This window comes from Phyllostomus hastatus, unplaced genomic scaffold (assembly GCF_019186645.2).
Source record: "Phyllostomus hastatus isolate PE091 unplaced genomic scaffold, TTU_PhHast_1.1 phas_contig_17, whole genome shotgun sequence".
Classification (NCBI taxonomy): domain Eukaryota; kingdom Metazoa; phylum Chordata; class Mammalia; order Chiroptera; family Phyllostomidae; genus Phyllostomus; species Phyllostomus hastatus.
In genome coordinates, this window is record NW_025333664.1 from 24,087,496 (window position 1) to 24,155,455 (window position 67,960).

Sequence of the window (67,960 nt, forward strand, 5' to 3'; positions counted from 1 at the left end):
ACACCACTGAGACTTTGTGTCAAAAATGTAGAGCGGAACTCATGTGATGTGCCGTATGAAGCGATGCCCCTGCACGGCATAACTCCGTCCGGCTCCAGCAGGTCCCCCTTTCCTTTCATCTAACCCACAGGCATCTGGCCCAGCCTCTTGCCCTCCATGACCTCCCTTCCCCGGCTCTTAAAGGCTAAGGTCCCTAGGACTCTTCCCTTGGCATGCTCATTAACTCCCTCCCTAAGGGCTCTCAGCCTTCCTTAGGGCTCGGGAGTCCATATAAAAAGTGGTGAGACCTCCCACTCCAGTTAGGGGAGACATGGCCTAAGAGGTTCCTTACTTTTATTCTGAGAAGAGGGAAGGAAGGGGAGAAAGACCTTCTCCAGGCCTTGGGAGACTGGCTTGCAGGGTAGGAAGGAGCATAATAAATGCCCAGTATTTTTTTTAATAAGTGAATGAATAGTTGATAAGAAGGAAACTTCCATCTGCTTCGGTAGGATACTCCGCCCTCCCCCTGACCGCCCCCCACAACGGTACATTTCAAGGCTTAGATTTCACCTGCTCACCTGGGATCCCAGGCCAGGCCTTCTGCCACACCAAGCCACACCAAGCTCAGCAGTACTCACAGGCCTTTAATCGAGAACTGCCTGGCCACGCCCCACCACTGCCCTAGGATGGTGGCCAGGAATAAAGATATACGGTCAGGTAGGCTGTCCCGGCTCTGAGTCCAAGAGAGATGGGCTAGGTCAGGCTGGGGCCTGGGCAGGGGGCTCCCGGCCCCAGGAGATGAGGGAATTGCTGGCCTGGGCAAGCTCAGTGATGGACACCCGGCCCCGCTGCCGGATGAAGTTAGCAACAGCAGCCAGCTCCTCCGGGGTAATGTAGATGAACTTGCCCCTGTCGTCAATCACACCTGTGGGGACACACAGGTTGTGGAGCTGAGACTTCTAGGCCCTCCCCATCTGGCCTGAGAATGCCCTCCCACCCCTTCACAACTGGCTCTGAGCCCTACAGGTGTTCGTGGCCTTTTCTGGCTGCATCCAACCCTGGCTAGGTGTCAAATCAGGCTTTCTTGCCCATCCTGGTCACCCTGAGCCATCCAGGCCCTGGCATGTCCTCCTTCTAACTATGTCCCCCTGCTCAGTGTCCCTCATTGCACAGCGTTCTTCCCACCTTCAGTTATCACCCTGCCCCTGCAGCAAGTCCCTGGAGCCCCCTGTGGCTAGACACTCCCCAAGGTCAAGGCCTGCAGTGATTGAGTCTCATCATCTCACCTGTCAGAGTCCCCTCGGCCAGCAGGTCCTGAATGCGGTTTATGGCATCCTGTGAGGAGAACAATTCTCAGAGCAGAGACAGGCGCTGCCATCCCCAGAAAAGGCACGTGCAACCTCCATGCCACTGCAGCCAAATCTCCTCCTCCCCGCTCCCACGGCTGCTCCCCCACCCAACGTGACTCTGTGCTTCTCATCCGGAGGGGAGAAGGGGAGAAGCAGCTCTGGTCCTGGGGCCCTGCGAGACCCCCGAGAGAGGCACTTTTCCAACCAGAAGAGGAGTGGCAGTGACATTTGGCCATGAAGGCTGGTACAGCTTGTTTGCAAGAGTTGTCAAGGTAACTAGATTTTGGCTGTATTGGTTACAGGGGCTGCTGGAGAGATGGGACTTTTTCTTTTCTCCCCTGCCTGTTCTTCCAACCAGCACAAAGGCAAGATTCTGGGAATGCTCAGAGTCCTACTCTCTGCTCCCACCTGGGTCGGGGCAGGGTGGAGGGAGCGTTAAAACTCTCCATCTTCAGCACAGGCCCCTCTGACAGCCTCGTAGACCCCATGGCCACACTCCAAACAAAAGGCCACTTTGCGGGGCTTACCTGAGTCCGCAGGCCCACCTGGGAAGCCAGGTCTTCCAAAAGCACAACCTTGGACTGCTACAAAGACAGGGAGAAAAGGAGAGAGGCTGAGTGGGCAGATCCCTCCCAGCACAAACTGAGGTTTGCATTCTGATCTGACCTGCTTTGGGGGGCTGGGTAACACCAGAGAGTCCTACGGAAGAGCCTCGGTCCCCTCATACACTCTGCCAACCACCCATATACAGAGACACACACACTCATAAACTCTCCTTCCCCCACTTGTGGGGAGGTATCCGACTACCACCACCAGACCACAGGCCCCATCCGGGACTGGGGACCACACTGACACAGACACACATGGGAAGAGTTGAGCACAATTGCTACCTTCCCCTCTGTAGCCAGGTGTGTTTTTAACATCACAGACAGGCTGGAAGGGGAAGGACCATAAGATGAAGGGAGGGGATGACAGTCATCAAAAGCTATTTTAAAAAACTGTCACCAGCATTTGTGTTGGCTGAGGACCTGCCAGGACAATGCACTGAGAATATGCGGGGTACACAACAGTGACGGAAACACAGCTCCTGGCTGCAGCTCGCGGTCAGGTGGGGAGGCAGGCAAGAGTGTGGATGCGCAGAGAGCGGATGAAAGGCCCCGCTGAGCAGGGGTCTCCGTAGAGGCAGTGTGGCTCATTCCCACCTCGCTTTTGCTTACTGCCCCGGACCCGGAAATCTCCACACTCCTTTTCACCATTGTCTTCACACCACCTGAGGCACTGGGCCCACTCTTAAAATAACTGTTGCTCACACTCTCAGTGCTTTCCGCACACAGCCATCGTCCACGGGCTTCCCTCAAACCCTCAGCAGAAACTTCAATCCAGGGGGTGCAGCGGAGGGCCCAAGGCTGGGTCCTACGCCTGCATCTGCCCCTGCCTCCCCTACAGAGAGCATGCGGCTCGGAATAAGGCAGTCTTTTATGTTATTCTTTCACAGCAAATGAGCTGGGGGAGGAGTGACATGGTGACACCTCCTGGGCTGAGATGGCATGCGACTGTTCTAAATGCCAAACAGAATGTGCAGGCAGGGAGGCGAATGAGTGGCAGTTGGACCAGGGAACGGGTGAGACCAAGGTGACCTGGCCAGCTGGCCTCTACCTACAAAGTAGGTGCTGGGTTCTCAGAGACAGCTTGGAGTGGGAGCAGGAAGTCACCCTAGGTGGTTCCTTTAGATCTACTCTGAGGGGTGCTGGGGCCAAAAGCGTGCTTGGAAAAACCAAACAACCAACCTAGCCCTTATTAGAACAGAGAGTGGACTGACCAACAAGAATAAGCCAGACCTACGCCTCCCATAAACTATGCTGGGCACCAGCTCTGAAATCCTAAAATAAAAGGGCCCACCCCCTTGGAGCCAGGAAGGTGGGTAGGCTGAATTTTGAAAGCCCTCCTTCTCCCTGCAGACAGAACTCTGGGAAAATCAGACAGGGCAGGGTGGAAAGACCTCTGAGGTTCAGAAGACTTTGGAGAACCACCAGAAAATGGCTCCCCCAGAGCCGCTGAAAGCAAGGGGCCTTTTCTTAGGTGGCCGTATAGGATAGTGGGAGCTAAAGCTGACAAAGGAGGGCTTCCTGGGGGAAACGCACAGGACCATGTTGCTGCCCACTGGGTGGATCGGGGCAGAAAGGTCCAAACGGCAGCAGGGACATGTGAGAGGTCCTTCCTGGGCTGCGGCCCTCATTCCCATGCGCCAGGCTGGAGAATGGGCCCCGGCCGGGGCGGGGAGGGGCGGGGAAGGGGCACAGCTTGAAGAAGCTTTCTTCCTCTCGGGCTGGGAGCCCAGCCCCTGGTCGCTGGGAGGCACCTAAACCCTGCTCTCTTTCAGGAGGTGGGATGAGGATTATGCAAGCCCTGGCTCCTTGGCACCTCTAGTTTCGCCCCCACCCGCACTACCTCTGTACTCATTCCCTCAGCCGCCTCTGCACCCCTGAGCTACACTTGCAAACCTCTCGCATCCTTCGTGGGAGATGGGAAGTTGCTTAGCAGCACGGTGGAGCAGGACAGTGCTTACACTTATGCAACCTGGAGCAGCGCCGGGGCAGCCAGCAGACAGAAGGGGACGCACCTGCCACCCCGCCCTCCATCCCCAAAGAAATAGCACTGTCTCCCCCTCACTCCCCAAGACGCAGGCCAGGAACACACGGCAGGGGATGCCACGTGCGGGGCCTCAGTCGAGCGGAGCTTCCGTGTGACAGAACTGACAGGAAACACATGTGAAGAAACTTGAAAATACAGTGACTCACTGAGCGTGGGGTCTGAAGAACAGGAGAACTGTCACACCCGGAGCGTGAGGAAGGAATCAAAGGCTCACACCTCCCACACAGACCCAGGCCCTTCTCCACCGTCAGGGTCAAGAGAAGGCTCCCCTGGCCAGGAGCCTAGCAGTTCCGCCGCTCTCGGTCCTGCTGCCCACTCCTGATGACCCTGAGTGAAACTCCTGCAGTCCCCACTCGGGTCTCCTCTCTCTAGGCCCTGAGGGGAACTCACTCTCTCTCTCTCTCTCTCTCTCTCTCTCTCTCTCTGTCTCTCCCTCTCTCTCTCACACACACACACACGGCAGGAAGCTGATGCCAGGACCAGGCTTCTTACCTTAATGTAGTTGACGAACTCTGTCAGGAAGCTGTGGGACTAGAGGAGCAGAGAAACCAGAGTGAGCATGCCCCTTGCAACGGCCGCAGCGGCCAGTGCCTACCCTCCTACCCAGCTGAGTGCCACCTGCCTGTGTGCCTGCTTCTGTGCCACCCGACCACCTGCATGTGCCACCTGCCCTGGCAAGCAGCACAGCCTCCCACGGTGAGGGTTTTGGAGGCACCTCTTCCAAAGACAAGGCCTCTCACGGTGAGGGCCTGCTGGCCATCATGCCCACCCATCTCTCACGGCCTGACTGGGGGAGCGGGCGAGGAGCAGCGGGGTGCCCAGGATGCAGTGGCCAGCCCTGGGTCTGCCATGGGCCCGCCTTGGTGGAGGCAGGGAGGATTTTGCAGGAGTGGCAGGCCCACCTGCTCCTCGGTCATGGTCTCGCCCACACCCTCCTCCTCCACCACGAAGGCCTCCTTCAGTTTCAGGTACTCCTCGTGCTCCCGCTGGGCCTGGTCCTCCCGGGCTTTCCTCTCCTCCTCCTCCTGTGGACGCAGAGTAGGCAAGAGTCAGGTATCTGGGCATAGGTGCCCACCCCGTCCCTGTTCTGGTCCTTGCTGCCCCGGCAGGGCACCAGGTCATACAGCTTAGCCCTTTCTCAGGGACGGAGCTCCTGTGAGACCCCATCCCTCTGGCCCCCAAGCTGAACAGAAGGCAGGGGCTCCACTTCTCATCAATTCCACCACCTCCCAGACAAATGCTCTCCCTCTCCTTGAAGCCATAACCCCACCCACAGCATCCTCCAGTCATCCCCCGCTCCCCCATGTTCAAATAAATACCCATGCCCCATTCCCTCACCACGCATCCATTCCCCCTCCAGCCTGCAGACCCAGCTCCTCGGGAACAACCCCTGCTGCCGCCTCACCCATGCCCTGGATCCGCCCAATCCAAGGGACAACCATCAGGCCTCACACCCCTGTCCTCTTAGTGGCACTGGGCAGAGCTAACCACTCCCTCTTCATTCCTTGGCTTCCAGACTCCACCATCTCCTGAACTTCCTCCAGCTCCTGGGGCCATTCTTTCCGCCTCCTCCATCACTCAGACCCATCCCTTCTCCCTCCTCCACTCTATCTCCATGCCCACGGCATCAACGACCATCTCCTTGCTAGCGACCGCCACAGCTGTATCCCTGCCCGAATCTCTCCTCTCAGGCACACAACTGCCCACGTGACACACCCACTGGGCCATCACACAGGCACCTCGAATTGAATTATGTTCCAGAAAGACCTTGTGATCTACTCCCCATATGTCTGGTCCTCCTCCTGAGTCCCTGGCTCAGTGAGTCACACAGCCACCTGGCCAGCTGCCCCAGTCAGAAACGAGGCCCCATGTACCACTTCCTTCTTTGACTTCCAGAAAGCTTCTTAGCCCGTCCATGTCATTCCACCACCACCTAGTGCAACAGCCTCCCCCAACCTAACCCATTTTCCAGAGCTCTCAGAAAGATATTTTTAAAACATGAACATGAAGCTCAAGCTGGGGCAGGGAATATACAGGATGAGCCAGAGCATCTTGCAGTGCCAACAGTGAGAAAACAATGAGAAAATGTCACAGGTACACAGGAGCCAGCTAAAGGCACCCCTCACGGCCGAAGCTGGAGCTATCTCAGCAACCAAATAAAGCGGTACTGGATTATAAGACAAAGTAAAAAATAAATAGTCATAAGTCCATGTGGGTAAAAATAAATAACTGAATATATAAATAGAAAAGAAAAGATAAATCTTCTGCACAAAAGAATTCCAAATACTTTTGGAGATGCTCTCCTCTCAAGGAGGAAGGGCCTAACTCCCCACCCCTGGAGTGTGGGCTGCGCAGTGACTGGTTCCTGAAGAAGTGTGGGAAGCGGGAGTAACGTTGTGGTGGAGAAAGGGGCACACACCCAGGTGGTCTAGGTTAACATCACATTGGACGAGTCGAGCTGGTAACAGGCACCACTGATACGCTGTGGTGAGGATGGCACTTCACATGTGGTCTTCCTCCCAGAAATCAACAACCCAGTCTCACCAGGAGAAAAACACCAGCCAAACACAAACTGAGAAACATTCTACAAAAGACCGTATTTTGTCACGTATAAGTGTACTTTTGTGCCCGAATTTTTGAGGGAAAAGTAAGGATGTGCATTATACATGGGTAGTACTAATTCTGTGTCTATATAAATGTTTTTCATTATTTTATTTATGATTATGTGTTAGAAATGTAACTGTAGAAAGCAATAATAATATCCGTATGCAAAATAATACCCTGGAATATAATAATCGATTTTGTTTCTATAAATAAATAAATAAATAAAATAACTGAATTAAAAGATTAAAATGAGCGATTTTCTCCCCTGAAAGTTTGGGCTGAAAACGTGGGTGAGCATTATACATGGGAGCACATTATACATAGCAAAACACACCTTCCCAGTGCTCCTCAAAACTAGCAAGATTATCAAAAGCAAGGAAAGTGTGAGAAATGGTCACAACCCAGAAGAACCAGAGAAGACAGAATAACTAAGTATAATGTGGTGTCCTGGAAAAGAGAAAGGATACTGGGGCTCTGGCTGGGTAGCTAAGTTGGCTGGAGTGTCATCCTAATACACCAAGGTTGTGGGTTCAATCCCCAGTCAGGGCACATACAGACATCAACCAGTGAATGCATAAATAAGTGGAACAACAAACCGATGTTTCTCTCTCTCAAATCGATTTTTAAAAATTTAATTTAAAAAAAGAAGGATACTGGAGGGAAACTAATAAAATCTGAACAATTTGTGGGGTTTACTTAGTAATAATGCATCTATGTTAGTTGGGAGAAATATGCCACAGAAAAATAAGATGTTAATAACAGGGGAAACTGAGTGAGGGGAGAGGTGAAAAACCCTCTGCTAATACGTCGCTCTGCTGTGTTCCGGTGCACCTGCTGCAGCACCCAGAGGCAGGCCTTCCACCATCCAGCCCCGGGACAATGAGCCTAGCCAGAGCCAAAGGCACCAAGCTATGCCAAGCTATGGGGTCTTCCCAGCTGGGTAGCCCTGGCTCTCGCCCTAGATCACATCACATCTTTGTGATGATCCCTTTCTTGGGCACCTGGTTCTCAGAGAGAAGGAAGCATCTGGCAAACAAATGCTCATTAACCACTTTTATTGCAGTGGCCCCCATCCCTGAGCATCTCCTCTATGCCAGGCCCTAAAGAGAACCAGGCTCCAGCAGAGTCTACCATCTCTCACAATGGCCCGTAATGGCCTCAAGGCCCTCAGGATCCAGACCCCAGTTACCTCTTTGGCCCCTCTCCTTGCTATCCCCGCTCTGGCCACTCTCACCATCTCAACGTTCTTCAGGTACTCCAGGTATGTTTGATACATCACATGCATAAAGACTCCCATCTCAGGCTCTGCTTTTCAGTGGCAGCTTTACGCAGGCTGCACCGAGAGCCCAGGGACCAAGTAAACCAGGGCTGGCCCCTGCACCTGGTCTGCGGCCCATCTTATGGGTTGGAGGGGTTGGGGAGCTAAATGGGAAACAAGGCTGCCCAGTCAGGTGTCAGAAGTCAGGATCCAGGGCCAGCCTTACCTTCTGTTCCTCCTCCAGTCGAAGCCGCTCCTCCTCCTTCTTCCACTCTGCCTCACGCTGAGACTCAAGGCGCTTCCGCTCCTCACGCTCAGCTTCCTCTGCCTGGAGAGAGGCCTTCATAGGGGCACATCCCTACCCCCAGCTAGAGCTTACCCAGCTCCCAAACAAGCCAGGACAGCCAATAGGCATGCCTGGGCCAGGCCCCGACCAAGGCTGCAGGAGACAAAGCTAGGGAAGCAGCAAACACCAGCCCAGCATGCAAAGAGCCTCAAGCGGAGGGTTTGCCATACAGGACAGGGAAGGCAGGACCCTTTCCCACTTCCCGAGCTGCTCCCCACTCCTCCTGCTTGCCTCGCGCTGGGCTTTTCGTGCTTGTTTCTCCTCCAGCTTCCGTAGTTTCTTGGTTCCAATTTTCCCTGACAGGTGAGTTTCTGCTGGCTTCTCGCTTTCTTCCTCATGGGCTGAGTGTGGTCAGAGAAAGACACTTCAGGTCCTAGCTAGACAGGACCAATGATGATAGGTCCACCCTACCCTTTGTCCCTGTCCTCATGGGTGATTCCCCTTCGACCCACCTGCAAATATCATCAGCCCAGCTCTGCCCTCCAGAGGCATCAACCATGAATGCAGAAATTCAAACCCCAGGTGTACGTGTGTTAGAGGTGGTGGTGGGGTGAGGGGTCCATGGAGCAAGGGAGGAGATGATAACTTTACATGCTGCATAGCCACAGAAGAAGGCACCAGGTTCTAATAGCTGGATGTCTGTGAATCACAGACAGGTCAGTCTGGGCTTTGCTAAATTCTCAGCTTTCAGTCTCTGAGCCAAAGCTCCAGGGAAGGATAGCCCTAGGGGAAATTTATCCCCACACCCCCCGCCCAACCCACCTCAAATCTCAAATCATCCTCACTGCTAAGGGTTCTGGACTCAGTCGCCAGCCAGGGTTATCCCTTTGACCCACCAGACCCAAGGCAAAGACAGCCCAAACCCCAGGATTGCCCCAGGGCCAAAAACGCTGAAAGTTAAAGACCCTCTGATTCCTGAGAAGCAATGATGTTAGACTCAAGTCTGAGCCAGGAGGGATGGTGCAACAGAGGGCCTCTTTTTTGAGCCACAGGAGCTAATTTCCAAGGGTACAGGAACAAAAGGCCTAAATGTCGCCTCCTCAGGCTCAAGACAGCTGTGGAGCACTGGAGAGATGTTCTTTCCTATAATCCCAAGGGCTCTGTTGGGCTCCCAGGACCAGGGATATAGAGGCCTCTGTCAAAAGGATATCTCTATCCTCAAACTCTTCTTCTGGGGTTATGGCAACTGGACTCCAGACTGCAGGAACTCTCAGCCAGGAACTCTGGCCCTGGGGTGAGGCCCTCAGGAAATGAGTGTGCCCACACCAGGAAGAGTACTGGGATATGATGACTGAACTGAGGAACTCCTTTGGTCAATTTAAAGACCCCTGCCCTCCTGCTTCGACATTGAGAACCCAAATGAAGGAATAGGGTGTTGGTCCAATGGAATAGGGGTCAGGATCTAGAACTTCTGGCCCCTAGGACCAAAGGCTGGTTCCCAAGTCTGGCCATACCTCACCCTGTGGCTCCCAGACATCCCTCCCACACTGTGGCTTCACACCCTACTCTTCCACCCAGCTTTTGGGGTCCTCTCACCCCCTAAGCCAGTTCTCTTCCCCTCCAGGATGTGGCCCTGCTCACCTGGGATGATGACCTCCTCCTCATTCTCATCCACCTCAGACCTAGCCAATCGCTGGGCTTGACGCTGGGCCTGCAGGCGACTGCCCAGGTCCCTGCGGCGCCGGGGTCTACCCCCAGCCCTCTGATCCTCGGGCTCCAGGGGCCGAGGCTGGGCCGCTCGGCCTGCTGCCTCTTCATTGTGCAGTGGCTCTCCACTGGCTGTAGGGAAGAGAGAAACCGTAATGCTGTACAGCAGCCCGACCCACCTGATGGCAGGGCAGCAACATCCTACAAGTCTCATCCTCCTCAACTTCCTCCAGGCTCCTGATGGACACAGCACAAATCCCAGCTTCTCAGACCACTGGGGCCTTTACAACCCAGACCCACACCTTGGTCCTATGCAGCAAGATCACCCTTTCCCTCCTGCCTGTGTTGATATGTTTCTCTTCAAGATCCCACCTTTCCAGCTGGCCCACCAGATTACCACCTTGATGGGGCAATATGGAGCTGAAGCTCTACCTCCTCCAGGAAGCCCACTCTGACCACTCCAGACCTCACTCAAATGCCCACTGCAGGACTGCATTTATTTCTTGCCTAACATCATCTGCCATGGTTTTATCTGGCATCACAACCAGAGAGGTCACCTATGGGCTGTCTTTTCCTCCCAGGAAGATTTGCTGGCTATCTGCTTTACCTCAGTGTCCCTCTCCTCCCCTGAGAGCAAGCAGGTGCTCTGAAGTGGCTTGTGGGCCCAGAGAGGGGGAGAGGCATTAAACACACAGCCATATGCTGACAAGAAAAGGGGGTGGGGTGGGGAATGACAGGTGTGTCTGTTCTATGCCCTGGCCGATGAATGACATGGCCTTCTGATCAGAGTGCAGAACAGGGAGGAGGGTGCATGGGTGTCCCCTTGAGTGGAGAGAGCTTCAGGCAGTTCCCTGGAGCTGCCTCCTGCTCTCTCCAGCTCGTGGGTAAGCAGAAAATACTCTAGTGCTCCCTTCTTGGCTCTGGAGTCAGCCGGGGACGGATGGAAACTCCTGCGACTTCTCCAACGGGCTCAAAGGAGCATCGCCCCATTGAGAGACAGCAGCGTGTGTCAGCCACGGCCTAGCCCCCTCTGGGTGTGTGTAGGTCTGCAGTGCCAGGGGGCAAGGACAAGGATGGGGCGAGGCTGCCTTTTGGGACCCGGAGGAAGGTGTAGGGACGCAGCCATCCCATGTGCGGGTTCCAGCACTGCTGCTCCAGCTCCCAGTGAGTCCCCCTTCTCGCGGGTAAGCGCCAGCATTAGAGCTCAGCCAGGCGCCCAGATCCTCGTCAGCGCCGCCAGCAATGCCGGCGCATGCGCAGGAGCCGCGGCTCCACGGCCTACCAAGGCTCAGGAAGTCAGAGAACGCGGCCCTACAGGCCCTGGCGCGGTGGCATCTCTTACCTGCTGCCGCTTGGCCCCGTCTGCGAGTCAGGAAGAAGATAAGGCCGACTAGCAGAGCCGCCGCCACCAGGTACACCACCGGGGCTACCATGACGACAGCTTCCAGGTGGGACCTGCGCGTCCACCTTCAAGCCCGGAGACTCCCAAGCCCCGCCCACCGCCCGTACGACCCCTCCCGTTTCCCATCCTAGACTCCGCCCACCACTCTGGGCCCCGCCCAGGCCGCGCGTTTCATGGGGACCTTAGTTTTTCATTTTAAAATGAATTTTGGGAGCATAAAAAAATACTTGGAAATCAGTGGAAATCATTACAAACGGTTATATGCAGTGTGACAATATTAATATATGTCTTTAAGGCACTAAACAATACCATATAGTGTTTGTGGAAACATATACACATATGGAAAAAGTACAAAAAGATACTTGGGAATAACACATACCAACTTCAGGATAACGATTACCTTTGCGGAAAAAAGACGATGTATAAGGTTAACGGCAGAGGTACGTTTATCTGTGACTTGATTTTGTTAAAAGGGTGAGGGGAAGAGACCAAATCTTCCATTTAAATGGTGATATATTTTTGTACTCAGACCTACCAATTTTATATGTATTTTAAAGTAAAATTAGCTTTACTAGGTTGTACAAAAATTAGTGATCCAGTTTCCCATAGTTAGCTCTTGGAAATTACCCACAGGGAATTTAAATTCCCCTTTAATTCTTAAGAATCTATACAGGAAGCTGGAGACAAGTTATACTTCAATAAAGTTGTTTTAAAAGAAACTGCACATAGGCTCTTTCCAGCCGGCGCCAAGCCATGGGCATCTCTCAGAACAAATGGCACAAGCGCCGCAAGACCAGGGGCAGGAGAAAGCCCTACCCACAAGAAGCAAAAATATGCGCTGGGGCGCCCTGCTGCCCACACTAAGATTGGCCTTGACCGCATACCACATAGCCCGCGTGCAGGGAGGCAACGAGAGGTACTGAGCCTTGAGGCTGCACGTGGGCAGCTTCTCCTGGGGCTTGAGTGTGGTGTGCACAAAACAAGGATTATGGATGTTGTCTACAAGTATCCAACAACAAGCTGGTCCATACCAAGACCCTAGCAAAGAACTGCATCGTGCTCATTGACAGCACACCGTACTGAGAGTGGTAGGAGTCCCACTAGGCACTGCACCAGGCCTCAAGAAGGGAGCCAAGCTGACTCCTTAGGTGGAAGGGATTCTCAACAAAAAAAGATCAAAGAAACTCAGAAGTATGATGAAAGGAAAAGAATGCCAAAATCAGCAGTTTCTAGAGGAGCAGTTCCAGCAGGGCAAGCTTCTTGTGTGCATCGCGTGAAGACCAAGCCGATGGGGCCAAGCAGATGGTTATGTGCTAGAGGGCAAGGAGCTGGAGCTCTAGCTGAGGAAAACCAAGGCCCAAAATGCAAATAAATCCTCATCCCTCCTGTCTTAGCTCATGTAATGAAGGTGCTTATTCTAAAACAAACAAACAGACACACAAACAAAAACTAGGACAGAATGTAAACTCAAGATTTTTTAAAAAGCAAATAACTACTGGGAATTTGCTATTAAAGTAGTATGAAACCTTTTGTGTTTGTGATAGCATGAAGATTCCAGGACCAATGGTGTAAATGGCAGAGGTGGGGGGGATATGAAAAAATATGACATGTTAATATCTATTAAGTGGAAATTATTACAAATGCTTATGTGCAGTGTGACGACATATGTGTATGTTTTAAAACCACTAAACAGCTCTGGCTGGTGTGACTCAGTGGATTGAGCACCAACCTGCAAACCAAAGGGTCACCGGTTCGATTCCCAGTCAGGGCACATGCCTGGGTTGCAGGCCAGGTCCCCCATAGGGGGTGTTTGAGAGGTGACCATACGTAGATGTTTCTCTCCCTCTCTTTCTCCCTCCCTTCCCCTCTCTAAAAAATAAATTTAATAAATCTAAAGAAACAAAATAAAGCCACGAAACAATACCACATTGTTAAATTGGAATGGTGGGAACTTGAACATCTATTTTATTATTTTCTGTAAGTTTGGAATATTTCATAATTTACATTTTAAATTTTAAACAAGCAAAGTGGGCAGGATAGATTTCATTAAAATAGCTAATGTTGATAAGTTAGGTTATGGGGGCTTATTATAGTACTATTTTCTCTTTTCTTGTAAGTTTGTCATTTTTGTATAAGTATGAAATTTTCCATAATAAAAAGTTTTTAAGTACAAGTTAGCCCTGGTTGGGTAGCTCAGTTGGTGCGAGCATTGTCCAATACACCAAAAGGTTGTGGGTTCAATTCCCAGTTGGGGCATGTGCCTGGGTTGTGGGTTCAATCAACTAGGGACCTGCCCTGGTTGGGACATGTGCAGGAGGTGACTGATCAATGTCTCTCTCTCTCTCCTCACCCTTCTCTTTTGCTAAACTCAACAAAGAAAAAAGAAAAAAAAAGTGAAGTAGCCCCAGCCAAGTATCTCAGTTGGATAGAGAGTAATCCCAATAAGCCAGGTTGCAGGTGTGATCCTCAGTCAGTGTACACATGAGAATCAACCAATGAATGCAAAAATAAGTGAAACAACAAATCAATGTTTCTCTCTCTCCCAAATGAATAAGTTAAAACACATTTTTAAACTTTACATATTTTCATAATTTGCATGAGCTCAGAATGTTTCCTGGAAGGGCAAAACAAACTGTCAATAGAGATAATTCCTCCTGTCGCCTCAAACAGATACCATTTTTTTTTGCCTTTCATTTGTAGTGCTTGGGTTCTCAGAGTCCTGGACCCCAAGCATGTTGCTTAAGGTTCATGGGCAGACAGGAGGGGCTGAGAAACAGCAGGAAGAGCCATCTTCCTGGTCCAGGGAACAGAACAGCATTGGACTTATGGCGGTAGCAGTGGGGGTGGAAAGATGGGAAATGATTTGAGGACTGTTTCAGAGGTAGAACTGATAGGACTTGACAAGTTCCTTCGAGGGCAAGAATCATCTTTCTTTGGTTGACTAGGTTTCCCCAACTGAGGAAAGTGTGATTCTAATGACATTTCCAATCCTGTTCCTTACTAAAGGAGGTAAAAATTCACACATTTTAATTCTAGCATAGTTTATTGAATGAATTAATGAATGATGCAATCTCCTTTCTTTTTGTTTAGAGCAACTAAGAACTGGACTGTCTATAGGTTGACTCAACAATTAAGTGAACTAATCAGTGCATTTCTTTTTTGGTTTTGTTGCCTAAGAGGATTTTCTGACACTTGCAACCAAGAGTCCTGACTAGAGATCACACATACACAAACTTCTGTTCTCTCCTCAAGCTCTTGGGCTCCAAAGCCTTCAAATTTACAGCAAGGTCTATCTATTGAAACGGAATATCCATTCACAATACTCTCCCAGCTTATTAACCCTTTGTGAGCTCCCACAGCTAGCTGTGACTGATCAGCCACCCCAACCTAGGTGGGTCTCTCAGCACCCAGCACTCCCAGGGTCGTTGCACTGACCATAGCACATGGTACTACTTGTCTGTGGTACACCAGATGCCTGTATCCAGTCCCTGACAACTCCTCCTAGCATAAGGGTGTAGCTGAAGCTTTCAACAGCCAGAAGGTCAGCTTTGGTCAGGGAAACCTCCTCTGCCGCTCCACCTCCCTGAGGATTCTCTACGATTTCATGAAGAAGGAAAATAGATGACACAGAGAGAGGGCTACCCACTGCTTGATTCTAACCCACTACTTCCAAAATCAACTCCACGGAGCTTCACAAATCACACTGTGGAAAGGGTATTGACGTAGAAACTTTAGGACCTGCCCCAGAACACAGTAATGCCTTTTAGCCTGTGCAATACTAACACTACGGTCATTGAGCAAAGTTTCTAGAAAGCATGGAATTTTAAATATTCCCTAAGGATGAACTCTGGGGTCATAAAAAAAAAGTAGATTATCAGAGGTCATTAACATTAGGCAAATTCTTCCACGTACTGAAAGACCTCCAGAGTACTGATACTCCGCTGTCAGAAGTTGCTTCACCAGGAGTAGAGCTGGCCCTGATCTGCCCTAATCATAACAAGTCCCTGGAGAAGGGAGACAAGTGACTTGCCCAATGGGGGGTCAGCAGTGGTTCAAGGCCTGTTGCCCAGGTGGGTCTGCTGGGGCACATTGTTCTTTGCTATATTCAGGATGCAAAGATCTGACTGAGAGTGGGTGTGGAGAAGGGATGATGAATTTGGGAGGCTGGAGGGACAAGGGAATCAAAATACTCACATCCCAAGCCTGGGGGATGGGTGAAAAGACCAGCCTTGCTTTAGACCAGGGGTGTCCAACTTGTGGCCCCAGGGGGCTGCATGCAGTCCAGGATGGCTGTGAGTGCGGCCCAACACAAAATCGCGAACTTACATAAAACATGAGATTTTTGTGTGTGTGATTACATCTCACAATGTATTTAATGTGTGGCCCAGAGACACCAAACGGTTGGACTCTTCTGCTAGACTAAGTTTAAGTTCACAGTCAAGTAGTTCAGAGCTGGCGGGCAAGGAGGAGCTAAAAGACCGGGGCTGAAGGTGAGGTCAGGATAAAGATCCCGGATTGACAGCCCTGGCCCAAAAAGAGACCGTTCTCAGACACAGCCTTGGAGGTGCCGCTCATCAATGGCCTCGGGTTAGAGATGAGGGGTTTTCCTGCTTCCCTCGGTACCCCAGTACCAGAGAGGGGTGAACGAGTTGGTGGGACCGGTGGCTGGAAGTCTCTCTTGTCCGTGAAAACAGCGTCCCTTGGTGGGAGAGACTGGTCTCCGAGCACTCAACCTGCACCCAGGAAGACCGTTGCATTCGGGCTCAGCGGGGCCGCGCCACTTTCTTCTATTTTAGCGCCCGGCGCCCCAGGCTGCTCACCGTGAAAAACGACACTCTACTCGCCGGGTGCCTAAGCAAGGACTCCCGGCGGCCGGCGAGGCCTTTCCCCGCTAAGGCGGTTAGGCTTTCGCCGCCGCCAGAAGCGCCTAACGGGACCCCAAAACTGTCTTCACCCGGACCACTTGGCCAAACGCTCAGCCACCCGCTTCCGCCGCTAGGCGGAAGTGCCCGCAACCAGAGGTTGCGGGGGCTTCCGGTGGGACAGCGAGATAACCAAGGCTCACGATGGCGGCCTCCTTGGCCGGGAAGAAGATAGTGTTTGTCACGGGGAACGCCAAGAAACTGGAAGAGGTGCCAGCAGGGTGTGGGAGGCCGGCGAGGAGGCGGCTGGGTGGGTAGCGTGTGGTCAGATTGGCTGGGGATAGGGCGGAGAAGGAGTTTCCAGGAGGAGGAAGCACGCAGGAGGAGACGCGGAGGGGGAGTGGAGAGGCAGACCTGCAGGGATAGGTCTGACCCAGGTGTGGAAGGGGTTGGACCTCGCGGAGTCGGGCGAAAAAAGGTTGTGGGAGCCGAAGGAATGGTGGGGTCCTTAGCACCTGTTCCAAAGGTCACTTACTGAGCTAGACCTCAAACCGGATCCCGACACCAATTTGGAGCTGATGCAGACCTCGCCTCTGGCTCGGGGGTGGTAGGGGCCGGACAGAACATGGAACAGACATCCAAACTGACCGTCTACGTCCCACCATGGTCTAGAAATGTGGTTCTCAGCCTCTCTCAGCCTCTTTCAGTATCCGTGAAATGAGGGTGATGAAACGAGTGAAGGAAGCATTGGATCCAAAGCTCCCGGCTACTTTGTGGCTAGCTGTGAGGATTCTAAGGACTGATGAAACGTATTCGGCTGCAAATAATAGACATCAGGGAGCTCATATAAACCGCCGGACTCTTGTGGAAGTACAATGTTATGGTGTCCCTTAACAGGTGTCTCTTGAGGCGCTGTCCTGTCATTGTAGTTTTTGCTGGATGATCATCCTTTTTCCTATTTGGGTCTTTTTGCTTCCTTTTGTCCTAATGGAAGGGCAGTGAGGCTTCTGCCATACACCAGCTCTGATTGGCCTTCCTTAGGTCAAGGGTTTGTCCCTGCTCAGTCAGCTGTGGCCACGCAGGTAGGGTCCTGTGTGGGGAATCAGGATGATGCCCACTAGAAACGTCTGAAGCGGAGCAGTGGGGTGCAGTCATTAGAGGACCCTTCATTTGTCACAGCATAGGGACTGATGGCACTTCTGTTTCAGGACAGGGTAGCCTTCTCAGGAGCCAGAGCCCTGTGCTGATAAAAAATTTGAGATCCTGAGGCCAGACCAGTCAAGTAGACAGGCAGCACCACCCTGAACAGAGCCCCGTGCAAGCTGGCGCGTGCCAGACCCCAAGCCTGGCTCAGCCTCTAGCTGAGAACACGGCTCTCCCACATTTGAAAAGAAGGGGCTTGAGTGGCCAGAAGGAGCTCATTGGAGGGCCATTGGTCGCTGGAGAAGATGGAGTTGAAGCTGGCCTGAGACAGGGAGTCTTTTTTTTTTTTTTTTAATACTTAAATCAAGGTGCTCCCTTTTTGTTTTATTTTTAATTTTTAAAATTTATTGATTTTGGAGACAGAGGGGAAGAGAAACATTAATTTGTTGTTCCATTTATTTATGCATTCATTGGTTGCTTCTTGTATGCGTCCTGACTAGAGATCGAACCCACAACCTTGGCGTATTGGGACGATGCTCTAACCAACTGGGCTGCCTGGCCAGGGCTAGTAAAACAGGGAGTCTTAACTCCTCATTATGCCATGGCACCCCACTGGCAGACTGATGAACTTCTGGACCCTTTCTTAGGAAAATATTTTTAACTATGCAAAGTAAAATACATAGAATTACAAAGGAAACCTATTGAAGTACAATTCTCCAAATATTACAAATATTTGTGATCTGTTACATCTACTTTATGGACATTTAAAGGATTCAATCTAGAAGGGTGTGTAATTACTATAATTTAAAAATAATGATAATTGTACATGATATTTTGAGATATCTGCTATAACTGTCAGGGGATATGGGGACATCTGTGATTTTGATAGGTTTAAAGGTCACCGGAAATACTAATGCTACTTTGATTTTCTATATTCACAATTGAGGGAGGTGCTAAATTTCAGCAAGGGATTACTGAAAATAAAGAGGTATTTTTAAACCAATGCCACCCCAATAAATACAATGAAAAATTAATTAATTAGTTTTTAAAAATATGTATTTTTTTGCCCTGGCTAGTGTGCCTCAGTGGATTGAGTGCAGGCCTGCAAACCAAAGGGCCACCAGTTTGATTCCCAGTCAGGGCACATGACCCCGTGAGGGGCAACCACACATTAATGTTTCTCTCCCTCTCTCTTTCTCCTTCCCTTCCTCTCTGTCTAAAAATAAAGTAATAAAATCTTTTTAAAAAATAGGTATTTTTTCCCGCATCCAAGTTCACAGGTCTCCTCAATTCTGGGTAATGCCCAATAGAGAATCCCTGGCCTAGGAATATAGGGGCACTGAGAAGGAAAGAGGGTGTTCTGGGTGGGTGGGGAGCATGAACAGAGACCCAGTAGGAGCTTGCAGAGATGAAGGAGATGACTTGCTGGGGTGGACCCTGAAGGCTGGGGTGAGGCTCAGGGGCCTGACTTGGTAAGCTCTAGGGGCCTGGCAGGAGAATTGCCTTAAGAGAATGGTGGATGGCAGCTTGTGTAATGATGGGAAATTGTTAACAAATGGTGTTAAATATTCTTTTGTTTTGGAACAGGTCATTCAGATTCTAGGAGACAAGTTTCCATGTACTTTGGTGGCACAGAAAATTGACCGTATGTCTTTATTTTTATTTTATTTTTTTTTAGATTTTATTTCTTTATTTTTAGAGAGAGGGGAAAGGAGGGAGATAGAGACGGAGAGAAACATCAATGTGTGGTTGCCTCTCATGTGCCTCTCACTGGGGACCTTGCCTGCAACCCAGGCATGTACCCTGACTGGGAATTGAACCAGCGACCCTTGATTTGGCAGTCCAGCTCTGAATCCACTAAGCCACAGCAGCCAGGGTGTGTTTTGTTTTATTTTTAAAAGATGGTTTGATTTCTCTCTCTGCTGGTGACCTGACTCTGTGTGTGTCTTTTTCCCCTTAAGTGCCGGAGTACCAGGGAGAGCCTGATGAGATTTCCATACAGAAATGTCGGGAGGCAGCTCGCCAGGTGCTTGCTCTGAATGTGTTTTCTACTCACTTCTCTTGTCCTGGGGGCTCCTGGAACCTGTGCCTACTGGGGATAAGTGGAGGACAACAAGGTGGGCACAGTTTGTTGTGACTTTAAGGACCTGCCCAGGCCTAGCTGTTCTGGGGTCAGTTCATGTTGGCCCTAGAATACTGCCTTTCTTAAGCATGACTGCATACTATCTCCCCAGGCCGCATGTACATAATTCTCTCTCCCTAATTCTCAGATACATACATTTCATTCCCTAATTCTCCCTGCACACACGCACCCCTGCACTCACTTATCTCTGTGGAACTGAGAAAGAGCACTTTCTGATGGGTCAGACTGCCTGAGTATGAATCTCATCTTTTCTGTTGCTGTGCCTGGAGCAGTCTTCACAACCTGGCAAGGCTTTGGTGTTCTTAACTTTAAAAGGAATATAAGAGATAAGCCAAAGGCTAATCCCAGTAGTATGTGGACTTCTGTCTTCTGCTGCCGTGGCTGCTGCTGCTGGACAGTGGCAGATCCCAACTAGACGTGGGCCTGCCCCAGCTTAGATGGCCTGGGAATTCAGGGCTACGGCAGGGCCTGCTGCTGGTGGTAGGTCTCAGGGTCGCATTTCCTTGTGCTGCAGGTGCAGGGGCCTGTCCTAGTAGAAGACACCTGCCTGTGCTTCAATGCCCTTGGGGGCCTCCCTGGCCCCTACATGTGAGTGCTCCCCCACCCCCTTGCTGAGTCCTGCCCACAAAACCACCTGAACTTGGAAATGATTGGTTACCTGATACTGTGGTTCCTTCACTGTCTTGGCATCAACACCAATATTTCAGATTGTCCTGAAGAAGGATTAGGGATGGAAGAAAGGCATGTGTTTCTTTTGTAAAGTGTGAGAATGTTATTGTGTAAGTGGAGATGTGCAAGGGAAACCCACCTGTTGAAGAGGTACATTCATGGGCAGATCGATTTCAGGAAAGAGAGAATAAGGAAGTCAAGATCTGAAAATTGATTTTCTTAAAATATTCAGTGCCCTGAACCCCCTCAGAAGGTCTTTGTGTATCTCTAGGATACAAATACCCCAATTTGAATACCTGTCTCAGGGGTTGGAGAGCAAATGCTTAGCAGTACTGTTCCTGGGTCTGGGATATGTGTACCTTTAACATGTGGGTTGCCAGTACGTTTGCCAAGGCAGCAGCACCCATATACGCTTACAGGATGCATTGCTCTATATCTGCAATGCGGGGAGCATGAAATGCTGTCACATGAGGTTTTGATTTACATTTCCCTAATTACCAGTCAGCTCGAGGCTTTCACTGAATTGTTGATTCTTCTATGCATTGCCTCTTTGCCCACATTTCCTTTTTCCTGTTGGAGGGTTTGTCCTTATTTTGAGGTATTGAGGTGAGACATTCTTTATCGTGTCAGCCCCTTGGCTGTCCCAGAGTGAGGGTGTGCCCCAGAGAAGAAGGTGGTCAGAAGATCCACCTTCTGGTGTCTGATTTGCCTTTATTTGTCTTGCAGAAAGTGGTTTCTGGAGAAATTAAAGCCTGAAGGTATTGTCCCATTTATTTCTTTAGATCTATTGGGAACTAAGAATCTGGCGGTGGTTCAGGGAAGGGCCCCAAGTAGTAACTAGGAATCTCAGGTTCCAGCCCCACCATGGGGCCTCCGTTCAGCTCAGTTTCCCCATCTATAACCTGAAGCTCACACTTTCCATGCACACCTAGCTCCAGGGAGCACTGAGATGTGGGAGGAGAGGATGGGAAAGGGGTGGTGGGAGCTGTGAATTTGAGGGACAAAGGGACTACCATTGATTTTGGCTGAGAGGACTGGCCCTACTGACTGCTTGCCTGTCCTTGCCTCAGCCAGGGCCTGGTATGGGGGTTGGGGTCTTCCCCTCCTGGGCCCCAGCAGTGCATGCCCTGTCACCTACAGGTGCAGGCCAAAAAGTTCCCTTTTTAGGTGCTTCTAGAAACACTTTATATTAATGAGCATTTAAACATATACAATAGTAGAATAGAATAATGAGCCCTATGTCCTCATGACCCGACTTCCAGGTTCATCAGCACAAAGCTTATCTGATAACATAAGCCCCCCAGTTTGGCGAGTGTCCCCTAATTCAGGGCCTTGGGGTGGGGACTGGGCAGCACAGATTGCACTGAGCCCTCACTGTACCTGTCCACAGGTCTCCACCAACTCCTGGCTGGATTCGAGGACAAGTCAGCCTATGCGCTCTGCACGTTCGCCTTCAACGCTGGGGATGCAAGTGAGCCTGTGCGCCTGTTCAGGGGCCAGACCTCGGTGAGTACCCATGCTGGTCCACCACATGCCGCTAGGGGGCGCTGCGACTCCAGCTGACAGGCCCAGGGTCTTCTGCAGGAAGGTAGAGGGGATGGTGTCCAGGCTGGAGTTCCTAGGATTTTGCCCAGAACTGGCCCTGGGCACCACAAATAGAAGTGCTGTCAACCCCGAAATCTGTGAGCTCCCTGAGGATCCCATTTGAGGGAGACGCACGTGGCTCACGTGCACCCAGAGCTCTGCACTATGTGCCCTCCTGAGAAGCAGAGGTGGAACGTGAAGAGGACAACTCCCAGAGCTACTTCTACAGCCTAGATTTCTGCAGGTTCCAATCTCCTTATCCAACTACTGAGGCTACAGCTTCCCTTGAAAATCTATAGCTTTTCCAACATTTCATGTTTATGTAGAACCTTCTTCCCAACTCATTCCTTTCCCAACACCTGTGAGGTTCACCTTCTCACAGGTCCACACTGCTCTCTGAGCTGCCCCTCCTCGCCCCCCAGTCCATGTATTCAGTCCTTGTGGCAGGGTGACAGGAGTGCACCTTCTGGCGTTTCACTCCCGCTTTGTCCCTTCTGCTCAGGATAAAATCCAGAGTCCCACTGAGCCCTGTCCCAGAGACTCCATGAGGGGCTGACCACAGAGGCATCCTGTCTATACTACGTAGTTTTTAACGTGTGTGTTAAAAACACGTAAAATCATCTATTCCTATTTTTAAGTACAGTACAGTAGTGTTAATTAACTATATGCACACTATTGTATAACAGATCTCTAGAATTTTTTAAAAATGATTTTTTAAATATATTTTATTGATTATGCTATTAAAGTTGTCCCATTTTTTTTCTCCCCATTTATTCCCCTGTGTCCTGCACTGCCCCCTTCCCACCTGTTGCGCGTGGGTCACCGGCCAGCAGTGACCACGGAACGCTGTGGATGGCTCGACAATACTCGAGAAAAAACACACATGCACAGAGACAGACTAGTTTCTGTGGGGAAGTAGGGACGGAATGGCCACCCCCCCTAGTGGGGAGCGTGCTGATTTACCGTCCATACCTGCTTTTATTAGGCTCATTTTGCATAATAATTCAGGTAAAGTACAGTACTCATTAGGGGAAGTAAGGAACTACAGAAAACAAAGAACTCTGCCGGTCTATTGAGTTGGGGGTCAAAGAGCTGTAAGACTGAGGAACAAGCTAACTTCCTCCTAAGACCCTTCTCATTCAACTGAGAGCATTCTAAACAAAGAAGGTTTCACAGTAATTTACATATTCTTTCTTAGGCCTGATCACCCCGGGAAATCCGCACTTCTCAGTACCGAGCTGCACCACCCTGTCATTGTTTTAGGCTTAGGTGGAGCAAGGGAACTAGGTAACCAAGAGATAAGGAGATTTTCTCCCAGACGATGAGAACTCAGGCTATGTCAAAGCCAAGGAGCGAGGGTCCATCACCCCCTTTTGCTGCAGCCCCCCAAGTCCTTCTTTTGGGGGGCCTCCCAAAGTGATCGTGCCTGGCTTAGGTCGTTCCCTCCGTGGGGAATCTTACCCGTCTTTGGCTAACCGACCAAGCTTTTTGGGGTTCAGTTATGAATAAAGCAGCAGAAGCAGCATTCCTGCCAGGGAGATAAGCTTTTGTCTCCTTGCTGGCTTACGGTTCCAAGGGCGTTCCCTTAGCCTTAGCTAGGCGGGGGTTTCAGCTTCTGATACCAGTCAGGGCGGTTCCCAACACCCACCAGCATTTCCCTCCCCCTTAATTCATGTCCATGGGTCATACATACAAGTCCTTTGGTTTCTCCATTTCCCATACCATTCTTAACCTCCCCCTGTCTATTTTGTACCTACCATTTATTCTTCTTATTCCCTGTACCTTTTCGCCCATTCTCCCCCCTCCCCAATGATAATTCTCCATGTGATCTCCATTTCTGTGATTCTATTCCTGTTCTAGTTGTTTTAGTTTGGTTTTGTTTTATAGGTTCAGTTGTTGATAGCTGTGAGTTTGTTGTCATTTTACTGTTCATATTTTTTATCATCTTTTTCTTAGATAAGTCTTTTTAACATTTTATATATTAAGGGCTTGGTGATGATGAACTCCTTTAACTTGACCTTATCTGGGAAACACTTTATCTGCCCTTCCATTCTAAATGATAGCTTTGCTGGGTAGAGCAATTTTGCATGTAGGCCCTTGCCTTTCATGACTTGGAATACTTTTTTCCAGCCCCTTCTTGCCTGCAAGGTTTCTTTTGAGAAATCAGCTGATAGTCTTATGGGAACTCCTTTGTAGGTAACTGTCTCCTTTTACTACTTTTAAGAGTCTCTCCTTGTCTTTAATCTTGAGTAATGTAATTATGATGTGCCTTGGTGTGTTCCTCTTGGAGTCCAACTTGTTTGGGACTTTCTGAGTTTCCTGGACTTCCTTGAAGTCTATTTCCTTGGCCAGATTGGGGAAGTTCTCCTTCATTATTTGTTCAAATTAGTTTTCAATTTCTTGCTCTTCCTCTTCTCCTTCTGGCACCCTTATGATTCAGATGTTGGAATGTTTAAAGTTGTCCTGGAGGTTCCTTAGCCTTTCCTCATATTTTTGAATTCTTGATTCTTCACTCTGTTCCTGTTGAATTTCTTCCTGCTGGTCCAAATCATTGATTTGAGTTCTGATTTCATCCCTTCACTGTTGGTTCCCTGTACATTTTTCTCTATTTCACTTTGCATAGCCTTCACTTTTTCTTCTGTTTTGCAACCATACTCAACCATTTCTCCAAGCATCTTGATTACCAGTGTTTTGAACTGTGCATGTCATAGGTTGGCTATCTCTTCATCACCTAGTTTTATTTTTGGATCTTTGATCTGTTCTTTCATTTGGCCATCTTTTTTTGTCTCCATGCACCTGTTACATTGTAAGGGGCAGAGCCTAGGTATTTGCAAGGGCAGGGCAACCCATAACACTGTATTATAACGCTGTGTGGGGGGGGAGGGGTCCAAGAGGGAACAATGCCACTTGCTCGACTCTGCCAGCTTTCAGTCACTTCTCCCATTTCCCACAAGCAAATTGGGTTTCTTTGGTGCTGATTCCGAGGTGGGTGGGTTTCGGTACATTCTAGGACTCTCTGGGTCTTTCCAAGGAACTCTCCTGTGAGGGTGGGAGTTTCTCCTGCTATTTACCCAAGTTTTTACAGTCAGAGGTTTTGAGGCTTTATTTCCCTGTGCTGGAACCCTGGGTTGCATGGTCTGTCTCAGTCCCTAGTTCTTCCTGGTTTATCTGCATGCAGATGTGGGATCACCTGGTCCACCAGCCGCCACTTTGCCACTCACCCTGTCTGCCCTCGCTGCCCATCTCTGCCCCTCCTACTGGTCTGAATGAATGTTTCTTCTTTAACTCCTTTGTTGTTGGACTTTCATACAGTTTGATTTTATGGCACTTCTGGTTGTTTTTTGTCTTTAAATTTGTTGTTGCCCTTCTTTTGGTTGTGAGAGAGGACAAAGTGTATCTACTTACACCTCCATCTTGGCTGGAAATTCCTAAAAATTGATTTTAAAGGGGAGGGAGAGCTGAACAGAGAGAAACATCAATTTTGTTGTTCCACTTATTTATGCCTTCATTGGTTGAGTCTTGTACGTGCCCTGGCTAGGGATCAGACCTTGTCGTATTGGGGCCAACATTCTGACCAACTGAGCCTCCTGGCCAGGGCTTCATTCGTTTTTAAGGCTGAGTTCCAATGTACCACATTCCATTGTACGTGTATGCCACATTTTCTTTATCCATTATCAATCGATGGACATTTATTGCTTCCACAGTTTGACTGTGTTGAATAATGCTACAAACACAGAAACGTTCTTTCAAAAGTCAGAAGTTTGAACAACCATGAGCCTGGCTGATGGGGTCCAGGCACTGCAGTCCCCACCGTTCCCTCTCGTCTCCCTAGCTTTGGCTGCTTCGTGCACCTTGTTGCTCCCCAGCCCCCCTTTACCTTAGGTGGCCTTGTTTCTCCATTTTCTGTTCTCACCTGAGCCCCCGGAACCCAAATACATTGTTCTTTTACACTCAAAAGGGCCTGTGCCAGGCCCTTCCCCGTTTCAGGGCCTCGGCACCCTGCGGCCTTTCCCGGTCATTCCATCCTGGTCTTGAGTCTGGCTCCCTGTTTGTTCCCTATAAGGCATCCTGCCTTTGGTCATTTGTTTACTGGTTTGATGCCTGTTTTGCTTAAGGTCATTTTGTGAGAGTAAGGCCAGGCGTCCTGTAACCCCAGTGCTGACAAAACTACCTGCCTCACTGCGGATGTTCAGAAAACTTGTGTTACTTGGGTGTGGTTCAGAGAAGTTCGGTGACCACCTGGGGCACATAGCACCCTGCCGGCAGAAGCAGAATTTGCCTTTGGGCCGAAAGACTGGGCACTTACATGACTAATCCCTGTCCTCTACTACCTCTCTTATATTGTTTAAATAAGCTTTTTCTTTTATTGCTTTCAGGGCAACATGACACTTCATGACCCTGGACTATCATTGGTTCTCTTTGTAACATTTTTCTGGTGGAATTCTTTTCTATTGCAGCCAGTATTTATTGGGCTCATTTATATGTTGAACATTGTACTAAATAATTTCTGTGACATTTTCACCTAATTGTTAGAGCCTCCCTTGCATTTTGAGAAATGCAGTAACAGGAGCAGGCATGGGGCTTGTCTGCACAGTTCAGGGCCCTTAACTTCACGTGTAGGAGAAAATGCTTTCTGTCCGGTTTTCGCAGTTGACTCTCTTCAATAGGTCACAGTTTGTCAAAGCTGTTGAGCGGGAGGGTGGCTTCAGGGATATCGAGTGCATGGTTCCTCCCTGGGTGTAAGGGGGGAACTGGCCCCCTGAGCATCTTATGTGTTTAGCAAACATTTGTAGGTATCATGGACCCCTTGAAACCATGCATTTTTAGTAAATAGGATTTAACTAAATCCATAAACTAAACTCAGACTGGGTACTGCTTTCTTCCTAGTGCGTCTTCTCTGTGCCCAGTGACATGCCTGTCCCCCTTTCCTCTGGCAGGGCCGGATTGTGGCACCCCGAGGCTGCCGGGACTTTGGCTGGGACCCCTGTTTTCAGCCTGATGGATACGAGCAAACGTAAGGAGCCCAGGTTCTTGTTGGGGTCATGCTAGCCCTGGTCTGCACTGGGTCGGCACCCTGCCCAAGTGTGCAGGCATGCGGATGTAGGATGGAGCAGGCTCTGAGGGTGCCGTTCCGGCTGAAGGCATCTCTGCTGGGGTGGACGCAAGGAATCTGGGTGGCCCGGTCCAAGGCAGGGAAGGCAGCCAGGCGTAGCTGGGAGAGACCTGGGCTCGAGCTCCAGCACACAGCAGAGCTGCTGTGTGGCTTCAGTGGCTTTTCCTCTCTGATTGTAGCTTGTGTGTATATCTGACAGTTCTGTGGGATGGTCTTCTGACCCCCTCATTTAGTTTAGAAAAATGTTAACACTTTTGCAGCCTTTGGTGGGCATCATGTCAAACCCCCACAGTGCTGAGTGATCTCAGTATTTCATATCCATTTCCCTGCTTATTTCCATGGGACATGTGGGCCTTTACTGGAGCCAGGTTTCCAGGCTGGAGCGCCCTGTAGGGAGTATGGCCTGAGACCTCACAAAAGCCGGATAGGGCTGAGGACAACAAAGAAGATCACTGTCCAAGAATGCTCTTTGGTGGCAAATATGTTCTACATCTGTGCTGTCCAGTCCAGTAGCAATTAGCCACAAGTGGCTGTGGGGAATTTAAAATGTGGTTGGAAAAAACATTTTTTTAATAAAATAAAATGTGCTTGGGGTGGCCCTGGCCAGGTAGCTCAGTTGGTTAGAGCATTATCCAATGCCAGGGTTGTGGGTTCGATCCCCGGTCAGGGCACATACAAGAATCAACCAGTGAATGCATAAATAAGTGGAACGAGAATTCATTGTCTCTCGTCTTAAAAAAGTTTTTTTTAAAGGCTCTACAAAACAATATAAAATAAAATATGGTTAGGGTGACTGAGGAATTGCAATTCTATTTATTCAGTTGTAATTGGTTTAAATTTAAATGGCCACATGTGGCTAGTGGCCACATACTGGACAGCACGGATCTGAAGCCCACCGTTGGGGTGTGGGATTCTTACCTCGCCGGAGTTGTGGCGTGGAGCACAGGCCACCGGCCGGCTGTCCCACGCTGCCCCCACCCCCGCAGTGCACTAGAGGACAGTGCTGTGTTCGCTCTGCCAGGCCCCACTGCTTCCTGTCAACAGATGACAAAGCCCATCAAACACGCAGCTGGTCCCCTGTCCCCAGCTTCCCTTAATGATTTCTGGACACACTGGAGCAAGTTTAATATCCTTCCACATTCATTAACAGGGGTTTCTACCTATGGAGGAATTTAAAACTGTGATTTTTAAGAACTTAACTGGCTACTAGGAGGTGGTGGCCCCACTACCCTTTCCTGGGTACTCCTTGAGCTCTGGGCTCTGGAATAACCCCCAGTGGGGGATATACACCCTCCCCAGCATGGCCTCCCTACTCTGAGCTGCTGCTGTCGCCTTTTAGGTATGCAGAGATGCCCAAAGCTGAGAAGAATGCCATCTCCCATCGCTTCCGGGCCCTGCGTGAGCTGCAGGAATACTTTGGCGGCCTGACTTCTCTTGGGGCCAGTGATGAGCATGCTCGCCGGGGATCCGGGGAGGGCTAGCCTGAGACCCATCAGGCAGGTACCCCCACCCAGTATGTCCTTCAGGGTTACTTCCTGGGGGTATTGAGTGAGACTTGACAGCCTCACCAGACCAGCCTTACCAGTCTGGAGGAGCAGGTGGCTCTGTTTAGAGAAACTGGACAAGGGATACCACTCTCTTACTGTTGGGAATCCAGTGGTCTCTCCAGGCCTTGGATCAGGTGTTAAACTGGCCTTGGCAGGATATAAGGTTTGGGGAAGAACCACACAAACAGTCTCAGTGTTTTTAAAATGCGGCAAATAAACTTCTGGAAGACGCTCCAAAACGAACTGGCTGTACTGCTTTGAAACCCACCCCGGGCAGGTGTCTGTCTCCAGAGTCCCCTTCGGCAGGAGCAGCAAACTTCTCAGGTCGGCAGGGCGTGTTGATGGGACAAGGACAGCGCTGTGTCCAGAGCGTTCGCATGCCCGTGCTAGCCTGAGTGTTGTGTCTGTTCTTTCTTTAAGTCTCAGATCAAGGGCTGGCCTTCTCCATGCAGATCCATGCTGCCCGCCCACCCATTTAGGGATGCCATTGCCTAGCTGGTCTCCGTGGCGTTTGCCGGGTTGGAGGTGGGCTGTGTGGGATGTCTGGTGCTTTTGCTCTGTGGGGTTATTATTAGAGCAGCTCAAATGTTGGCTTATGATTATAATGCCAAGTTCATTTGTATGGCAGGGACAGCGATGAGTCCGTGACCCCAGTTGGGCTGACATGCCATATTCACCTGGGCCCTTCAGGCCCCTCAGGAGGCCCAGCCCAGCTGTCCCAGAGCCTCACTGTGCCCGAGTGAAACCATTCTGTGGGAGAGGCTTTGGAGGCCTGGGATGGTTCCCTTGCCTTTCCGGCAGGTATTGGTGAGGAGGAGGTGCCCCACCCTGAGGATGTTCAGAAAAGCCTCTTGTGTGCAGCAGGCCAGGGGAGGGGGCATGGTGCAGTCCTCAGTGCTGGCGGGTCACTCCCAGGCTTACCTCTCTGCTCACAGGCAGCTCTGGAGAAGGGCCCGGCCCCTCCAGACTGTTTTCTTTAGTCCTGGCAGCATGGTCTGGCGTGTGGGTTTAGCCCTTGTTTCTTCCCCTTGTGCGCGCGGCGAAGGCCAGGTCTTTCCCCCCAACTCTTGCCTCTGAGGACCAGCTGGATTGTTTCCCCAGAGTGTGCCAGCGGCTGAGCCTCTGAGTGGTCTCCTTGGTGGCCGGTGATGTCTGGCTGGGCTGACGTGGGGTGCTGGGGTGCCTGCTTAGTGATTCTGGACATGACCCCACCCTCAGGAACACCCAGGCTACTGGGGAAGGAGCCCCAAAGGCTCACGTGCCACATGGGTGGGACAGGTGTATGCAGCCTGGGGCAAGGCATCCCTTTGTGTTAACTCAGCTTCTTCCCCAGAGTTCTGTCCTGACACACAGTACACTTTCTGTCCACCTTTTGTTTGTTTTAAATTTTATTTATTTTAGAGAAGGGAAGGGAGGCAGAGAAACAGTAATGTGTGGTTGCCTCTCCCATACTCCCCTCTGGGGACCCGGCCTGCAACCCAGGCATGTGCCCTGACTGGGAATTGAACCGGCGACCATTTGGTTTGCGGCACTCAGCTGTCTCCCCCTTTTTTTTAGCTACCCCTCCCCACAGAGAGCATTGCTTTCTGTGCGTGAGATGTCTTGATTGTGCCCTGGTCTCCACTCCTTCCATCAGTGCACGAGGGCCCCGTATCTCCTGCCCAATGGTCCCTCCAGCCTGAGTTTTGCCAGTCTACGGAGCGGAAGGTGCCACCTTGCTGCTGGGCTGCATTTCTTAGATTTCCGGGCTGTCTGAGCATCTCTCGCCATCCCTGTTACAATTTCAGCCTCCCCTTCCCCTGTTCATAGCCTTCGCTTTTCTACCAGAGGCATTGTCTTTATGCTGGTTTACAAGAATTCTTTGTGTGTGTAGATCTTAGTCCTTTTGTGGTTTTGGATGTAGCAGCTGCCTTCTCGTCTGCTCCCTTGGTCTGCGGTGTAAGTATTTGTCTAGCCAAAGTTCTAAAAGATGACGTAACAAGAGTGTCTACGAGGCAGGCGCTCTGCCTATCACTGCTGCTGCCCCTAGGTACGGACAGGGGGCTCCCCGGGGCCGCAGATGTGTGGTCCCCGCTGCCTGCTGCCACTGCCACGCACCCTGGCCAACCACCAAATGACCAAGCCGGGAACTTGGCAGCTTCTCTCCTCCATCCAACCAGTCCCCACCATCTGGTTTCTTCCACTTCCCTTCATGCGGGATGCAGCTCCTGTGCCACCGCACACCCCCTACCTATAATTCTAGGATCTACCCAACAGACCAGACCGTCCAAAACTGCCAGTCTGACCTACACACACCTGTTTTCGGTCCTAGGTCAGGCTGCTCTGCAGCTGCCTCCGAGTCAGAGCCCTTTGCTGTCAGCCCTGCTGATTTCTCCACACCAGCCACACTCTTCACTGGCCCTGAGCCCTCTCCTCAGGGCCTGCGTAGACACTTCCTTCTGTTGGTCCCTAGCAGCACAAAGGCCTCCTGGGTCCTCCACATTTCCCAGCTGGGCCCGAGGCCACTGTGCTGAGCAGAGGTGACAGACAACACGCAGAGGGCACCCGACACGCAGGAACCCTTCTCATCCCTCCACCCCAGGGCCCTCCGGTGGCCTTCAGAGGCTGGGGCAGGGCAATAGGGATGGAGACAGCGAGTAGAAGCATAGAAACAGGAGCTTTATTCTCTAATGTGCGTACAGTGAATTCCTTACACAATCAAGGAAATGGTTTCTCTCTCAGGCATCTGACTCTTTTATCAAAAGAAAATCCGTCCTGCTTAGTTCCACCTTGGGCTGAGGCTGTCCTGAGCAGTGTTTCACCCAAAGCAAAGGGCAATGGGCGGTGCAGGCACACACCACAGAACCCCCACGGGGCACAGATGCCCTAGGCCTGTCGGGACAGCTGGGAGGGGGTGCAGCACAGCACAGCACTCCAAGACACCCACACCTCCCCACGAGAAGGCACAGCCAGGCTAGGAAGACCCGGAGGAACAGATGAACAGGGTGTGCCAGGGCCTGCCAGTCAGTGCTCAGCATCCATGGCGTCCAGGTATTTGGCTTCAATGATTTGGGGCAGCAGCTTGTAGCTGGGGGGGAGAGGAAGTAGAGAACAGGCAGAAAGATGAACACTGGATCTGGGAGGAGGCAGAGGGCACCCGTCCCAGGCCTCCACCCCCTTACCGGATGGGGATCATGACGATCATGATGAGGGGAAAGATCATCTTCATGTAGGGCAGGGGGCTCATGCCGAAGGCGCAGAGCAGCAGCAGCTGCAGGACCTGCAGCCCCGTGAAGTAGTGTATCTTCCTCTGGGGCACCCTCCGGATGTAATGGGTGGGTGGGTACGAGGCCTGTGGGTGGGAGGGCCAGGCGTGGTCAGGTCTGGTGCCGTGGCACCTCCCACCCACAGCCCCGCTCCAGGCCAGATCCTCACCTGGTCCTTGAGCAGCAGGGCCAGACGCTCAAAGAGCTGGTTGGCGTCGATGGAGGTGAGGGCGATGTAGAGGAAGAGGCCGTAGAGCACAGGCTTGGGGATCCACTGCAGTGGGAAGGGCAGCAGCAGGAGGGAGAAGCCCACCAGGATGCTGGCACCCAGGCTGGTCAGCCGAGTCTCCCTCACGCTCACGATCCTGCGTGGTCCCAGAGCACCAGATCAGCTCCAGCCCTGGGCCACCAGGTCACACCTCATTTCAGGCCGCATATGGTTCCCAGGCTAGGACACTTCAGGGCCACATCCCTCCTGAGGTCACACGTGGCTCCAGGCTACTCCACCTCAGGGCCCACACGACTCTTGCCTCATGGTGCCACCCTCACACTCACGTCTCACAAATGTGTCCGTGCTCCACACGATCCTCCACCTGAGCCAGTGCCCGCACATGCAGCGGGGAGTGGGGGTAGGCAGCATGGATCCAGGGCATCCCAAACAGAGACAGCCCCGTGTTGATGATGGCGATGAGCAGGAGGTCCCAGTGGTAGGCCGTGCCCTTCACTAGTCTGCAGCAAACAGGCAGGGGCTGTGGATGGAACCCCTGCTGGCCCCGGGAGGGTGGGCATCCTGCTCAGCCCTCCCTGCCCAGCCCTGCAAACCTGTTCTCTGGTGCATTAGCCAAGGCAGCCACCAGGTTCTGCTCGATGAAGAAGAGCATGGAGAGCAGGAAGCCGAGGCCCATGGCACTGCCAATAGCCCCCAGGGACAGTGACTGCATCTTGGCCATCTTAAACAGGCTCTCACTGGGGTTGTAGCGGAACTTGGACACTGCAGTGAGGTACAGACCCTGCTCCAGCCGCCAGCTCCACGGGGGGGGGGGCTCACCCAGGCCCGCCGTGTTCCAGCACAGCCACAACTCACTCTTAATTTCCCGGAAGCCGTAGGAGCAAATGAGGGAGAAGGTGAGCACCGAGATGGGCAGGGCACAGTCTGACAGGATCTCCCGCACATAAGGGTGCAGGTAGGGGCTGGGGGCACAGGTGAGTGTGTCAGTGTGGTCCAGGGGCTCATGTCCCCTTACCCTCACCTCTAGGTCCCCCTCACCTCTTCCTGAACTGGTAGAGGGTGTAGCCCAGCCAGAGTGTGCCTAGCATGATCAGGAGGCTGAGCACGGCAGTGTCCCGGCCCGGGTGCTCAGGATGGCTGCCCACTGTCAGATCCGGCGGGCTGCCCAGGAGGCTGGCGTTGAGGGCAGTATGGAAGCTGGTGTTGAGGTTGGTGCCGAGGCCCAGCAGGCTCACCAGGGAACGGCGATCCATGTCGTAGTCCGCTTGGATGCTGCTGTAGTAGTACTTCTGGAAGACTGTGGGTACAGGCCGATAGGCCTCAGCCATCTGGGTTCCAGGAGACTGCGGGGAAGCTGGTCTTCTCCATCAGCCAGGACCTCATCGACTTGCCCATCCACCCAGCACTCTCTACCACTTGCCCTTGTCTCTCTGCCCTGTCTCTGCTAGCTCATCAAGCCTGGCCCAGTGCCTCTGGATCCTGCCTGGGGCAGCCCTGTCACCATACAGCACATGAGGATGCTGCTCCCCAGAGCACCCTGAGCACGGGAACTACCTTAGCCTGCATGCTACTTGACTGCCCCAGCCATAGCCTGTAACCCCACTAACTCAGATCCTCTACAACGAGTAGAGGGACGCAGTTGGCAGCCCTGGCCAGATACCCACTTTTGACCATGCCCTTGACAGCATCCAGCATGAATGTGATGGAGATGAACAAGGCAATGATCTCTTCTGTTGACCTGCCAGGGGGTGATATGCCTCATAAGATGGGGGTGAGTCATTGCGGGGGGGAGGCTTCCCTGATCCTTGGTGTGGCCCCTCACCTCCTCCTGCCATGAAGAGGACCATTCCCAAGCTTTCCCCTTGGGGGCACCCCATCCCCTCTAGGGTTACAGGACATCTGAGGCTGGCATGGAGGCTGACCCAGACCCCCGGCCTTGGTCTCCCTCCTGCTCGAAGGCCCCAGCCGTTCAGGGAAGGCCCTGTCACCTCTTGAAGAGACGCATGATCAGGCTGAGGTTGAAGAGGGCATAAACAGCGAGGAAGAAACTGTTCCACAGGCCCGTCCACGCGTAGAAGGTGTTGAAGTCCAGATCGTAGTCGTCACAGATGCCACGGATCACTGTGGGTAGCAGGATGGGGGCAGGCGTCAGGGCCGGGCTCGGGCCAGGGGCCGCCGCGACCTCCCCCCGCCACAACCCCACCGCACCGTGGATGTAGAGGGCCAGGGGCGCAGTTGTCAGCAGCACCACCAGCGGCTGCCCAGAGAAGAGTGCGTACAAGAGGCCCCCGATACTCTGCCCGGCCATGGTCTTCTGCACATCTGAGGGGTCGGGTGGTCAGGAGGGCAGCGCAGTCCTGGGCGCCCCCCCAGCCCTCCCCACCGACCTCCGGCCCCTCACCGATGGCCCCATCAGTGTTCTCGTCATTGAGGGACCCAAAAGCGATCGTGGGCAGGAGGCAGGCGAAGTAGAGGAACAGGGTGGTGGTGATGTATTTGCCCACCGCCCTGTTCTGCCCGATAATGCCTAGGAATGGGGGACAGGACAGAGTGTGTCAGGGGCTGCCAGACGGGAACATCTGTTGTCCTGTGGCCCAAGCCACTGGCCAAGCTCGGGGGGAACCACAGGGCCACATACCGTCAGTGAAGTCCAGGGGGTACACGGGGAACCTGCAGGCGAAGTCCTCTCGGATGCCCTTCCCCACAGGGAGGAAGTCTTTGGACTGCAGGTGCTATGGCAGGGTGCCAGTTAGTACTGCGCCCCATGCCCCATGCCACCCACCCAGGCCCACCTGGCCCCAGTACCTGTTGGGGGGGCCTCTGAAGGCTGATAGAGCTGAAGTACTTCCCGTTGCACGGACCCTGGCTCGTGAGCAGCTGCCTCTGGTGGACCAGGGCCTCTTTGAATTCTTCCACTGTGTGGGTCTTCAGGAGCTTCTGGCGGAAGGTGATGTCCAAGAACATGGTGGCAAAGGTGCGCCCCACCTCTGTCGCAGTCTTCGTGCTTTTCTGGGGGTGAGGCATGGGGGGAATCACATCTGCCAATCATCATCAGCCAACTAGAAGAAGGTTTAGGTTGGGGCAGGCTAAAGAAAGGCCCCTACATTTGAATAATAATTTTAAAAAGTATCTCTTTTCCATAAGAAAGGAAATACAATCTTTCCAGCAATCTCTGGGGAAGTTAGGGCTTGATGAGGATCTAGCAAGAATGCTTCAGAGAAACCCAGGAGGTCTGAGATGAAGGTACAGGGTGGGAATGAGATCTGCAGAGGCCCTGTGTGGGGTGCCCCAGCACATGGAAGAGATGCCTCCTAGGCGACCTGGAACCCTCCTCCCCAGAGCGGAAGCCACCCCAGGGCCTCTCCTCACCATCTTAGGTGGGGCCAGCACCAGGATGACAAAGCGGACCTCACAGGAATTCTCCCCCCAGTTCTGCGGGCGGTCCAGGCGGCTGATGCACACGTGCCGCTTCTGCAGGGACTTGGACATGCAGCTGGTGGGGGGGGAGCACACAGCACACAGCTGCCACACTTGGGGCTGGACACCACCCAGAGTTCCCAGTTTTGACCCCCCCCAGTGACTTCTGCTAGGGACCAAGAAAGATGATCAAATGGGTCAGGAGTGCTCACATCCTTTCTCCTAAACTGGGCGAGCCAGCCTCTATGGGGATGTGGGTGCCCGGCTCCAACATGACCCATAGGGAGGCCGAATGTGGTGGCCTGGCAACTCACATGATGCAGAGCCATGACTGCTGGTATTGTACCCCTGTGACCGTGGCAGTGACTCCTTGGATGGTATCCGACAGCAGGTGGACTGAGGACAGGTTGCGGGGGGAACAGGAGGGTCAGCCAACCCGCCTCCCTGATCTCCCCGCCCAGGTGAGAGGGGAGGCGGGCATAGCCAGCGCATACCCGCCATGGGCGCCCCCGAGTCCGTGAAGAGCATAGACATGAGCAGGTCCAAGTTGCAGTTGGGCTCGACGTTGTCGGGGTCGCAGGCGACGCGCAACACCATGGCCCGCAGCACGTCATCCAGCGAGGTGGCCGGCTCGTTCAGGATGATGCTGGCCCCAGCCAGGAAGCCATCTATGTCCCGATGCGCACGGATCTCTTCCTCGAAGTTCTTTAACTTCAGGTACTGGGGAGACCCCACAATGGCCCGTGAGTGAGACATGCTGCCACTGCCTGGGCCTCTGCTCCACAGTGGCCCCTGGCTGCCCCTTCCCGCCAGGCCCAGCTTCCCCTTCCAGGAGGGATGGTGCTAGCAGATTGGCCTTGGGCTCATGTGAGGTCCCCGTGTAGAGCAAGAAGGGAGCTGCATGAGCTGTCTTCGGGATCAGGTGCCTCCACTCTGACCTAGTGACCCTAAACCCAGGATCTCTGGGTTCGCAGATGGGCCACCCACCTTGCGGGAGGTGTGGAGGAGCCCGCAGCCATCAAGCGATTCACTGTCAGCTAGAAAAAAGGGAGAGGGCTCAGGGTGCCACCCACCTCTTCAGGTCTCTCTTGGCGGACTGGGGCCATGCCTGCCCAGTCCCCGGTCCCCTGCCCTCCCCCAAAATCTGTCCCTGCTACAACCACCATACCAGCCTGGGTGGGCTGCACCTCGAGGTTGACGTTGACAAAAAAACGGATGCTCTCGCCAGACACAATGGAGGAGTTGACCGTGTCGAAGGCCTCTTCCCCCAGCTTCTCCTCATGGGTTTCAGAGGCATCATCTGTGTCACACTTGAGGTAGCCTGGAGATCCCACCACCACCAAGAGAGAGACCCCCCCAAGAGGGCCTGGCCGTCAGTGCTGCACCCCAGGAAGGAGTTCAAGACCATGGAGCAAGGACCCTGGGCCGTCCCACTTGGTACACTCTCAGTGAGTCATCAGGGAGGTCCCTCAAAGGCCAGGAAGGCGGCCTCAGGCCCAGGTAAACAGAGCAGGTAAGTCTTGGCCCTGTCCCCTCAATCCCCACCCAACAACCTTCTCCACCATTCTTCAGCTGCAGGAACTGGGCCTTGCACTGTTCTGACCCACACATGTCCTTCGGCTAGAAAAAAAATATGTTCATTCTACAAACTCTGAGCCAGGAACAAGGTACAATGACACAGTTAGGATTGCCTAAACCCTGCCCTCTCAGAAACTCCAGGTTACAGGACCCAGTTCTGCCTGGCTACCCAGATGGGATCCAAGGCAAGCCAGAGCCCTCCCTCCCCACCTCATTGGCCCAGGAGTGCTTTCTCCCAGGGAGGGTCTGCAAGCAAAGCATCAAGGCGGGAGACATAGTCCAAACATCAGACGAGGCCCCGAGGCCCGGGAAGCAGGAGGAAGCGAGGCCAGAGAAACGGAGCCAGGGACTGACAGGAGATGGGGCCTGCGGAAGGCGGCCTCTTCTCAGCCCCGTCCGTCGTGCCCCTCCCCCAGGGTGGGAGCCCGGACCCCTTGGCCCGCCTCTTAGTTCCTGCGACTGCCCCACAGCACAGGACCCCCCATGGGAAGGCTTCCCTGTGAGGTGCAAATGTTCTGATCTTCCCTAAGCCCACTGGGGCTCCCAGAAGCCTCTGGGATCACAGTCTGAACCAGGCCCGCTACCTCTGTCCTCGCCCTCGGCCCCTCAGACCCAGTCTCACTCCCCACCTCAGTCTCTCACAACTCAGGCCAGCTGGCCGGAACCCCGGGCACGCCAGCTCCTGTGCTCCAAGCGGCAGGCCAGAGAGCCTTCCTCAAAGCTCACGGAACGCTTCTTCTCTGGCGAGTCCCAAGGGCCCAGCTTCACTCTTGGCCAAGCCGGCACCTCTTCCTGACTATGGGTCCCCTATGTTTCACACTTGTGGGTGATCCCAGGAAAGGGACCCCTGTCACCCAGACCCCACCAATGCCCAACACCTGTGCGGGGACAGGGACAGGTCAGCAGCACGCCTACACCTGCCAGGCAGTGACTCACCCTGACTCACTTCCACTCTGGCCCGCTGGTTTCCTCTGCACATCCCAGGCTCCGTTTCCCCCTGTGTCGTCCTGTGCTCAGCCTGGGCCCCTTCTGGACAGGAGGTGCTAGGCCTCCCCGAGCAGGGCCCCTACGGACTAGGGAAACCTAGCCCCAGGTCTGCACCACACCCAGAGCCCGGAGCAGAGCTATTAGGTAAAAAAGTGTCCTTCTGACTTTTATCATGGAGTTCATGTCCGTGAAAAACTCCCTGCCCTATTCCAGGCCCGCTTTGCTTTGTCAACCTGGTTCTCCAGCTCCAACCTTTCCCAGCCTCTCCTCCGTCACCCAAAGCACCCACTATTCCCCCGTGCTGCCCTTCACACTGCCCGCTTCTCCCCAGGTCCTGCCCAGTTGGCACTACCAGGTCCATGCAAGGCTCCTGGGATGCCATGCCCCCTCCTCTATCCTACGGCCCAGACACATGCCTAACTCCCCTGCCAGCAGCCTGGCACATGCAGCTGCCATACCCTAGGGACTCTGGGTAAGGGCACATCACTACTCTGTCCAAACACTGTCCCACTGGACAACCCTCTGACGGTCATGCCAGCTCCTAGGTCTGGGCGCAGGAGAGAGAGAGCACAGAGCTCATCCAGAGATGTGAAGAAGAGCGAGTTAGGCCAGACCTATCAGGGAATGCAGAAGCAGAATTACATTTCTGTAGAGGGATAAGGGCAGCCTCTCCCTCGCAGGGCTGGGCAGGGACTGAGGGATGTGGGCATCCAAACACTTGGCCTACGGCTGGTTGGATAACCAGAGCATTGTAAAAGTGAACCATGGGACAGCACCAGATGACCTATACAGCCCAGGAGAGGGACCACAGCACCACAAGAACACCGGAGACCCGCCAGTGTCCGGGGCAGCTTCAGTTGCCTCTCTGACCACACCACAAGCTCCTAAAGGGTAGCATCCCAAGGCATCCCAGCACCAGCAGAGGGCCACAGATGGGTGGCCAATGCCGTGGACACCCAGGTGGATGTACTAGCTCCTCTAGAGGCTTTTGACCGGGGAGCTCTCTCTGTACACATACCCACACCTGAGTGTACTCACCTACATCCTCAATGGATCCATCCAGAGACATGTTGGAAGAGTTTTCTGCAAGGGAAGCCAAAGAACTGTTACCAGCTCCAAGGACCAGCCCTGGCCAGTCTCCGGTGCCCATCTGCTCTCCACCCCACACCAGCCCTGCTGATTTCTTCTTACCCTTCCCAGGGACCCAACCCAGGGCCACCTCACAGGAAAGAGCGAGGAACAGTACTAGGCAGGGCCCTCTTGAGGAGCTGGAGGAAGTCAAGCCTGCAATTCTTTAGCCCATCTGCTAGGGGCTGCCCAGGTGAGAGAGCTGACAGATGTTCTCAGCATGTTTTCTCCATGAGTAATTAACAGTACCCCGTGACACAGTGAGGGATTCACTGCTTGCAGCATTCAGTAGCCTGGTGTCTTGAGAAGTCGCCTCTACCCTCCTTGTAGCAGACGACCACCTTCTTTTGCCGTTCTTTTGCTGCCAAGCCCAGCACCCGGGCTGAAGCCCTCCTCCCCGCACATGGGTCCTCTCACTCTCACGTCCGTAAGGACGGCCATCAACACCCATCACACGTGTAGCCGCCCCAACTTCACGCGCCCCAGCACGGGGGCGGAGGGGCAACGGCTTCCCTCTTGTTGCCTTCTTCCATTGGAGCCACAGCCCAGTCCCGGGGTCTCCTGGGAGGCGGAGCCGTTGGTCCTCAAGGGGGATGGGAAAGGGGAGCTGTGCGCGCTCCCTACCCTGGGCCCCGGATGGTCCCGGCTGTTGGTGCCGCGCTGTGCCAGGAAGGAAGCCACGAGAGGGGCCGCGTGCACGAGAGGAAAGCGCCTCTAAACTCGGAGACCCTGGGGGTCTGTGGAAGGGGGAGGCAGGATGCCGACAGAAGGGCAGGCGGGCGGTAACCCGGGCTGCATCCAGAAAGGAGGAAGGAGCAGGGGCAGTAAAACTGGCAACCGAGGCCGCAGAAATGAACAGAGGACGAGGGTGACCAGGGTCTGGAAGGGTGGCTACGGTGCACACCCTACTTCCATCCCCAGAGCCCCACGTGCAAGTAAATATTGTACAAACCCCGCGCTGGCTCTCGGGTGTCCAAGCCGCGTTGGAGACTGTTAACAGCCGCGCAGGGGACAGTCAGGAGTCCGGGGACCACTACCGGTGGGCAGGCTTCCGCGCAGAACGTAAAATGAGACTGTCGGAGGCAGCAGCGCCCGGCTCTGACGAGCCCGACGCCGGAGGTGTTAGGGAACCCACAGCTCCGTCCCACCCACTTCCAGGCCCCCCTCCCCCGGCTACCTCATTGGTTCATAAACTTAAGAATCTCAAGACAGTGACACAGAGCACTAATCCAGCGCTCATAGTCCATGACGCCTTCCTTGGGTCTCCTTCCACTGCTCGTCTACCCCACCAGGACACCCACTTTCTCGAGACCGAACTCACCCCCACACCCTTCCCTCAGCTGGGAAGCCCCCCCCCCACCCCCACCCTCTCGCCCACGATGCTCCGAGCCCTTGCAGAGGCAGCAAGCATCCCCCCAGTGCTCCGATGGCTCCGCGTCCCTGCCTAGCATGCCTTCCCTGCGGAGAGCGGACGGCCTTTCCGCCGCGCCCGCTGGCTCAGGCACCCACCGGCTCAGGCACCCACCTCAAGGCTGGAAATATAACACGTGTTTGGTGGTCGCGGCCCTGGAGATCGGCGGCCGGACGGCTGCACCCACGCGCACACTCCCGGGATCCTCACTCCGTGCTTTTGCACCCCAAACTTGGCGTCCCAGGCGGGCCAGCGGAGGGAGCTGGCGACACACCCCCGTGCTGCGCCTGGGTCCTAAAGCCGCTCCGTCGCCCCGCCCCGGCGCAGGGGTGGGGGGCCAGTGAGGCCCACGACTGGGTACCGCCCGCCCACCAGCGCTCTGGTCAACTTCAGACGGGCTGCTCCCGGAAGACCGTGGCGGCTTAACCAGAACGTGGAGACCCGGCTTCCACGGGCCCGCCTGCCCGCCCAAGCTTCGCCCGGTTAGGGGCTGGGCGGGGCTGGTAAGTGGGAAAAACTCGTTAGGTTCAGAGGCCCACGGAGTCATGCCACTGCTTCGGGTCGAGAAAGGGCTTCCTCAGAATCGGCTTTAAGCATGCGGCTGGCCTCCGCCCCCTCTTTTGGGCCGGGGGTGGGGGGGGGGAGGGCTCAGTTCGGCCCAGCTGGACGCCTGCTCCGCCCCCTCCATTTATCCCTGCTGCTCTGGCGGTAAACCTTCCTACTCCTCCAGGAAGCGCGCCTGGACTAACTAGACAGCCCGGCGCGCCTTCCCTGGGCTACGCCCTGGCCCGCGGAGCCAGCCATGCCCCTGACTCTGCGGCACCGGGTTTGCTCGCAGCACGCCTCATGGTTTCTCCCCTGGCCTCTTTGCGCCCTCTGCTTTCTCTTGGGTCAAGGTCTTGGCTCAAAGCTTCTTTCCCTCCCAAGATGGCCCACCGCCCGATTTTCCTTTCCTAACATGCGGGATCCCAGTTTGGGACGCGCCTTCTCTGGCTCCTGTTCTACTAGTAAAGTCAGTGCGAGTGTGTACGCGCGCTTGCGCGCGCCTCTGTGTAGGGAGGTGGTGGTGTGCGCGGGCAGGTGGGCGCGCGCTGCTTTGAGGTCTGGCCAATCCGGCCCCTGCAATGAAACCCTTGATCTGGCCTTGGGTGGCTTCTCAGCAAATGATTCCACAACTGTCGAGCCCTGGATTGACTTAGGATCTCCCTCACTGTCGAGTGTTAACCTCTCATCGCCTCCGCACTGGCCGCCAGCCCTAGGACCAGCAACGATCCCCTGCGCTCACCAACCAACCGAGTCGGAGTCCTGAGCCTCTGTTCCCCGGTCACGGGAGATGGCTGGCCCGGCAAGCAGAGGGGGAGCCCACCTCTGCGGAGTGGCTGTCCTGCAGCCCCCAAGGGCTCCTGGAGCGTTAGGGGAGCTCCATGCACTGACATGGTGAGTGAGAATGATTCTATTTTCCTTCCCAGGAAGTTATGAGCGCATTAGGAGCAAAGCCATGGGGTGCCCCCCTTGGCAGATGAATGGCTTGGGGGTAGGGATGGCCTTTGAGCACCCTGCTCCCTGCTACTTCATTAGCCACTGAGGAAGATAGCTGCCTGCCTGGTCGCCTGGATAGGGACTGGCTGCAGGCTTCTTTTCTTGACGTGAGACCGGTTCATCCAGGGTACCCCTTCGACTCCATCCTCTAGCCAAACCCCCAGCCTATGGCACAGACTCCTGGAGTCACAGGGGAGAGGGATGGGGGCTGAGGGGGAGCCAATCAACGAACAGCCTGCCTGCGCAGGGAACAAGGCTGGACTGGGGACACAGGGGCTAGCCCGATGAAAAGCCACCCGTTTTGTCCCCAGCCCCTTCCATGGCAACATCTAGGTTCCGCATCAGCCTCCTTGCATCACCAGCAGCTCCCTGGAGGTCCAACACCTAAACCTTCCAACCCAGCTGTCCCGGGAAGCCAATCTGGAATGGCGGGGCAGCCTCTCGTTCTTACTGCAGACTCACCTCCTCTGTCACCTGACGAAACAGGAGCCCCACAGCCGAGGCCTCTCACACTGGTCCATAAACCTGGGACCTGACTCTCTGAGGAACTGACCCCTTAGTAACCACTGTGTGCAGCCTCAGGTGTTCTGAGCCTGCTGCAATGTGAGAAGCTGTTTCCTTTAGCCCTTCCACCCTCACCTGTCCTCTGTGGATCAGAGGCTGAGGTCTCCCCACCTGTGCCCCACTGGGTCCTTAACTCAGACAGGCGTTTTCGGGACCCGGACATAAGCACACACATTCCTCTCACTCCCCGCCTTGCAGCCTCAGACTTCCCTGGTCTGTGGACACAACTGTGAGCACTGGGTTCCGTAAGCCACATAATGGCTTTCCAGCTGGCTTTCCCCCTCGTGCCTGTAGATTTTAGAGTGGACAGAGAAGTGATTCTATAGTATCTCACTGAAAAACAAAAAACAAAACACTTCCCTGAACTCCTTGTTCCAGATACCACCCAATTCCTCAGCTGTGCTTCAGAGCAAATTCTCCAGTTATCTCTACTGTGTCTCCACCCCCTCTCCCTGCTCCCCTTCATCCCGCTCACACCCATCTTTTGTCCTCCACAGAAACTCCTCTGTCCAGGTCTCTCTGCACTGGCTTTCCTGTCAGCCCCTCCCCCACACCCAGCAGCATCCAGCCCCATTAGTACCTCCTTTTTCTTGCAGCGTTTACTTCCCTTCCTGCCTCCTCTGACCTAGCTCTCAGCCCTCAGCATTCTGCATCTGACCCATGAGCCAGTTCTGAGGGGCTTACCTTTGCAATAAAGCACTTCTGCCTACTTGTGCCTCCAGCCTGGTCCCTCATCTGGACTTGCCCGTCATTGGAACTGGGCCATGCACCCCCGCCCCCCATAATCCATTCTCCACCTCCAATGGCTTCTCCTGGCACTTAGAAAAACAACCCAAACTCCCTGCTGTGACCTAGGGGAGTGGGTAGGGGTTACTGTATGACCTGGCCCCTGCCTATTTCCTACACCTGCTACTCCAGCCACGGTGGCTGCCAGCTGTTCCTCCAGTACAATCAGCCCTCCTGCCTGGAGGCCTTGGTAGTCTGGTGCCTGGGGGGCAGGCGTGCAGCTCTTACCACGGCTCCTTTCATCCTTGTCTCTCAGAGAGGCTTCCTTGGACACACCGTCAAAAGTAGGTGCCTGTGCCCTCCATGGAAGACCCTCGCGGCCCCTAACTACAGCTCGGCCTCCTTCATTCTTATTCCACAGCCCGGGCCCCGCCCCCGGACAGACCAGAGCCCCGAGTGGGGCCGTGGGTTTGTCTCTCACCAGCGCAGCTGTAGTGTGTGTAGGTAAACCCGCGATGTTGCACGCGTGATCGATGTCCCGTGTATAGTCCCAGAGGTTTTCGAGCCAATGAAGGCCTACACATGACCTTTCGGTCTCCCGCCCTCCATTCCCACTAGGGTTTTCCAGCCAGGTGCTCCTGACTCCCTCTATACCACAGGTGGCAAACACAAGGCCCGCGGGCCAAATCCAGCCCTCCACCTTGTTTCTACCTGGTGGCAGGGCTGAGCTCTCACTTTAACTGTTAAGGAGCAGTACATTTATCCAGTCCAAAAATTACATTCAGCCCTTTGAAGGCAAGCACGAGGCTGATGTGGCCCTTGTGAAAATGAGTTTGACACCCCTGCATTCTTCCTCTCACCCTAGCCTCCACAGCCATTACCGAGTCCTTTTATTCCCACTTCCAGTCTGCTCCTTCCCTCTGCCCTTGTCTTCCTTGGGTCCTTGGCCAGTGTAGCTTCCTGCAACCTGCAGCTATCAGCTTTCCCTGGAGTTTCTCTGGTTATACAAGCTTCTTGGGGCTCCCACTGCCCAGAGCAGGCAGTCCTGACTGCCCCAAAGAAGAGATGCTGTTCTCACACTATCCCTCTGGTGATGCTGGTGGGGGCTGGGGGAGGGAATGCGGCCTCCACTGGCCTCCCCTCTCTCCCAGGGAAGATCTGCAGGCCGTATCGGTGGGTGGGAGGAAGACCCTTGGGTACCCAACTGAGACAGCATTAAGTTCTCTCCTGGCTGCTGTCTGCCCCTACTGAGAGAAAGGTCCAAGCTCCTATAGGGGTTGCCAGGAGGGCAAGGAGCCCTGCAGAGGGCCACCAAGGACCTGCTCCCCTCACAATGACATTCTTCTGGGTCCCCATCCCCACGCCCATCCATACTCATAGTCAGAATTCAGTACTGACGGAGGCCTAATGGCACTGCTCAGTGATTCTACGCAGCTGCAGGCTGTTGGACAGGAAGGGTTGTAGGACGGCTCCAGTGCCTTCTTGTAGGGCTGTTCTGCCCTCTGACCTGGGTTCCAGTTCCACAGCATAGCATCTCAGCCAAAAGGCTCCTAGAGAACTCACAACACCAAACACCACCCCTTGTGTGTTGATGCCCCAAGGTTTCCCCTAGCAAGACCCTCCAAGGCAGACGTGTATCGAGTCAGAATCCCGCCCACAAACCTAACTGGACCCTGGATTTTCACTCCTCCGATGAGACCATAAATCTGCATTACAACAAGCTCCCCAGGGCAAGAGAGCCTGGAGACAAAAGCCACAGGGCTGCCTCACACTCCCCACCCTCACCCACCTCCAGGCCCTACTCCTTTTAAATCCCAGCACCCACCACCCGAAGCCTCCTGGGTTCCAGCAGACTGTTACCCTCCTGGCCATCCTCGCCCCCTTGGCCACTCTGCGAACCTCATGACCTCCCCGTCCATGACTCTCAATCTCACTGGTTCCCCGTGTCCAGGGGCTACCAGGATCCTGTCTGGATCCAGCCACTCAGGGCTGACGCTGCCTTCAGCACCAATCAGACTGCGCTCGCCCGGCAGGAAGCTGCATGCACTGGGCAGGGAAAGTCAGCAGGAAGACACAGGGGAACACCCTCAGGCCTTTTTGAGTCTCTGATAATTTTTATCTATAAAACAAAGAGGTTGAAATCTAGTCTTTTTAGCTAGAAAATTCCATGACTTTTTGGTTATCTAACCATCTTTCCTCTTCCTGTTGTCCTTATTTTGCTATTACATGTACATTCACTCAGGCATGAAACTTCAGAGTAAGGATGTAAACTTTCTCAAGTATTTGAAGCCATGAGAGGAAAAAAAATTAAACTTCTGTATTGGTATAGGAAAAACAGGAGTAATTGCAGAAAAAAATGTAAATAAGTCCACACTTTGATTAGCATTTTTAAGACATAAAATTTACTGACCCTGATGCCATTTTTTTTTTAGCAAGTTATTTTGGCTGGTCAATTTAGCAATGCAGAGACCTGGGAAAAACAGTAATAATTTGTGAATAAACAAATTTATTTTTCTTCACATTTTTGGAGGATGAAACAAAAAGTTTTTGGAATTGTTTCAGTGTTGGGTTTTTTTCCACTTTGGCTTTTTCCACTTCTACCTTGAGGTCACCCCTTTCACTCTCGTCTTATTAGTCACTTTATCTTGTCAATTGTTCCTTCAAAATCACGCTCTAGCTGGTCCACTTCTGACCTCACCAATGTGGAGCAGCAGTCACCTTCCATGTTACATGATTTTCCTTTTGTTTAGGAAAAAAATCCTTAAACAGGCTCCAGTAAAACACTGGTGTCCCTGTGTCTGTTGAGGCACTAAAGAGGCAAATAATGGTGGCCTTTTCTCTGTCTGCAGGGGGATATGATCTTAGTGGATAGAATGTTTTCAATTAAAATTGTTTCTTCTCTTGGTTAAAAATCACCACCACCACAATGGAACAACTTTATGCTTGCTATCACTTGTAACTAGAAAAGACTAGCAGAAAGCAAAATTTACAAAATCATGTCCTGGCTGGTGTGGTTCAGTGGATTGAGCGCTGGCCTGTGAACCAAAGGGTCACTGGTTTGATTCCCAGTCTGGGCACAAGCCTGGGTTTTGGGCCAGCTCCCCAGTAGGGGGCGTGGGAGAGGCAACCACATATTGATGTTTTCCTCTCTTTCTCTCTCCCTTTCCCTCTAAAGATAAATAGATAAAAGCTTTAAAAAAATCAAGTAGGATTCCAACAGAAAAGTTCAGAGGTGGCCTCCATGAAGACATGCAATGCTGGTTTGGGGAGCATGCCCTTTGGGGGACTCAGCTCCTCAGTGGTCCTGGTGTTGGCGGCGGGGGGGGCAGGGTGGGGCGGGGGGTGGTTCTTGAAAGTGAAAAGTCAGTGTTCGTGTTGCCTGTCACCACCAGAACCAACAAGTAGAAACATGGATTGAATCTCCGTGGGCGCTTTATTTAGATGGCCCGAGATCTGAGAGTGCGGGGCGGGTATGTATCCTCAAAAATCATCTTAACATCTTATTTCAAACCAACCTTTTTATAAGGAGAAGAAAGGGTAGTTGAGGAGTTTGGAAAAAAGGTTAATTGGCCAGAATTGCAGTCCAGCTGTGATTTTCCTAGTACTTCTGTATCTGTTGATCAACAATTCTTTATCTGAGGTTCCCACCCTGGAACACCAGGGTTCAGATTCCGTCTCCAACCCACCTCCGGTGCTTGCGGGCCTCCTGGGGAACGAAGGTGGAATGGCTGAATTGCTTGCAGACCTCCTGGAATAACAGCTTTCCACAGGCATTAGTCAGTTACGCCTATCCCATAGGGCTACGGCCTTTAACTCTTGAATTCCTCTATCAAAAGTGCGCAGTGACCCTTGGCCAGGCCAGTCAGAATACTCCTGACCACTGTGACTGGTTCAGGGATGGGAATGGGACCTCAGGCTTTGGGGCTGTGTCTAGAGAGAAAGGGTGGGTCTTGCCTTTGACGGTGTTAGGCTGCTGGTGGTGTAGAGGAAGCTTCACGCCAGGGGAGAATGTGGACGGAGAGAGAGGGCTCCGAAGAAATCTGAGTTCCTCGGCCCAGCCGTACCAGAAGCTGGTACTGCCCCGGACTCCCCTGCCGGGAACCAAGCCGTGCCCTTCCCATCATGGGCCAGAAGTGGGGCGTATGGTCATTTTCTTTGGGAGTGACTGTTCTCTAAATTGTATTGTCCGGTAGATATTAATGCACTGGTATTTCTCCAGGCTCCTTGGAGTGCTCTGATTCTCAGCAGCTTCACCTGAGACCCTCTACTCCCTTACAATTGCTACATGCCTATCCCACCAGCATTTCTGGATTCTGGGGCTCCACTGTCACGCATGCCCAGTCGTCCCCTGTGGGTTCCAGGTTGGGAATGGGCCCCTTTCTTGGTTCCCAGGCTTCTTGGCCTGTAGGTCATCCTGGCCTTCAAAGCTCATCCAGTCCAGGAGCCCTTCCTCATTCACTGTCTCCCCCACTTCCCTGGCAATTCTCTGTGGGTAACCCCCAAACCCTGGTGGTTTCTGGGAAGGGCAAGCACAGGATCTCTGTCAAGATTCAGACCTGGCCCTGCAGGCGGGAGGCTGGAGGCTCTGGGGAAAGAGGTAGTCAGGTACACCACACGGCTGCCAACCTGCTCCCCCCAGTTCTCTGGGCTCCTCTCAGGCAGTTTTGCATTTGGTTGTACCTAACTGATCATACAGAACATCTAGACCAACATCCCCTCCACCCCCGCACCCCACCCCATCCCCCCACGTCTGAGAGAGCCTCCAGCCTCCCCTGTGGGCCAGCTTCCAAACCTTCCCAGCAGGACACTTCCCCTGTCCGGAGGCCTGTCCGGAGGCCTGTGCGGAGGGTGGGACAGGAAGTAGGGTCTCTGTGGACACGCTGCCTGGAGGTGGTGCCCCTCCCTAGTCAGCCCTGGTCTGGAAAGGGAGGGGGCCCCATCTCCCTGCTCAGTCGGGGTGTGATTGGCGCCCAGCTGGCAGCCCTGCGAGCAGGAAGCGCGGGGTAGGTGAGGCAGGTGAGGCGAGCGCCTGCACGGGGAAAGTTGGGCACTTGGCGTTTGTTCCTCTACAGCAGTTATTTTCCACCTTTTTTCATCTCATGGCACACAAAAACTAGTTTCTAAAATTCTGTGGCACACCAAAGAAATATGTATTTTGCCGGCCTGACAAAAGAAGTTTTGATTCACTTATACCACATGGCTTTTGTTGTGTTGCCTGTTGTCATTTTATCTGACAGTCTAAAGAGAGGGAGGGAGGTGCCCCTGACTTCATAGTCAGGTGTTGCACGCTTGAAAAAAAATCTCATGGTGCACCGGTTGAAAATCGCTGCTCTAGAGTTCCGGGGCTGTGGCGCCCTCTGCCTTGGAACGTGGGTCCCAAGGCCCATGCCCCTGGGAGTCCAGGGAGGGCGTCTGAGATCCAAGGCGGGCAAGGACCTTGTCAGGGCAAAGACAAGTCTCTGTCACCTGGGACAGCCACTGCATCCTTCGTGTTTTGGTCGCCGCCCACTTGTAAAGTAGGGTGGAGTGGCCACCTCAAGGAGCTCTGACTGGGATTAAACCAGTTGACTAGCCTCTGGAGCCTTGGTTTCTGCTGCAGCCTAGGGCTCAGCAGAACCCACAGCTCTCTCCGCCCTCTGAGGCCAGGGTGGGTGTGTCGGCAGATGTGACTTCTCATAGGGGCCTAGGAGGGTGGGATGGCTTTTCCCTGGGAGTGCTCCAGAGTGCCCGCACCCAAGCCAGGGTGGTCTCCACACAGAATTCTAGTCTCTGAAGGCCTTTCTGGGGTGTGGGGAGGAGAGTGGGAGCCCCAGCAGAGAAGCTTCCTGGAAAGCTTAGGGGAAAGTCCCCAGTCCCAGGCTGTGGGCCATTTCCTCAACCCTACCCCAGGTGACAGGGGACTAAGGGTTGGAAAATTTTAGTTTAAGTAATAGCTAATAAGTTTAGTAATCGATGCATGTAAAAGCTTTTGCTCCAGGAACTGAAGGTATGACCCACTCTGATTCCAGGAGACCACAAGCAGTCCCACCTCTGTGCCTCAGGAAGACTGCAAGCAATCAAGATGGTATCTCAGCCACCTTACTCCAGGTGAGATGACCTCTGCCTGGGGCGCAGCTTAAGACCACTGCCCAGGGCGAGAATGCTGAATCCTATTAACTTTTCCCTGAATTCCAACCCCCTTACCTAGTTTTGTTCTCCTTATTAAAAGGGCCATTTTAAAATGGAATTTAAGATGGTCTGTTAGTGTATGAACCCACCATCTTCTCAGATCTCTGGCCATCTGAATAAAGCATCCATAAAGATTCAATCCCTGTCTCTGCTTATTGGGTTTGGTAGTGACAGGCAGCCCGAACGGCAGTGTCTTTTCCGGTTTCACAGGGACACCTCGGGACTGAGTTTACAGGGACAGGCAACTTAGGGAGGCCTTGCTTGTACAGAGATAGTTTATTGATCCTTAGCATTATGTCTCAGTTACCAAGGTAAATTCAAATACACAACTGCAGGTAAAAACATGTAAAATAATATAAAAATAAATTGAAGACTACTTTTATATATTTACGGAATTAAGTAGTGTAATAAATACTATAATAAGCAAAAAGCTTCAATCACACAACTCAGTTTCACTGAAGTTACAGTAGTGTTTGTAAATGAGTTGTAAAATTTAAGTCACAAATATTAAAGCACTGAAAAACTAGTATAAAAGTGAATTTTGGCACGTAAGTGAGCTCTTCTTCTGTCATTAGTATTTGACAACCTAAGACAATGAGGAAGCCATTTCTCACCTACTCTTTGAGGTACGACTATCCAACTAGGTCAGCATCGTGGCTGGAATGAATACTTAATAATTCACAATCTTTGAGTTAACTTTTCCCTTTTGAGAAGCCTGAAGAGCAACTCAGAGCTTATTACTGTGCAAAAATTCTCCAAAATCCTAACTGAATTCAGGAGGGAAGTTTTTCCTGTGACCTGCAGGCCCCAGCGTCCAGGCCTCAGGTCGGAGAGCCCTCAGGGCTTAGGGGGCCCAGCGTGACCCCTGGTCAGCAGCCCCTTCCGAGGGCAGTCCCTTTTCTCCGATTTCTGCCTCCTCCTTCAAATCAAAATAGTAATAAAATGAAAGAAGAATCCCACATCAAAACGTAACATGACCCATAACTTCAGCGATTTCAACATTATCACACTCACTCTGGGTGATACAAAACCGAAGCTGCTAACAGGAAAGTTGGCAAAAAGCATGTAAGCCCCTGGAGGACTCCCGCCTATTCCTAGGAACCCGCACCCGATGTCGTTGCTGGGTCCTTTGCATCCACTTCTACCGTCAAAATCTGAAGCACAGTGTCAGGGCCCCACCCTCCCCTGCAAGAATCAAGTGGACGTTAAACTTCACAGTCAGGACCCAGGGGCCCGCAGGTCTGGGAGGGGCAGTGCGGGGAGGACGCATCCTCCTGGCCTCCGTCCTCAAGGAGCTCACACTGCGCACCGCTAGTGTTGCCTCTTCATCGGGGGCACGGAGAGTGTGCCCCAAGGAATGAAATGCCCTGTCACCTGTGTGCCCCTTCACACTCCTGAGCAGGCTGAGGAGTGGCTAAGGAGGCCGTAGCCAGTTTTGCCTTTTGGCTTTTAGACTTAACGTTTTGACTTTTTTGCAATCACAGTTTCATATTCGAGTTGAGGTAATCACAGTTTTTCCTCTAAGAGGAGAGGAATCGGGACAGTGGGGCAAGTTGGTGAGAGAGCATTTCCACGGACAATGGTCAGAAACCACCACGTGTAAGTATAGCCCCACGCAGTGGGGAGACCCGCTGTTACGGGCGGGCTCCGACCCCTCTTTAAAAACTCTCTTGTGCAGCAGCCAGGAGATGGCTAGAGCTCCCAGATCTAGAGCTTTCATTTAAAACTTCACAGCAACCCCCCTGGAGGAAATGGCCTATGGTCCCACCCACCCCACCCACCCACCCAACTCCCCCTTTTCTAAGGCTGCTCAAGTTTGAGTTTTTAAAAAGAGCTCAGTAGAGCTAAAGGAAGCTACAGTAACTCATTGCTTATTTTATCAATTGCACTTAAGATCTATGTTATTGATTCTGGAGCAGAGGCAGGCCCACTGTGAACCCCAAGCTCTGGCCAGCCAGACATCAGGGGCTCTCTGACTTGGGGCCTTGTCACCAGTGGCTATGGGAGCTGGGACTGGAGCACACGGGCCTTTTCAGAAGCTTTTCTGCATGCAAGATTTCTTAACCAGTGATCCTGGAGTTTTGTTCATTTGGCTTCAAATACAAATTTTTTTTTTCTAATATAAGTCAGTTCATGTCACCAACAAGCCCCTGTGACAACTGCTTTAGGACTTGCAGGCAGACCCCCGTGTGAGCAGGCACACGGACCACGTGTGCTTCGTCCTGTCCCAACTCTCCTCTGCACCAGGGGCTTTTCTCAAACCCCCTACATTATTGGAAACATTGCTGGTTTTGCCTATGTGGCTGTTCCTAAGGCATGCAAAAAAAAAAAAAGTGAACTTCAGAAAGCATTTACAATCTAGGCAGCTGAGGCGCTGAAGTCCTAACAGATATCACCTAAATATCAGTGCTCATGACCCCCTCTGCCACATGGATTCTGGAGGTCAGGCACAACTTCAGGAGGGACACACTTGTAATTCCCCTCTGCTTTACGGTCCATCCAAAAACAAAGCCACTGGAAGGAATTCTAATTTGGATACCGGGATTCTCTGAAATTCCTGGCCCCCTGGAGCCCAAAGGTCCAGGGCTAGGAACAATGCTCAGGGGCATGGGTTTTCTCTAATTTGTGGCTGCAGACCAGGCCTTCCTTGGTAAGGCTGAGGGGAGGGTCGGGTGCAAGAGACTGAACCCCCTTCAAGGACACACAATCGTGATCAGTGCTTAAGACTAAGCAGTTGCAGGACACTCCCCTCAACAGTGAGGCAAAGCATTGCCAGGGAGGTTCCAGCAACAGGCTCGCTCTGGTCCCTGAATTAGGCAGACCAGAGTGATACCACGAGAGGAACTCAAACCAATCCCAAGGCGGGCTGCTTGTGTCAATTCAACAGCCATCCACGTCTGGAGGGCAGCACACCTTTCCTGTTTAGTCCATAAGGAAAATCCCCTCGTTTTAAAACAAGCTATTGACCTCAGCCCAAGCTTCTGGCTCTGGGCTGGGCTGGGGAAGGACTTACGCTGCTCGCCCCAGAGCTGGGCCCGGGGCCAGCAGGGCCAGCTCCTTCAGTGGAAGGGGCCTGGCCAGGGAGGCAGGCACTGGGGATAGGGCTTTTCTGGGTCACTGTCTTGAGGCCTGAAGTCTGTGGTGGCCTGGCCCTCCCCAGGAGTGGTCCCAGTTTGGGTAGCTAGGGTTCCTTCTGCATCCCAGCAGCTCCTCTGTGCAATCCAAAAACCTTCCCCTCCCTCGTACGGTGCCGCAACAGCCCAAAGGAGACACTGTTATCAGAGACCTAGAAGTCCTGGACTGCCAGCCGCACACACGGCGCAGTCACTGTCTGCTCAGCCTCGGTGAGGACCCCTCCCCCCAGTCTGTGGTGCAGGTGATGCTCTTCAGCGCTGCAGAGAGAAAAAAGACGACATGCACTCAAGCCAGCACTCAAAGGCCAAGGAGAACAAAGAGCCCCTCCAGGGAGGGGCCTCGTGGAACTGGGGCTCAGACAGCCCATTCTGTCCACCTCCATCCAGAGTGGACACTCTGCAGCCTTCCTCTAAGGCTTCTGCTCAAAGAGGTCGTGATATTCCTGCTGCTCCAGCTCACGGTTGTACTTCTCGATTTCCCGGTTGGCTTCTTCCACGTAGTCGTTCATGAACTGGTCCATGACTGGCAGCTCGTTAAGGAAGAGAGTTGTGAACCTCGAGGACAGAAAAGCCTGCCCTGGCCCGGAGCGACCTGTGGGCAGGTGAGGTGGGGACTCTGAGGTAGTGAGTGCCCAGCACACACAGAGGGTGTCTGACGGGCTCTTTTATATCCTGGCAGCACCAGGGCTACAAAGGATGTGACAGGGGTTGGCACAGGGTCTTAGAACTGAGCCCTGCAGCGTCCACTGGCACGCGGACGCACCCCTATCCGCCTTCTCACAGATTGACCACTGTCACCAGGCCCAGTCTCCAACCTGTAAATCGCAACGACCCTGATGACCACAGAATGGAGCATGCCACCGCGGCTGCATTTAAACTCAGCCCACAGAGTTACACCAGCCATCACTGAATGAAGGAGAAATTCAATTGTAATGACTGAGAGAGGTCAAAATGCAGCACGCCGCTGGGATTTGCTGTGTTCCCAGAACCCGGCTGCTCCTGGGGCTGGGCTGCGGCATCTCCAGTGTCACTCTGACAGGTTTCCACACCCCACCAGCCTCGCTGCCCCAGATTCCAAGGATACGCGGGTGGAAATCAGTCTTGTCACCAAAGAAATTGACGAACTGGGTGCCATTATAAAAGTAGCCTGCAGGCAGGGGGTCCAGGTGGCGTTTCACCTTTAGGAAAAAAGAGTCCTGTTAGAATTATCTGACCACTTTCTTTCATTTACTCATTCATTAAAAACACAACCAAACCTATTATCCTAGCAAGACAGCCTGCTCGGCCGGCCGCAGAAGGCTATGTGCCAGGAACTAAGGCCTCCCCTCGGCAGTGACCCATGGAGGGTCGGCCAGCTCTCAGCGGGGAACTCCGGGAGTCCCTGACAAGATTAAGCTCCAGTCGTCCACAGTGGCACTGGTTGGGTAACATGCCCTTTGTGGCTTGTCTCCCCTCCTTCTCTCTCTTACTTTCCCATTTCCCTACTGGTGTCTCCTAGAATCGTTTCCAAAATAAACTGCTTGCACTCAAATCTTTGTTCGTCTGCCTCTGAGGGAGCACATGCTGTAAGGACGTCCTTCTGAGCTAGCTGCCCACAGTGCCCTTCCCAGAAGCATCCAGGGTTGCCCAGGCCCTGTAGGGCCCGGCTATGGTGGGGCCTCCCCACATGCAGAGCAGGGGCTCCTGCCGTCCCAGAGCACTCTCCTGCCCGCCGGCTCCTCACTGGGACGGGTGGCGCAGCCCACGCTGGGGCCTGTACCCTGTGTTTCTTTATTTTCATTTGTTTAATTTTGAATTTTTTGTGTTATTTTTTAAGTCCTCACTTAAGGATGTTTCATTGCTGAGAGAGAGAGAGAGAGAGAGAGAGAGAGAGAGAGAGAGAGAGAGAGAGAGATTGAGAGAGATATTGAGCAGTTGCCTCCCATATGTGCCCCAACTGGGCACTGAACCTTCAACCTTCTGGTGCAGGGGACAACGCTTCAACCAACTCAGAAAACCAGCCAGGACCCCTGTGCTCTTTTAGCCTCTGCCCCCAAACCTCTCAGGAAAAGGGCCCTGTGGGGGGAGGGACTGGGGCAGAGGCTGGGAGTCAGCCTGGAGGATGGGAGGGCCCATCAAGGGGCTTCTTATCCTGACCTCAGCATTCCACACCCTGCCCGTGAACAGCTTCAGGACCTAGATAGTTTTTCCTGAGCCCTTGTTGGGTTTATCCAGGACAAGGGGGTGGGAAGGAGACAAAAACTTCTTCAGCTGTTTGAACAGGGGGCCCCATGTTCCTCCCACAGACGTCGGTTCTTCTAGATCTCAGGCCCAGATAACACCAGCAAACCCTAAAGGGGGAAGCTACACAGTGCACGAGGGCCTTGGGACGCGGAGGGGGCTCAAGCCCCTTGGGCAGGGTACTCACATGGATGTTCCTGATCTCCTGCTGGGTCAGCATACCCCTGGTCTTCAGGGCTTTCCTCTGAGGCTTCTGTGTAGAGATGGAGGGAGGGGTCAGGTCCCAACAGGGCTGAGGGAGCACCTGGGCCAGTGGGGGCTGAAGGGGCCAGTTATACGACTCAGGTCCCAACAGAGGGGAAAGCAAGTGCGGCCATGGCCTGGACACAACATCCTGCCCGTCTGCCCCTTGAGAAGACACTTTCCTACGACAGGGCCTTGTGTGCTGGGAGCAGCAGCAGAGGAAGGCCAGTTTGTTTGCAAATAGGCATGTTCCTGCCTCTGCAGATTCTTAGCACTAAGGCCCACCAGTGACAGACATGCAGACAAAGGGATGAAGTCCCATCATCAAGCACCACCTAGTTTACCAGGTAAGTCTGAGAAAGACACAGCTGACAGGCAGCCATTCCTCAGTATAAAAGACAGGTCCCAAAAACAGCTTCTGCAAGGCCCCAGGCCCCGGACAACTCCATTTCCAGAGTTCTAGGATGACCTCCTGATGCTGTGTGAAGAAGCTCAACACCAAAGCTTGCAGTGTACTTAAGAATTTTAACTCCAGTCCGGTTTGTCTGGTGGTTGTGGTTGCAGTATTGCACCAAAGAAGCTGAGTGCATCTACAGGAAAGCCACTCTTCCCCTGCACCTGTCCCCAGGGCCTAGGGTCACTGTTACGCATGCCTGGAGTCTTGGATTGCAAAAGGCTCTAAATATATCTTTATTGTTCATTCCTTTCTAGAGAGAAAGCCCAAGAACAGGAGATTCTGGGCTCAGAACCTCTGAGAGTCTCTTCAGGAGAGTCTCTGAATTGGTTCAGCTAGGGAACAGCCAGTTTGACCCAGGTTCCGCACGGAACTACTAGGTTTCACCCACCTTATAACTCCAGTCTGCTTTTGGAAGTAAAACTGGAAATGGCTGCGAGAACAAGCCAGCCTTGAGTCTGCCCCGAGTGGCTGCCCCCACTCTCTAGGGGTCCCTGAAAACTCTGGCTGAGCCTGAAGGCGGGCCATGGGGCAGGCACCAGGGAGGGGCTTCTGCCTCAAGGCCAGCAGCAGCCCTGAGGTGTGCTGGTCATGTCTGTGCCAGGTTTGTCCGGGATGCAAAAACCACCTGCTTCGCCGACTGCCGCAGCCAGTCCTTGACGCTGTCTTCCTTCAGGGAGCAGCCGATGAACACGAGGTAGCACTCCTGCTGCCCGCTGCCGTCCTGAGGTGTGCCTCGGGAGCTGGGTGGCGGCGTGGGTCCCTCCAGGACGGGCGCGATGCTCAGGGAATTGGCCAGAGTGTTGTGGCAGACCTCCATGGTCTTCTCCGAGTCTGCAAGGAGAACACAGGTGGGTCCCGGAGACAAGGGCCCAAAGGATACGGCTACACTGGGAACTGACGCAGGACTGATGGTCGGGACAGATTCACAGGAAGTGCAGAGCTGATGTGCTCGCTGGCAAGCGAGAGAGGGTGACGTGAGAGAGGCAGGAGCAGTGTACGTTTCCAGGCTGGCCGACTCAGTGATCAGATGGGCACGGTTAACCCAGAAGGGGACTGTAAGAGAAAAGGTCGGGGTGCCCCTAAAAGGCAGGATGAGAACGGGATCCAGGACAGAGAGAGGTTAACCTGAACTAGAAAGAGGTTGATGAGAGGTAGAAATAAAGGAGAAAAGGAGCTCGTGACCGGGGATGGAAGATGAAGGCACTAAGATCCCCGACACGGGCGGGGGCTTATCTGCTGGCGCCGGAGGGAAGAGGCCTTGAGGAGAGGGCCCGAGTTTCAGACTCGGTGGTACCGATTAGGCCACTGGTACAGGTTAAGGACCTTGAGAGATTCTTTTTTACAGGTTATGTTATCTAATTCTTCCGTTTGAAGACCCAGATGGTTCCATGCTTGCAACCCTCAGCAGCTCCCTGTAGCAGACACCAATGGTTGCCTGCCCAGCACCCCTTCTTCCTCCAACACCAATTCCCCATTTGTCACGAGTCCTGGAAGGCACGGTAGCTCAGTCCTGGCCAACGTGAGCAGACACCTGCTGTGGAACTGGGAGGAGGCACTTCAGCAAGGGGGTCTGCGCTGATGAGCACACCCCAGGAAGAGCCTGCCCCTCTGTCGGCTGGATGTTGTGCCTGGCTTTGACACCAGGACCTGCAGTGCTACCTGGCCACCATGAGGGCTGGGTACCTGCGGACAACCTGACACCAAGAGTAGAAGATTGCAGAGCCACACGTTACCTAGGTCCTCAGTGGCCTTGCTATGGGGCCCAGCCTCTCGGCTTCCTGTTATGTAGCTAACACCCACTGGTGGACGTGGAGTTTTTGTAATAAGAGCCAAAGACACCCTAATGGACACAATCCCTCCCTTGCCCTAGACCCCAGCCACATACACCCTGTTTGGTTCCTGACGTGTGCCCCGTTGGCCTCGGGTCCACAGCACATGCTGTGCCTCTCCTCTGGAACAGTCTTCCCTTCCTTGATGTAGAGCTGAGCAACTCCTTCTTGTTTTGCCGCCTTCCCTGACCCCCCGCCCAGGAAAGACAGACTTCAGGTCCCAGGGGCTCCAGAGGTCTGAGGCTGGTGACCAGGCCTACTGGGCAGAAGGGAGAAGGCAAGTGACTGACAGAAACAGATCGGGAGCTGGAGAGCTCAGCGTCGGGGCAGCTCCTGGTGGTAAGTCTAGAAAGAAGCCACGGATGACGGTTTGCGTCTCTGGAACAAGGAGTCAAGGCACTATGAGGAGAGGCCCTAGGCAGACCATCCAGGGGAAGGGGGACAGATGGGTCCTCCACTGTAGAGCAGAAGGCCCTGAAGAAAGGAGGGCCCTTGGCTGAGAGGGGCGACTGGAAGAGGTCAGTGGTGGAAGGCCCCCAGGGGAGGATTTCTGACACAGAGCCTGAGAAGCATCAGCAGTCTGCACAAGACCAGTGGAGGCTATGGACTCCATAGCGCAGGGCTCCCAAATCCAACCCCCCAGTTACCTGAAAACTTCACTTTGCCCAGGATGTGGTAGATGTTTCCAGAGAAGGGACTTGGCTTGATGGAGGACTGAATTGCTGGTGGAGGAAGAGAACAGAACTGTCACCTGCCTTGGGGTAGAGATCAACTTCAGGGTGGCACAGCTGGGAGGGTTAGGGACTTGGGGAGGCATCTTACTCTAGGGTCTGGGGTCCATGGATTCTATCCCCCCCAGTCCTCCCCAGCGGCTCTGCCATTGTTTCCAGGGGTGGGAGGTTCCCGAGTTCTCAAATCCCTCTGCCTGAGACAGCACACAGAATTCTAATATTAAAAAGCGCAGTCTGGGACACGTCCTGGCCGAGGCTTACCTTTACACTTGGCCACAAAGCGAGTCTTCTCCAGGGGACGCCCAAACCACACGCAGATCTGAACCATTAGTGGAAAGACTGATCCAGGATCAAATTTACCTTCATACCTTTAAAAGTTTTAAAAAACTTTTTAAGTACAAGTAATTGGGGCCTTGAGTGTTATATACTCCTTTGAAGTGAACTACATACCATTTATCCTGTACTATTTGAATTGTCTCTTACTTGTAGGCAATTTTGTATATAAGACGTTTAAATGTATACATGTCTCTTTCACCTTGAGACTAGGAAGAATGGTTGCCTCACTAGAGCAGGGGGGCTTTGTCTCCGTTAGACCACCACTCTCCTGAAGCCAAAGACCCCTTCCGCCTCTGAAGCCTGCCGTGCCCCACCTGTGACTGGGGTCCTTTCTGTCCTTCGAGGTACCCTTGGAGCTCTTCCTCAGAACGCCCTCCCACTGTTTCAAGGGCTCCAACTGTGTCCTGCCATTGTTGAGGGCAGTTAACAGACTGTGTATTTGGCTGTGTATACTCTCTCTAGAAGGACCTAAGGCCTGGGGTATCTCTACGCTATTTTCTTTCTTTTTCTTTTTTTAAATATATATTTTATTGATTATGCTATTACAGCTGTCCCATTTTCCTCCTTCACGCCCCTCCACCCTGCCCACCCCCTCCCACCCACATCCCCCCACTTTAGTTCATGTCCATGTGTCACAAGTTCTTTAGCTTCTACATTTCCCATACTATTCTTGCCCTCCCCCTGTCTATTTTCTACCTACCATCTATGCTACTTATTCTCTGTACCTTTTCCCCCTCTCTCCTCCTCCCACTCCCCTGTTGCTAACCCTCCATGTGATCTCCATTTCTGTGTTTCTGTTCCTGTTCTATTTGTTTGCTTAGTTTGCTTTTGTTTTAGGTATGGTTGTTAATAACTGAGTTTGATGTCTTTTTTTACTGTTCATTACTTTTTATCTTCTTTTTCTTAGATAAGGCCCTTTAACATTTCATATAATAAGGGCTTGGTGATGATGAACTTCTTTAACTTGGCCTTATCTGAGAACCACTTTATCTGCCCTTCCAATCTAAATGAAAGCTTTGCTGGATAGAGCAATCTGGGATGTAGGTCCTTGCCTTCCATGACTTGGAAGACTTCTTTCCAGCCCCTTCTTGCCTGAAAGGTCTCTTGAGAAATCAGCTGACATTCTGATGGGAATTCCTTTGTAGGTGACTGTCCCCTTATCTCTTGCTGCTTCTAGAATTTTCTCCTTCATTTTTACCTTGGGTAATGTACTTATGATGTGCCTTGTTGTATTCCTTTTTGGGTCCAACCTCTTTGGGACTCTCTGAGCTTCCTGGACTTCCTGGAAGTCTATTTCCTTTGCCAGATTGGGGAAGTTCTCCTTTATTATTTGTTCAAATAAGTTTTCTACTTGTTGCTCTTCCTCTTCACCTTCTGGTACCCCAGTCTGGATGAATGGTTGTCAGACTTCCATACAGTTCATTTCTCTGTTCTGGTTGTTTTTTTGTTTCTAAATTTTTGTTGGCCTTAGTTTTGGTTGTGCAAAAAGGCACAGTGTGTCTACCTATGCCTCCATCTTGGCCGGAAGTCTCTGCGCTGTTTTCTCAGTTTTGAGTTCAGCAGACATAATGCTTGCCACAGACTCATTAAGAATATGGCCACATACAGAGCATTTAAAAAACTTAACTTTTTATGATGGAAAATTTCAAACATATGCAAAGATAGAAGAGTAGTATAATGAACCCCCATCACCTAGCTTCCAAGGTGATGAAACTGTCATTTCTTCTTTTGAATTATTTTCTTCAGATGAATCCCCATGACTGGAATCAGTCCAGGAGAGGGCGTAATCGCCTCGAGGGCGATCATCTGTCCCACCCCCAGCAGCAGATGGGCATTTCAGTTTCACAACAGTTCCTCCAGCAATGGTTACTACAGATATTTTTGTTTAAATGCAATAATGTCAATTAGAATACTAGTGAGACATCACTTTTCATTTCTGACTATCACTGACAAATTGTTAGCACGGTTGCTAGCTGTACTTGATCCTAAGTGAAGTGTCTGCAACTCTATGGACTAGGTTATTTTTCTTAAGTAGCTACACAAAATTTTCAATTATTGTATCAACCTTTTGCCACACTTGATGCCAACATTTCCCTCCAATCTACTGTATTTTCTCATTAGTTTCCTTTGTTTTAAAATGGCACTGCAGTTTTGAATTTTATATTGTTGGAAGCATCTTACTTTTTGTGATTTCTTAAAGTCAGGTGGTGGCATAACCTTTTTACAAGACCGTCATGTGCTTTTCCCCTTCCCCCGACCCAAGTTTGGAGACCATGGGTTTCTCTGGCTTCTGTGCTCAGAGTCCAAACCCTTAGGGGAATCTGGAGGGGCTGAGGTAAGAGCAAAAGGTTTCTTCCCAGACCAGAAACTCTCCCACCAGGAAGGCGGGGGCAAGGCCGATGAGAACAGAGAGGGCTGTGAAAGGAGGATGGCTGAGAATCTGCACAGCATAGAATGGGGCACGTCCTGGAGCAGATGCCCATTCATATGAGGTGGGGCCCTGACCCACTGACCCAAGAGGGGAGGGGAGCAATGTACAGGGATGAGCAGGAGTCCCATGGCTGCCGCCTTGTTAAACGACTAAATTATTCCTGAGCCCAAGGAGTGAATTAAGGCCCCCCATCTCCGATTCTGTACACGAACTGATTTTCCTGTCAAAGGGGAGGTTTCAGACCAGATTCACAGAGCCTTCTAACGAAGCCCTCACACCCAGGTCTCTGCTGATCAGTGTGCCTCCAGCAGAGTCTGTTCCTGAGCTGCGTTCACGTGCCCACAGTGAGTCAGGGCCGGAGGAGGGGTGTGTCCCTAGGCACCAGGTGCAGACAGTAGAAGCCTCAGGCTCAGGCCCACAGGTGTGGGCAGCAAAAGGGTCAGGATCTGCAGCCACCGGAGAGGAGGGTTTCACCCCAGAAGCTCCATCTGTTTCTTTTTGGCAAAGATATAATTGTCTTGTTCAAGCAGAAGGGATGAGCTACTCACCTACTGTTTAAGTAAGGACAATGTGACTCCAATCAAGTTTGATATGACTGAATGACTACATTTTACATTTTGTTTAATTTCCAGTCATTTACATTGTATTAAATAGCCAAACGTGGCCAGTGGTTACCGTGCCGGAGTGCGCAGTCTCAGAACAGTGTGTCAGTGCTGGCGAGCTGCTGGTATTAGTGTGACTGCAGTGCGCCTGGCAGTGTCTCCCTTCTCTTACCCCTATGGAGGAGAGGTTCCCAGCTGCGAGGCCTCCAGCAGAGACGCATCACCTCCCGGGCCCTATCAGCAGAGAACCCACCTGTCGGGTGGAAACTTCAGAGGACAGACTGTATCTTCAGGAGCGACTCTCTCACCCAGGAAGGTTATGACTCCTTGGTTCCGTGCCAACCACCTCAGCCTCACTAGAGGTTGTGCCTGGTGCCCACAGGATGTCTCGCTAACTCTCAACATCCAGCAAATTGGGCTCCCAATTTGGAATCCAAGACAGAAAGCACTGGGCTCCTTGAAAAGCCAGCAGCCACTGGGACATGGCAAGTTGTTCCAGCTGTCATTGTCACCTTCGTGGAACACACCTGGCATTTTTCTCTTTGTCTCTTTTTTGTTTTGTTTTGTTTTCTGTAAATAAATTAATCATTGGGTTTACAAAGAAATTTTAGCTACTTTGCAATGATGATACTTGCCAGCCAGGGTACAGTAAATATCGAGACCGTAGCATCTGAGGACTTGAAAAACTGTTTTCAGACAGAATCAGTTCGATGTCTTCATTCCTTTGGAAACACACAGGAAACAGATTAATTAGGACTATCAATACTAACTGTACGTTTTGCTCTCTTTCCCCACTGTCCCCATACACAACGAACAAGGACTGTACAGAAAAACTTTCCTTTGTTTTTTTAGATTCAGTTGTTGATAGATATGTATTCATTGCTATTTTATTGTTCATATTTTTTTTATCTTTATTTCCCTCCTTTTTAAAGAAGACCCTTTAATATTTCATATAATCCTGGTTTGGTGGTGATGAACTCCTTCAACTTTTTCTTGTCTGGGAAGTTCCTTATACAAGACCTGTCTGAAAAAAGTCCAGCCATTGCTAACATAACAAGAAGGGTTTGCGTGACACTGATGTAACTTGGCAGCCAGGAGAGAGGACTGGAGTACACATGCATGAATGATGACTTCACTGTACTAGTCAGTGGGGGCGGTAGATGCTTTTGAGTGAGCATGTGCACTGTGTTGTGGGCACATTCAAAATGATGGAGTGAGTAGAGCAATGAATCTGCATCAAATTTTGTGTGAAGCTTGAACAAACTATTCGATGATTCAGAAGGCCTCAGCTATGGGCAACTGGTGATTGGTTGCTTCATTACGACAACATGCCTGCTCATGCATCATGTCTCGTGCAGAGTTTTTTGGCGAAACATCAAATCACCCAGGTGACTCAGCCCTCCTACAGCCCAGATTTGGTGCCCTGTGACTTCTGGCTTTTCCCAAAACTAAAATCACCTTTGAAAGAAAAGAGATTTCAGACTGTCGATGAGATTCAGGAAAATATGATAGGGCAGCTGACAGGGACTGGGAGAACTGTGTGGTCCCAAGGAGCCTATTTTGAAGGGGACTGAGGTATCACTGTCCTATGTGCAATGTTTTTTTATATCTTGTATCTTCTTCAGTAGATGTCTCTATTTTCTTTCTTTTTTAAAACATTTATTTTTAGAGAGAGGGGAGGGGAGGGAGAGAGAGAAACATCAATGTTTGGTTGCCTCTTGCACATCCCCTACTGGGAACCTGGCCTGCAACCCAGGCATGTGCCCTGACTGGTAATCGAACCCACGACCCTTTGATTCGCAGATTGGTGCTCAGTCCACTGAGCTACACTAGCCAGGGCTAGATGTCTCTATTTTCATATTACATGGCTGGATGCCTTCTGGACAGACCTTGTAAGCACATATACCATACCTATTTTTTCCTGTTATTTCACCCTTAAATATTTCAGTAAGCATCTCCTAAGAACAAGGGCTTTCTCTTACAGAACCACAATACTATTGTCAAGGAACAGAATGTTGTGGGGCAGCAGCACAGGTATCACCTGGGAGCTCATCAGAAATGCAGCATCTCAGGTCCCATTCCAGATGTACTGAATCAGAACGCTCATTTTAATAAGATCCCCAAGATATTCATATGCACATTAAGAGCTGGAGAAGTAGCCCTGACTGGTGTGGCTCAGTGGGTTGGGCATTGTTCTGAAAACCAGAGGGAAGTGGGTTCAATTCCTACTCAGGGCACATGCCTGGGTTGCAGGCCAGGTCCCTAGTAGGGTGTGCGAGAGGCAGCCAATCAATGCTTCCCTCCTTCTCTTTCTCCCTCTTTTCCCTTCTGTCTAAAAACAAACAAGCAAAAGTACGAGTTCTGGCTGGTATGGCTCAGTGGATGGAACGCCAGCCTGTGAACCAAAAGGTTATTGATTGGATTCCAGTCAGGGCACAGGCCTGGGTTGTGGGCCAGGTCCCCAGTTGGGGGAGTGTGAGAGGCAACTGATGGGTGTATCTCTCACACATCGACGTTTCTCTCCCCTTTTCTCTCCCTTTCCCTTTCTAAAAATAAATAAAATATTTTTTTAAAAAGCTGGAGAAGTATTGATTTCATATACATTCATTTTCAAATTTTCCCTTTTTAGGGGGCAAAGGGACCCAAGATCCAATCAAGGATCACTTATCAAGTTTACAATCTTTATTTTCTTTCTTTCTTTCTTTCTTTCTAAAAATATTTTATTTACTCATTTCGCAGGCTGGTGTTCGATCCACTGAGCCACACTAGCCAGGGCTACAATCTTTATTTTCCTTTTATCCAGAACAATTCCTGCAACTTTGTTTGTTTCTCATGGTGTTGACATGTTCAAAGAGTACATGGAATGGTCTTGTGCCCCACAACCTGGGTTTGTCTGATTGTTTCCTCGTGATTAGATTCCATTAAACATTTTTGGCAAGATGAATACCCAGGTGATCTTGTGTCCTTCCCACAGCATCACATGAGGAGGCACACGATGGCATTACTAAGCTTAATCTTTTGGTCAATATCATGACTACAGGACCCGCCCCTGCTCCCCACCGTTGTGAATGCACTTTCCCTCTTCATAAGTAGTATGTAGTCTGTGGAGTGATTCTGAGACTAGAAAACATCCTTTTCCTCAACAGTCTGTCACCCACTGCTTTTTCTATCCTTTGAAGATTCCTGCCTAAATTCAATATGATACTAAAGGTTACAAGATGGTGACTTTCTGGTTTTAGAAATCCTTATTTATTTCTTAGCATTCTTCTGTTAAAAAAGATTCACTTTCCGCCCCTCCCCATTTTGTTAGTATCGCTGCAGACTCATTTTATTCCGTGTTCTATAGTCCATTATTACCGTTTTCTCTTATGCTCAAGTTCTTCCAAATTTGGCTAGTGAGAGTTTCTTAAGCTAGCTCTCATATCCTTTTAACATATTTACACTAACCTTTCCTTTTTTGGCATAAAATGTTCCAGGCTCACCTCGGACTTCCCCTGCCCTAGACCTGCAATGAGCCAACCCTCCAAGGAGCCCTGACAACTTCCAGTGGACTGGTGCATAGAAACCAAGAACTAGAGGTAGGGTGTTTACTGCTACTGTGGTATTAGTATTTCTGGTCCCTTTGAATGGAGAGAGCTTGTAAATATACACTTTTTGAAATAACAAATTTGAATTCCCCCAAATTCAATTCCAACATTTGCAGGGTTTTCCTCACCTTTCCCATTTCATATTTATGATCTCCCTTCTCTAATCAGTGATGTTGTTTGGAATCTGGATTCCAACACAGAGGATTATGTTAAAAAGTTACCTGAGTTAATTATTGTGTGTGTGTGTGGTTACTCTTCAACATGCAGGTAAATTCACTTTATGCTTGTATTTAAGTTTTCCCCTCCTTGTTGATTTCGTTTAATTTTTGAATATGTAAAATATTTGCATTGCTCAAAAGTCAAAACTATATAAAAATGCACACCTTTTAGTATCCTTACTGAGCAAACAAAACTGCTACACACCAGCTGTTTTCTCACACACACACACACACACACACCCCTGAACGAAATCACCAATTCTCTTCTTTTAGTTTGTAATGTGAACCCAAGTCCATGAAGTAAAAACATGATTTCTCTATGTCCCCTATCCCATTTTTCTTACATGGTAACAAAGGAACGTTGAGAAATTATTGGTTTTCATTCCTTAATGAATAAAAATGCAAAGGCATCAAACTAAAATACCTAAAAACAGTACAGGATATTGCCACATAGGGTCCTGCTGGTGGTTTACCCAGCATCAAAAGCGCATCCATCAATGCTCAGGTCTTAGAGACAGTGAGAGGACCCTGTGGCACATTGCCAGAGGGTGTCTGCTGTGTCTGAGAAAGCGCCTGCCCTGCGGGGTGACGCGCACTTGGTAGATTTACCTGGTGACGATCCCGTCTTCTGCAAGAATGAAGGCTGCAGTAGGGTTGGCAGCCCGGATGAGGTTCTGCAGCTGAACGAGGAGAGGGTGCCTCTGCTCCACAGTGTGACTGGTGAACACCACATTACTCACCAGGCCTGGGGGATAAAACCAAGAATTGTTCAGCCTTCAGAGTCCTGAGTGGGGCTGAGGGTTCATACAAAAGTGGGCCCTTGCTCCCTCCCCATCATCTCTTCCAGTGCCCCTTTGTACAGACACTGCTGATCCCCAACACCAACAGACACGGCCATCATTCTGTTCCCCTTTCTGCCACTGCCACCGCTTGGAGTGAATGGCCCCAGCACTGTAGCTGCCTCACCTCCTCACCTCCCATCTTCTCAATTCTGCTTTCCAGCTAAGACCCTGAGCTTCTTCATCAAAGGGCCCTTTCCGCATCTCCTATCCCTGACCTCCTCAGGAACTGGTGCCAATGACCTTCACCAGTTCAGACCATGGACATTTACCAGGCACTAACCACAGGTCAGGTGCTAACCAGTAGATTCTCAGAGCGCACAGTAAAGAAGCAGTCACACACACACACACCCGTAATTGTGAGGTAAGTGCTAACACAGACAATCACGTAATGATACAATGAGGAAGAGTGGCTCACGTGACGAGAGGTTGTAGAGTGGGCCACGACCACTCCAAACCTTTCTGTGAAAGTATACAAGTAAAATCTGCAACACCAAAGAGAATTTGAGAATCAGGGAAGTTAACGCATTCCACCACGCCAACAGAATTATATCTTTTCCATACTTATTCCTATTTTTACATAATTATGATCATAGCATATATACCATTTCTGCTATAAAGAACATTTGCATTTTTATTATTCAACCATTTTATTAACATTTTAATATTGTGAAAATTTCAAACATAGAAACAGAAAAAGCAGTGTAATGAATTCCCATGTGTCCATCACCAGGCTTCAAGAATTATCAACATAGACTTGGCTGGTGTGGCTCAGTAGATTGAGTACTAGCCTGAGAACCACAGGGTCACTGGTTCGATTCCCTGTCAGGGCACATGCCTGGATTGCAGGCCAGGTCCCCCATGGAGGGTGTTCGAGAGGCAACCACACATTGAGGTTTTTCTCCCTCTCTTTCTCCCTCCTTTCCTCTGTCTAAAAATAAAATAAATAAAATCTTTAAAAAAATTAATTCCTGCTGGGTATTCAAAGGACAATGCGATATAAATTCGGTATCTGGCATCATTGGTTTTCTTGGTTTTGTGCATATTAAATCTGGTATTTTTACTGATACAATATTCCTGTAGTTTCTTCTCTTCAGTTAAAAAAAATAAATAAAAAGATTAAAAAATTTAAAAATATTAAATCTAAGTTACTATTTCCTTTAATGTCACCTTTAGACAATGTCTATTGCTTTTTAATATAATAGATGGGGAAGTTGGTATAGTCTTAAATTCTTCCCACTTCTCCACCATCATATATTGTGGTTGGTTACATTTATAATTTTATCTCCTCTAGTGGATACTTTTACATCTTTAAAGAGTATAACTCTTCGTAACTTCATTTAACAACTTTAAACTTTTTTGATCTCCTACTACCCATAATTTTTTGTTAAATATAATTTCATTTATAGGTTTTTGATGTTTATATTCTTTCTAATAGAATTCTCACAGGTGTTATCATTAATTCTGTATCTAAAAAGGCTCAGCCCTGGCTGGTGTGGCTCAGTGGACTGAGTGCCAGCCTGCAAACCAAAGGGTCTCTGGGTTGATTCCCAGTCTAGGGCACACACCTGGGTTGAAGGCCAGGTGCCCACTTGGGGGCCCATGAAAGGCAACCACACATTGATGTTTCTCTCCCTCTTTCTCCTTCCCTTCCCCTCTCTAAAAATAAATAAATAAAATTGTTCAAAAAATTATAGTATGGATTTTAGAGCCAGGCAGATCTGAGTTTGAATTTGGGGCTCCACTAATTACTAATGAATGAGTTGACAGGCATACCGTTCAACTTTCCTCCCGTTAGTTGGAAACAGTGACACGCACCTCCAGATTATCAGGAAAATGTTCACCACAGGGCCTACAGGCAGTGAGAACTCATTAAGTGAAACCTATCCCCGCCCCCACCACCACCGTCACTGTCAGCCGAACACCCCCCAAGATGGGATGTCTACAGAAACCACATAAACCAGCCTCATACACCAGCAGGAAGCTGAGACATGTGACTTCCACCAGCCTGGGCTGCCGTCCATGGTTCGGATGAGTGGCCAT

General features: G+C 51.8%; 4 protein-coding genes, 1 long non-coding RNA gene and 1 other non-coding gene across 13 annotated transcripts in view; 3 read left to right on the plus strand and 3 right to left on the minus strand.

Annotated features, from left to right (window-relative positions):
* Positions 1-603: 603 nt before the first annotated feature.
* On the minus strand, positions 604-11,334 carry DDRGK1 (DDRGK domain containing 1). The gene is made up of 9 exons (XM_045833676.1): positions 11,178-11,334; positions 9,770-9,967; positions 8,420-8,529; positions 8,069-8,170; positions 4,883-5,005; positions 4,473-4,511; positions 1,856-1,912; positions 1,266-1,314; positions 604-904 (listed from the first exon to the last, which is right to left on the minus strand). The coding sequence occupies exons 1-9, from the start codon at positions 11,266-11,268 to the stop codon at positions 738-740; spliced, it is 936 nt and encodes a 311-aa protein (XP_045689632.1). The 5' UTR covers positions 11,269-11,334; the 3' UTR covers positions 604-737.
* A 4,886-nt stretch (positions 11,335-16,220) lies between these two features.
* Positions 16,221-28,541, plus strand: ITPA (inosine triphosphatase). Of its 2 annotated transcripts, XM_045833039.1 has the most exons (8): positions 16,221-16,369; positions 18,830-18,887; positions 19,204-19,268; positions 19,900-19,973; positions 20,781-20,812; positions 21,445-21,560; positions 26,576-26,652; positions 28,091-28,541. In XM_045833039.1, the coding sequence occupies exons 1-8, from the start codon at positions 16,304-16,306 to the stop codon at positions 28,230-28,232; spliced, it is 630 nt and encodes a 209-aa protein (XP_045688995.1). In that variant the 5' UTR covers positions 16,221-16,303; the 3' UTR covers positions 28,233-28,541. The 2 variants fall into 2 exon arrangements, with proteins under 2 accessions (XP_045688995.1, XP_045688996.1); XM_045833040.1 differs by lacking the exon at positions 18,830-18,887 and having other exon boundaries at positions 16,261-16,409.
* A 2,409-nt stretch (positions 28,542-30,950) lies between these two features.
* SLC4A11 (solute carrier family 4 member 11) lies at positions 30,951-40,889 on the minus strand. 5 transcript variants are annotated; one of them, XM_045832973.1, is made up of 21 exons: positions 40,408-40,889; positions 39,835-39,955; positions 38,793-38,837; positions 36,358-36,510; positions 36,177-36,226; positions 35,684-35,909; positions 35,504-35,585; positions 35,142-35,265; positions 34,578-34,781; positions 34,411-34,504; positions 34,174-34,299; positions 33,981-34,094; positions 33,761-33,893; positions 33,437-33,510; positions 32,811-33,069; positions 32,628-32,734; positions 32,366-32,534; positions 32,099-32,272; positions 31,713-31,908; positions 31,460-31,629; positions 30,951-31,365 (listed from the first exon to the last, which is right to left on the minus strand). In XM_045832973.1, exons 3-21 carry the CDS (start codon positions 38,821-38,823, stop codon positions 31,302-31,304), a joined length of 2,550 nt encoding a protein of 849 aa, XP_045688929.1. In that variant the 5' UTR covers positions 38,824-38,837; positions 39,835-39,955; positions 40,408-40,889; the 3' UTR covers positions 30,951-31,301. The 5 variants fall into 5 exon arrangements, with proteins under 5 accessions (XP_045688929.1, XP_045688928.1, XP_045688930.1 ...); XM_045832972.1 differs by having other exon boundaries at positions 39,835-39,980; XM_045832974.1 differs by lacking the exon at positions 39,835-39,955.
* LOC123814867 lies at positions 40,666-43,026 on the plus strand. 2 transcript variants are annotated; one of them, XR_006785002.1, is made up of 3 exons: positions 40,666-40,796; positions 41,512-41,730; positions 42,144-43,026. It is a non-coding gene; the product is annotated as an uncharacterized LOC123814867 (long non-coding RNA). The 2 variants fall into 2 exon arrangements; XR_006785003.1 differs by having other exon boundaries at positions 40,675-40,796; positions 41,547-41,730.
* Positions 43,027-51,088: 8,062 nt separating this feature from the next.
* Positions 51,089-67,960, minus strand: part of DNAAF9 (dynein axonemal assembly factor 9) — a 123,453-nt gene continuing 106,581 nt past the window's right edge. For both annotated transcript variants that reach the window (XM_045833442.1, XM_045833441.1), the window contains exons 30-37: positions 65,688-65,823; positions 61,909-61,995; positions 58,166-58,272; positions 57,821-57,895; positions 55,970-56,175; positions 54,832-54,897; positions 53,509-53,602; positions 51,089-52,947 (exon numbers count right to left, since the gene is read on the minus strand). In XM_045833442.1, coding sequence (XP_045689398.1) covers positions 52,835-52,947; positions 53,509-53,602; positions 54,832-54,897; positions 55,970-56,175; positions 57,821-57,895; positions 58,166-58,272; positions 61,909-61,995; positions 65,688-65,823 — 884 coding nt within the window. In that variant the 3' untranslated portion in view covers positions 51,089-52,834. The remainder of the gene's footprint in view (positions 52,948-53,508; positions 53,603-54,831; positions 54,898-55,969; positions 56,176-57,820; positions 57,896-58,165; positions 58,273-61,908; positions 61,996-65,687; positions 65,824-67,960) is intronic.
* On the plus strand, positions 66,890-66,991 carry LOC123815403. The gene has a single exon (XR_006785070.1). It is a non-coding gene; the product is annotated as a small nucleolar RNA SNORA8 (small nucleolar RNA).

Excerpts from the sequence above, each read along its gene's own strand:
- DDRGK1 (XM_045833676.1), bottom strand. The coding sequence starts at position 11,268 with ATGGTAGCCCCGGTGGTGTACCTGGTGGCGGCGGCTCTGCTAGTCGGC. Across the intron at positions 8,171-8,419 it reads CACGAAAAGCCCAGCGCGAG|GCAGAGGAAGCTGAGCGTGA; the intron begins GCAAGCAGGAGG and ends GCCTCTCTCCAG. Across the intron at positions 1,913-4,472 it reads AGTTCGTCAACTACATTAAG|CAGTCCAAGGTTGTGCTTTT; the intron begins GTAAGAAGCCTG and ends CTGTCTTTGTAG.
- ITPA (XM_045833039.1), top strand. The coding sequence starts at position 16,304 with ATGGCGGCCTCCTTGGCCGGGAAGAAGATAGTGTTTGTCACGGGGAAC. Across the intron at positions 19,269-19,899 it reads GTCGGGAGGCAGCTCGCCAG|GTGCAGGGGCCTGTCCTAGT; the intron begins GTGCTTGCTCTG and ends CTTGTGCTGCAG. Across the intron at positions 19,974-20,780 it reads GGCCTCCCTGGCCCCTACAT|AAAGTGGTTTCTGGAGAAAT; the intron begins GTGAGTGCTCCC and ends TTTGTCTTGCAG.
- SLC4A11 (XM_045832974.1), bottom strand. The coding sequence starts at position 38,823 with ATGTCTCTGGATGGATCCATTGAGGATGTAG. Across the intron at positions 34,300-34,410 it reads CCCCCTGGACTTCACTGACG|GCATTATCGGGCAGAACAGG; the intron begins GTATGTGGCCCT and ends CCCCATTCCTAG. Across the intron at positions 32,273-32,365 it reads GCTAATGCACCAGAGAACAG|ACTAGTGAAGGGCACGGCCT; the intron begins GTTTGCAGGGCT and ends TGTTTGCTGCAG.